The following is a 72089-nucleotide window of genomic DNA, read 5'->3' as shown; positions in this document are numbered from 1 at the left end:
TGGGAGGACTCTGCACCCACCCCTCCTATGTCTGGGCACTGCTGGGAGGACTCTGCACCCACCCCTCCTATGTCTGGCCATGTATGCTCGGGACATACACGGGTGGGGGTACGCTCCGAACATACACTGGTGGGGTGTGGGTACGCTCCATACATACACGGGTGGGGGTACGCTCCGTACATACACTGGTGGGGTGTGGGTACTCTCCATACATACACGGGTGGGGGTACGCTCCGTACATACACTGGTGGGGTGTGGGTATCCTCCATACATACACGGGTGGGGGTACGCTCCGAACATACACTGGTGGGGTGTGGGTATGCTCCATACATACACGGGTGGGGGTACGCTCCGTACATACCCATACCCACGCTCTGCAGGCCTGGGTACGGCCCAGACCCATGCCTTTAGAACGTGGGTACGGTGCGTACCCCCATTGTTGGGGTGCCGTAGGGGTCCGCATCGTACCCAGGCCTTCAGGGTGTGGGTACGGGTCGTACCACGCGTACCCCTACATCACCCCAACAATGCTGGTACGGCCCGTACCCAGGCCTTTGGAACGTGGGTACGGGCCGTACCGCCATTGTTGGGGTGACGTAGGGGTGGGCATGGTACGACCCGTACCCACGCTCTTAAGGCGTGGGTACGGTACGTACCGGAATTGTTGTGTTGCCGGTTCGCGTCAACATCCACTTCCGTTGTGGCGGACGCATGCGTTGCTGGACACGCCCCCACCCCCTCGAAGTGACCAGGCCCTGAAGGTCAGGTATGTCCAGGGCATGTATGATTTGTGACTTGGGTGGGGGTTATGTGTCCTGCCCCTGCCCCCCCTTTGCCCCTGGGTGTTGTTCTGACCTTCTGCCACGTCCGACGGTTCGTACCCGGTTTTTCCAGGATCCGAATCGGCACCTATATATATATCTTAGTAAATTAAAAAACAGAAAATTATAATATAAATTAAAATGAATATTTTTAATTTTAATTTTAATTTTTAAATGTGTACATCCACATACACATATAAATATATGTGTGTGTTTAAATAAGTACATATATTTTGCTATATTTAAATATTATTTAAACATGTTTTATTAACGTTATATTGATGTTACAAGTTAAAATATTCAGGGGCCGATTAGGATGGCGGGCAGACTTCAGGGGCCGATTAGGATGGCTGGCGGACTTCCGTCCGCCCGCCACCCTAGCGGTGATGCGACCGGCCGCTAGTGGTGCGGCAGTCCCGCACCTGCAATTAGGATGCCACCACCACCGTGGCGGTGGCATCCTCTATTCCCAGCATTGTGGTGGGAGGTGCTCACAGTACCTCCCACCACAATGCTGGGAATGCACTGTGTGCATTGTCATGCACAAGGTGACAGGCACCGCATGGTGCCTGCCACCTTGTCCATGACAATGTAGGGGGTACCATAGTTACCCCAACGTGCACCCCCTACACCCCCAATATCCTGGGGGCCTGCAACAGGCCCCCAACAGCAAAATTCACATGACTTTCCGTGGCGGCGACCCATGCTAATATTGGTGGCGGTGTCTAGCAGACACGCCACCATATCTAGCCCCTTTTCCGCCCGGTCGAGTGGTCGACCAGCGGAAAACCAGCAGACGGTCTTTTTGGCCGCTGGGGTCCCCCCCCCGCCATACTAATATGGCGGGGGGAAATGGGTGATGGGCGGAGGGAAATGTAGGGCGGATCGCCACCGCCATGCGGGGGTTGGTGATCCGCCCTACATCTTAATCAGCCCCTTAATATTTATTATTTACAACTATATATATATACAATATGTTTATATATATTTTTCAGTATTAGTGTAAAATGATATATTTTTCGATATTTTTGTACTTATTATATGGATAGAAAAACAATATTTTTGTGATCAATATTTTTGGCACCATATTTTGGCATCAGAATATTTATGGTTTCTATATTCTGTCACTGAACTGTCAGGCCCGCTGAACAAAATACCTTAAATCCTGGTTGTGGAGTGTTGTAAGGTCCCATGTTGAGGATGCGTTGCACAACATCAGGTCCAAGAGCTGCAAGGTAGCGTTGTGGGGTCCTGCTGCATCCTCATATAGGTTGCAGGTGCCAAAGGGCTTGCAATGCAAAGGCCTGTGTCAAGGATGCATTGTGCAGCGGCTGTTCCGACGAGCTGTGGACTGCATTGCAGGGTCCTGAGTCATTGTCGAGGATGTCATTGATGTAGGGCTTGCAATGTGAAGTCCTGTGTCAGGGATGCATCGCACAGCAGTTCCGATGTAGAGTTTTGCGAGGTGATGCGTCGTGCTGCATCAGTTCTGCTGGGACCACAGATGGGCTGGCAGAGCACGTTCACTTCCACTTTCAAGGGTCTGTCCTCGTTATCTATATCATGGTTACACAAATGTGTAAACCCAGGGGTGAGGGAGACCAAATAATCAAACTGCTCGGATAACTAGTGGCAGTCGCTCTTCTGCTCTGGGGTTAGGGTAGGAGAGAAGTTGACACCTTTCACTGACCCATTTTTGTCCTTCAATGATAGGAGATTCGGGAGAGGTTCACTCTCCTCCTCTAGTCCATCATCCGTCACCAGCAGAATGGTAACCTCAGACCTCTCATAGTGGGGCTTGAGGCATTTGACGTGGAGAACCCCTAAGGGGTTTCTAAGGGTCTTGAGATTGACAAGGTAGGTGGCCCCCACTTCCTCTCAATCACCTCATAGTGCCCTGTCGAACAGGCTCAACTGACTCTATCACCCACAAGGACTTCATGTATGCAGAAATGAAGCTGGTGCCTCTGTCCAACACCACTTCTTTGGGGAAACTCACCCGGGGGAAAATCCCCATCAAGGTCCTCGCACTGCAGGTGCAGTCACGGTCCTTAGAGGGATGGCCTGTGGGTACATGTTGGAAAGGCGTTCGCCGGAGAGGGGTTCGATACACGTCTTGCCCTCCCCTTTGACCCACCTCTCCCAAGTAGGCCGAACCAGGCGCGCTCACCCTGAACTTACACTACGAACAGAGTGACACCACATGTATTCTTCGTAGGACGATAGGTTCTTTATCGAAGGTTTCAAGGGATCTTTATGATCCAAGTGGTAAATAGTACATCAGCGGCACAAGAGACTACAAATCGGTGGTAGAGGAATGGGGGTAGCGGGACAGTCTTTGAATGTAGTGTCTCTGCAAAGGACCTTGCGGATAGCTCACAATCCTCGAGCTGGAGGGTGTTGTTTCTCTTGGCGATCTCTTGCCAATTCTTCCTCGAGGGGAGAGCCGCGAGTCACTCAGCAGGCACAGGTAGTTGGAGTTCGGGAGCCGCGACCTCGTCAGCAGGGCTCAGGTGGTTCGAGGGTCGGGGGCTGCGAGTCACTCAGCAGGCACAGGTGGTTCGGAGTTCGGGAGCCGCGATCGCATCAGCAGGGCTCAGATGGTTCAATGGCTGGAGGCCGCGAGTCACTCAGCAGGCCCAGGTGGTTCGGTATTCGGGAGCCGCGACAGCGTCAGCAGGCTCCGATGGTTCCAGGTCTTCTCTGCCATTCGTCCCTCCGGCACCCCTTATTATACTCCCCCTGCCCTTTGAAGTCCGGAGTCCTCGCAGAGAGGGGCCTTTGGTGACTGAGGGGGTTCGGCGGGATTTCCTGCCGCTCGTTTCTTTGGTCTTTTCAGGTGGGTCTGGGAGGGACCCCAGACGCTCGGCAGGCGAGGCGCCTGCTCCCCAGGGGCCTGGTGGCCGATCGAGTCCTCCCGGGGGAGGCGATCCGAGGTGTGACTGGGCTGGCGCCTCTTGGTCAGGCTCGGGGGTTCCCGCTCCCTTGGTCGGACATGCGTGGTAGGGTGTTGAGTCTGTCGGGGGCTCTGGCCGGCCCTCGGGTCTGTGTGGCTGGGGCGGCCGGAGTCGGAGATGCCGTGTCTTGGGGTGGGTGCAGGTTGGCTGGATGATCGGGAGGGCCTACGCCGTGAGGCCGGTCTCACACGCGTCCCCCCCAGCTGAAAGGCGTGGAGAACTACCCATCCACTGGGGGGTTCTCCTCGCCGAAGCGGAAGAACCGGGACAGGCCGTCGGCGTTGACATGATCCGTCCCGGGGCGATGCTCGACAGTGAAGTCCATCCCTTGGAGGGAGATTGACCATCGTAATAGCTTGGGGTTCTCTCCCCTCATCTGCATCAGCCACCGCAAGGGCCGGTGGTCCGTCTGCACTCGGAAGTGGGTTCCAAACAAGTAGGGCCGTAGTTTCTTGAGGGCCCAGACTACGGCGAAGGTCTCTCGTTCTATGGTACTCCAACGCTGTTCTCGAGGCATCAGCCTTCGGCTGATGAAGGCTATAGGCTGATCTATGCCCTTGTCATTGAACTGCGAGAGGACGGCCCGATGCCGTGTTCGGATGCGTCGGTCTGGACCACAAATTCTTGGGAGTAGTCGGGGGCCTTGAGTACTGGGGCGGTGCACATGGCGGTTTTCAAGGCGTCGAACGCTTGCTGGCACGGGGGGGTCCATTGCACCTTCTTCGGGAGCTTTTTGGAGGTCAACTCCGTGAGGGGCCCTGTGATGCTACCATAGTTTTTAATGAACCTCCGGTAGTATCCTGTGAGGCCCAGGAAGGCCCGGACTTCCGTCTGAGTGGCGGGGGGCTCCCAGGACTTGATGGCGTCGATCTTTGGTTGGAGGGGGGCGACCTGCCCGCTGCCCACCTGATGCCCCAGATAGACCACGGAGCCTTGTCCGAGCTGACATTTGCTGGCCTTCACTGTTAGGCCGGCTTGGCGCAGGGCCACCAGTACTTGCCGGAGGTGCTGGAGATGCTCGTGCCATTGAGAGCTGAATACGGCTATGTCGTCAAGGTACGCTGCGCTGAACTCCTCGAGTCCGGCCAGGACCTTGTTTACCAACCGCTGGAAGGTGGCCGGGGCATTTTTCATCCCGAACGGCATGACCCTGAAGCGGTAGTGTCCATCGGGTGTGGAGAAGGCGGAGCGTTCCTTTGCTCCCTCCGTGAGCGCAATCTGCCAGTAACCGCAGGTCAGGTCGAAGGTGCTGAGGAAACGAGCGGCCCCAAGGCAGTCGATGAGCTCGTCGGCGCGGGGGATAGGATGAGCGTCCGCTCGGGTGACCGCATTGAGCCCCCGGTAGTCCACACAGAATCTTAGTTCGGGGGCGACCCCAGGGGCGGCCGCTTTCGGGACCAGGACTACCGGGCTGGCCCAGGGGCTATCGGAGGGTTCGATCACTCCAAGGGTCAACATCTTCTGTACTTCGGTCTTGATGCAGGTGCGGACCCGGTCAGGCACCCGGTAGGCTCGGTGTCTCACAGGTGGGCTGTCGCCGGTGTCCACGTCGTGGACACACCAGTCGGTGACCCTTGGGATGAGGGAGAAGAGGTCTGCGAATTGTCTGAGCAGCTGGCGACAGTCATCGGACTGTTGGGGAGTGAAGGTGGTCGACAGTTTCACTCCCTCCACGGAACCATCTAATTCTTTAGCGCACAGGGGGTCGGGCAGGGGTTCAGTGTCTTCTTCCGCCCCATCGTCGGTGGCCAGGAGCAAACTCAACTCCGTTCTCACAAAGTGGGGCTTGAGACGGTTCACGTGGAGAACCCGGAGGGGGTTCCGCGGGGACTGCACATCGATCAGGTACGTGACCTGACTCTGCCGCTCGATCACCTTGAAGGGGCAAGTCCATTTGTCTTGTAGGGCGCAGGGTTTCACCGGGGCCATGACCCAAACCTGCTGGCCCGGCTGGAACTCGACCAGAGTTGCATTCTGGTCATACCAGCGCTTCATTTCTTCTTGACTGGCCTCGAGGTTAGCCTCTGCGAGTTCTCTGAACTTCCGGGTCTGGTTGCGGAGCGCCAGGATGTAGCGGAACACATCAGGGGGGTCCCCCCGGGGCTTGTCTCCCAGCCCTCTTTGACCAGGCTCAGGGGCCCCCGGACGGGGTGTCCGTATAGTAGTTCGAATGGGCTGAACCCCAGGGACTTTTGGGGAACTTCCCGGTACGCGAACAGGAGGCAAGGGAGGAGGACGTCCCATCTTCGGCGCAGGGCTCCTCGAGGCCCAGGATCATCCCCTTCAGGGTTCGGTTGAAGCGTTCCACCAGGCCGTTGCCCTGGGGGTGGTAGGGGGTCGTGAACTTATATGTTACTCCGCACTGCTGCCACAGGGACTTCATGTAGTGGGATATGAAGTTAGTGCCGCGATCACTCACAACCTCGCGAGGGAATCCGACACGGAGAAGATCCCCATGAGAGCCCGGCCCACCACGGGAGCCGTCACGGTGCGGAGGGGAATGGCCTCGGGGTAGCGAGTGGCATGGTCCACCAGGACGAGGATAAATCTGTGGCCCTGGGCGGTCTTCGGATCCAGGGGTCCCACGATGTCGATGCCAACCCGCTCAAACGGGGTGCTCACAATGGGAAAGGGTTGTAATGGAGCCTTGTGCTTTCCGCCACTTTTCCCACTGCCCTGGCACGTGGGGCAGGATTTACAGTGGACTTCTACATTTGCTCGCATCTTGGGCCAATAGAAGTGGGTAACTAATCGCTGATATGTTTTGTCTTGGCCTAAGTGTCCTGCCAAGGGTACATCGTGGGCCAGGCTCAGGAGGAGGCTTCGGAAGCGCAGGGGTACTACCAGTACTCGGGCTGCGCCCAGCTCGGCTGACTTTTGTTCGCTGTATAGGAGGCCATTGTCCCAATAGATCCAGTGGGTTCCGGACTGGTCACCGGCGGTCTGGGCTTCGGCTTGTTGTCGGAGTCCCACGAGGGAAGGGCAGGTGGCCTGTTCCTGGCAGAACTCCTCACGGGAGGGACCTCCCTCACAGCGCCACTGGGCCATCTCGGGCAGTTCTCCGAGCTCAGTCAGTGCCTCAGGGGCAGAAGGTTCCGACCCCTCTCCCGGGTTAGTGTCTTCTTCTCCTTCCGGAGGAGGGTTGTCCGTTTCTGGTAGGGTGTCCCGTTTCTCGGGGACAGTGTTCAGTGGGAGGGCCTCACCGCCCTCGGAGAGAGGCAATCGCGCGGTCATGGAGCGCGTGGTGGCGCAGACCCATTCGGGTAGGCCCATCATCTCGAGATGGGCTCTTCGTTCTACTTGCCCCCACGGGGAACTCTCAAGGTCGTTGCCCAGGAGGCAGTCTACGGGCTGTGATGTTCGGACGGCTACCTTCAATTCTCCAGAGACTCCTCCCCACTCGAAAGGCACCAGAGCCATCTGGCAGAGGCTCTCGGAATTGTCGGAGGATATGACCGGACAGAGGGCACCGGGTAGGATCTGGTCTTCAGAGATTAGGCTGCGGTGGACCGCGGTGACACTTGCCCCGGTATCGCGGAGGCCCTCGACTCGGTGGCCGTTGATGGTCACCTGCTGTCGGTACTTCTTCGTGTTGGCAGGCAAGGGTGTCCCGGGGACCATTTCTCGATCCCCAAGGGAGACTAGGGCCATGGCAGCTGCTTCTCACTCTTCGGAGTCCTCTATCTCTTTCCCTAGGGCCACGGAGGCCATCTGCCGGGCCGGGGGGTTGGTCGTTGCGGGTCGTTGATACTGGGGACACTGGGGGTCATTGGCGTAGTGTCCGGGCTGTTGGCAGTGAAAGCAGGTGGTCCTGGTTCGTGGCCCTAGCTGCCCGGGGCTCCGGTGCTGGCTGGGGACGGGGCTGGACCTGCCGCCGGTGGGCTGCTGGGAGGGCTGTGCGGGGGCCCCCCTTGGAAGTCTCTCGGTCGGCCGTGGTTTCCTCCGCCCCTCTGGCGGGGGGGTCCTTGACTGTGGCGACCGTAGTCTCCCACGGGGCCTCGGGTGGCCCGGGTGTTCACCCAACGGTCAGCCTCGGCGGCCAGCTTTCGAGGGTCGGTGAGTTTACTGTCCAGGAGATGTTGGCGCAGTTCTACAAAGCAATTGGCCGCTAAATGTTCCCAGGCGATCAGATCAAACAGCTCTTCGAAGGTGGAGACCTTGCTGCCCTTGATCCACCCGTCCAAGGCCCGGCTGTAAAAGTTCACGTATTCTACCCATGTGGTGCCCGGTATCTTTTTGCAATCTCGGAACCGTTGCCGGTACATTTCGGGGGTGAGTCCATATCGGCCCACGAGGGCTTCCTTCATGTGGCTGTAGGAGTTCATGACCGTGGAGGGCAGATCCAGCAGGGTATCTCTTCCTTCGCTTAAGAACCGGCCCCATAGCCCAGCCCCCCAATCCTTCTGCGGGACTCGGTGAGAGGTCATGGCGACTTCGTAGGCCTTAAACCACTGCTGGATGTCGTCGTTCTTGTAATACTCCTTTACCACATCCTTGGGGATGTGGACCTTGGCTTCCACGGTGGGAGCGGATGGTAGATTCCCGGAGGGTCGTGACTCTTCGCTTTTAGCCCTCAACTCGATCTCTTTTAGGCTGCGTTCATGTTCCAGCTGGAGTTTCTTTTCGTCGTGCTCTCTTTGGCGTCTCTTTTCCTCGAGTTCCCCTTGTAGCCGTAACTGCTCGACGGCTAACTTTTTCTCGGCCAGTTTTATTTCTCCCTCGATTTTCAGCTTGGCCAGTTCAAGTTCGTGGTTGCGGCCTCTCTCTCGGTCTGCTAGTTCGTCGGGGGACAGGTTCCCCTCTGGCCCGCTGTTTCTCACCGGTATGCTTCGTGGTTCATGGGCGGAATCTCCTTCTGTTTGGGTCGGGGACGCCCCGTCTCGACCCAGGTCTTCAATACTTTCTGGAAGTCTTCCTTTGTGCTTAATCCGGTGGTAGCGATTCCAAGGTCTTTGCAAAATTGTTTTAATTCTCTATGCGTATAATAGTCCAATTGATCCTCTCGGAACGTCGAGCTCATTTCGGTACCTGCGGCACCCAGGGAGGTTTCTCCTTCCATCTCTGTTTGGTAGTGCGTCAGTCGTTCACTGCACGCTCTCTTTCGGTGTCGGCTCGGATCCCGTCGTCTGCCACCAAATGTTGGAAAGGCGTTCGCCGGAGAGGGGTTCGATACACGTCTTGCCCACCCCTTTGACCCACCTCTCCCAAGTAGGCCGAACCAGGCGCGCACACCCTAAACTTACACTACGAACAGAGTGACACCACACGTATTCTTCGTAGGACGATAGGTTCTTTATCGAAGGTTTCAAGGGATCTTTATGATCCAAGTGGTAAATAGTACATCAGCGGCACAAGAGACTACAAATCGGTGGTAGGGGAATGGGGGTAGCGGGACAGTCTTTGAATGTAGTGTCTCTGCAAAGGACCCTGCGGATAGCTCACAATCCTCGAGCTGGAGGGTGTTGTTTCTCTTGGCGATCTCTTGCCAATTCTTCCTCGAGGGGAGAGCCGCGAGTCACTCAGCAGGCACAGGTAGTCGGAGTTCGGGAGCCGCAACCTCGTCAGCAGGGCTCAGGTGGTTCGAGGGTCGGGGGCCGCGAGTCACTCAGCAGGCCCAGGTGGTTCGGTATTCGGGAGCCGCGACAGCGTCAGCAGGCTCCGATGGTTCCAGGTCTTCTCTGCCATTCGTCCCTCCGGCACCCCTTATTATACTCCCCCTGTCCTTTGAAGTCCGGAGCCCTCGCAGAGAGGGGCCTTTGGTGACTGAGGGGGTTCGGTGGGATTTCCTGCCGCTCGTTTCTTTGGTCTTTTCAGGTGGGTCTGGGAGGGACACCAGACGCTCGGCAGGCGAGGTGCCTGCTCCCCAGGGGCCTGGTGGCCGATCGAGTCCTCCCGGGGGAAGGCGATCCGAGGTGTGACTGGGCTGGCGCCTCTTGGTCTGGCTCGGGGGTTCCCGCTCCCTTGGTCGGACATGCGTGGTAGGGTGTCGAGTCTGTCGGGGGCTCTGGCCGGCCCTCAGGTCTGTGTGGCTGGGGCGGCCGGAGTCGGAGATGCCGTGTCTTGGGGTGGGTGCAGGTTAGCTGGATGATCGGGAGGGCCTACGCCGTGAGGCCGGTCTCACAGTACATGATTGCAAAATCCACCCAAACTGGATAAACCTGTTGAACAGGGCAGTTTTAATGTCCAGGAGCCCAACAATGTTGATGCCCACCCTCCCAAACGGACTGCCAATGAAAGGAGAGCCTTATGCTTATTCCCTGCCTTCCCACTGACCTGACAGGTGAGGCAACTGCTACAGTAAGCATCTGAGACTGCCTTAATTGGAGGCCAATTGAAGTGGGTGATAAGCCTGACAATGGTCTTGTCTTGCCACAGATGTCCTGCCAGGGGTATCTCATAAGACAGACCCAGGAAGGCCCATTGATATTGGGGACTACCAGCAGGTGTGCTACCCCATTCTCAGGCTCTTTAGGGTCATTGTAAAGAAGGTTGTTCTTCCCGTAAATAAGGTACTCTCCAGGGACATTACCAGCTGCCTTGGCTTCGGCCTGCCTCCTCACCTTCTCTATGGTTTGTCACTCTCTCTGCACCTTGCAAAACTCCTCTCTTAGGGACCTACCCTCAACTTGTCATCCAGCAAGCGCAGGCAGGTGTCCTAGGGAGGCAATGTAGTTCCGGTTCAAGACCATGAACGAGAATAACCAACAATAACTGCAGAAGTTTATACCTCTGTAGGTAGAGATGCTTTGATTAGAAAAAGCAGAAAGACAAAGATAAAAGATAAAAGATGGACTGTATCAACCACTTCTTGGGAATACGGCAGGTGTGGTTATAACTTAAGAGACTGTGACATTTTTTGTCTGACCGGTATCAGTATTCTGATAGTCATTCTTCTCTTTATTTTCAGGACACTGAAGGTAAAAGAACAGAATGGGGAAGCCAATACAAGTACTGAAGAATGAAAACATGAGAGCGAAATCAGGTCATACGAAGGCTTCACTCTCTTATGTGTGTTTCGGTAAAGCAGCGCTTGATTACCAGTACCTGATGTAACTCTGTAACTTTTTTAATTTGCTGAAATTGATTCAGTGTTTTTTAAACTTAAACAAATCAGTCACTTCCTGTTGGTTCTTGTTCTGAATCACGTACCTGAACTAGCACTTCCGCTCAGAACGCGGTCTAGTGCTGGGAGGGAGGGAGTTGGCAGCTGCTGCACAGCAAAGCTGATTGGTTGGGGGGCGGTAGGGGACGGCATTTCAGCACGCTGGAGCCGAAGCGCAGGGGACGAAGGGAGAGACGCGCTAAAGGCTCTCAGGCAGTCCTGCTCTTATGTGTGTTTCGGTAAAGCAGCGCTTGATTACCAGTACCTGATGAAAAGAGGAGTACAATAGGAAAGGTGAAGCAGGACACGAGACTCACGTCAGTTTAAAGAGGGAAGAAAAAGCATTGGACTCTAAAACCCCAATCAAAAAGAAGAAAAGAGCAGGACTATCTAAAAAACATGCAGATTCGGCTCGAACCCCTCCTGTTAAACAGGACTTGGGTGAGAGTGCTCCTAAAGAGTGTGGCAAAAGTCACAATAGGACCTCAGACGCTACCGAGGTTTTTGGAGGCAAATCCAACTGATGATTATACAGATCGAGACTCCAGATCAACATTTAAATCCTCCTGATAAGGTTTACATTTCAAACATACAAACTGAAGGGGGATATACCACGTATAATTACAGCAGTTTTCTACATCAAATTATCTGATGATTATGAGGTAATCCTAGTGGAAGAAGACTAGCCTCCAGCCATTATTAGGGAAGCACCCTACGGGAGGAAGTCATAAGGTTAACCTTCTCTCTTGCAGTACCTGAGGGTGTCAGGGAAATTTATGCAAGTGAATGGGCCATGAGACAAGGCACAGTCATACAGAAATCAAGTGTGTTGGGATGAACATTCTAGTCCACAAGTCATTTCCTTGCGCAGGGAACCACAATCTTAATATTATTTAAAACCAGAAGCAAAATGTGGTATGAAAGCAATGCTAGATCAAGTTGCAGTACCAGGGAATAAAAGCACCTTGTCTTTCACCAATGAATATGCCCCTTTTTCCCATCTCTAAACCAGATGGCCTCTATAGAATAGTTTTAGACTATAAAAATTTGAATTCACACACACAAACCTACGCAGTACAAAGCGCCCATAGCACAGGTTTAATGATTAACCTGGTGCGGCCGAAATATAAAATTACCCTAGATATTTCCAATGGGTTCTTTAATTAAAACATAGCACCTGGGAGTGAGTATCTAACCACTTTCAGTTTCAATGTATGCAGTGTTCATTCTGACATTTGACCATGGGCTATAAGATTAGTCATGGCTGTACACTTCCTTGCTGCCTCTGGATACACTGAAAAAGTTGCAATCCTGCTGAGATTTCTTAATTTAGGATGCACTTATTTTAAGAGAGTGAAGCCTTCGTATGACCTGATTTCGCTCTCATGTTTTCATCCAAAGAATGGCTGAACATGCACACTGAAACTAAATATTTACAAACCAGGGACAACAAAACGAAGTGAGAGACGCGCTAAAGGCTCTCAGGCAGTCCTGCTCTTATGTGTGTTTCGGTAAAGCAGCGCTTGATTACCAGTACCTGATGTAACTCTGTAACTGTTTTTTAATTTGCTGAAATTGATTCCGTGTTTTTTAAACTTAAACAAATCAGTCACTTCCTGTTGGTTCTTGTTCTGAATCACGTACCTGAACTAGCACTTCCGCTCAGAACGCGGTCTAGTGCTGGGAGGGAGGGAGTTGGCAGCTGCTGCACAGCAGAGCTGATTGGTTGGGGGGCGGTAGGGGATGGCATTTAAGCGCGCTGGAGCCGACGCGCAGCGGACGAAGTGAGAGAAGCGCTAAAGGCTCTCAGGCAGTCCTGCTCTTATGTGTGTTTCGGTAAAGCAGCGCTTGATTACCAGTACCTGATGTAACTCTGTAACTGTTTTTTAATTTGCTGAAATTGATTCCGTGTTTTTTAAACTTAAACAAATCAGTCACTTCCTGTTGGTTCTAGTTCTGAATCACGTACCTGAACTAGCACTTCCGCTCAGAACGCGGTCTAGTGCTGGGAGGGAGGGAGTTGGCAGCTGCTGCACAGCAGAGGTGATTGGTTGGGGGGCGGTAGGGGACGGCATTTCAGCGCGCTGGAGCCGACGCGCAGCAGACGAAGTGAGAGACGCGTTAAAGGCTCTCAGGCAGTCCTGCTCTTATGTGTGTTTCGGTAAAGCAGCGCTTGATTACCAGTACCTGATGTAACTCTGTAACTGTTTTTTAATTTGCTGAAATTGATTCCGTGTTTTTTAAACTTAAACAAATCAGTCACTTCCTGTTGGTTCTTGTTCTGAATCACGTACCTGAACTAGCACTTCCGCTCAGAACGCGGTCTAGTGCTGGGAGGGAGGGAGTTGGCAGCTGCTGCACAGCAGAGCTGATTGGTTGGGGGGCGGTAGGGGACGGCATTTCAGCGCACTGGAGCCGACGCGCAGCGCACGCGCGCAGCGGGTGTGCCGCGGGCAGGCCGAAGGCGCGCCTAAGGCAAGCCCGTCTGCGCCCGTCCGTGCCCTGCCGGGACCAGGGGCTATAAACTCTGGCCCAAATATCATGTACCCGTCTAATGAGCTGCTGTCCTTCGCCACACATAATTACTCTCTTAAACCATCCACCCTTTCAATATTGGAAGCTGAAAACCTCCTAAGGACTCCCGCTGTAGCCCCAGACCTTGCTGTTGCGCCCTTAAGCCATCTGTCATCCAGACTAGTGAAGCCTTCGGGCTTGACAGTGGCCCTCCTAAATATAAGATCCTTGCATAAACATCGCCTCGAGATCTCTACCCTTCTTCAGGAAGGGGATATTGGCATTCTGTCGTTGACAGAAACATGGATGGGGGATGCATCAGCCCCTGACATCATCTCATCCCTGCCAGGGAATTTTGATGCCTTCTGGCACAATAGGCAAGATAACAGAAGAGGAGGGGGGGTGGCGACTTTTTTTAAATCTAGTCTCAAGGCCACTATGATAATATCAGAAAGCTCGGACAACTCTGAGATTCTAGGAGTCAAGTTTACTTTTGACTCCTCTTGCTTTGTACTTCTGACAGTTTATCGCCCCCCGGACGCCACCCCTGGTTTTTGCGACTATTTATGCGAAACTATATCAGACCTTAGCACACGCTATCAAAAGCTTATGGTTGTGGGAGACTTTAATTTCCACTGGGAAAGTTGTCCCCGTGAGTCACAAGCTAGTCAACTTGACATGACTATGTCAAACCTAGGATTCCACCAATCGGTAAACGGCCCCACTCACCTTAAGGGACATACTCCTGATCTGGTTTGGTCATCTAACCAGCAAGACAGATTTTTAAATTGTCTCCCATGTGTCTGGTCGGATCATTTCCTAATTTTGTGCTGGGTTCCTTTGGATTGCCCCTCCACCCTTTCCCCTCCGGAATGGAGGAGAGTGCGAAGCTGGCATAAGATCCAGTCGGATAATCTTACTGATTTTCTTCTGAAACTACCTCCATACAGGCCGGAGGAGGGTTATACCAATATTGACTTAGCTAGTCAATCCCTTAGTAACACCCTCCAATCGGCCATTGATCATCTGGCTCCAGAACGTAGGGATAGAATAAAGTCCAAAAATAAAGGGGCTCCCTGGTTCAATGAGGCCTTACGGATACATAGACAGAGCTTGCGAAAAGTAGAGAGACAGTGGAGGAGAGCGTATAACGCCTCTGATCTGACCCTTTATAAAGCTGCTCTGGCTCTATACAAGAAAGCTATCACTTCCAGGAAAGCAGAATACTACGAGGCTCGGATTACTGACGCCTCTAATAAACAGAAGAAAACCTTCAAGATCTTAAAGGAACTTAGCAGAAAGGTCGATGTCAAGTCAACTTTAATACCTTTTGACGTCGACACTTTGCAGTCCTTCTTCCTGCAGAAAGTGATAGATATTCTTCATGAGATCAATAGATCTCCTGCTGCCATTGCTCTGAGCAGTCAGGGACTGGCGTCGCCTCCCACCTTACCAGCCCAATTTCTTACTCATTTTTCCCCTCTGGATTCAGAAGCTATGGCCTTCTTGATAAATAAAACCAAATCTGGCTCACCGGCTGATCCTTGCCCACCTAGGATCTTTCAGCTGGCTCGCCCAGTCTTGGAATGTCAGATCCTCTCGCTTCTCAACAACTCCCTGGCCACTGGCCAGGTGCCATCTAACTTGAAGGAGGCTAGAGTTATCCCCTTATTGAAAAAGCCAGGGGCCGACAAGGCTGAATTGAAAAACTACAGGCCTATTTCGCAACTCCCTTTCTTGGCCAAAGTTATGGAGCAGCATGTTTTGAAAATTCTATCCGACTTCCTTGACAAATCCGAGCTCCTTCACCCACGTCAGGCTGGCTTTAGAGCCCATCATAGCACGGAGCTAGTCATGTTGTCTGTCCTCGATGATCTCAGATTGAATGCTGACAATAGAGAGCCGAGCGCACTTGTGCTCTTAGATCTCTCCGCAGCATTCGACACGGTCAGCCACTCTACCTTACTGACCCGACTGATGGACCTGGGACTCAGGGGCTCGGCCTATGACTGGCTAAAATCCTTCCTATCTGGTCGCTCGCAAAGGGTTCATCTTGGTGATTGTACTTCTAAGAGAGTTGACATCCCATGTGGCGTACCCCAGGGCTCTGCGCTGTCCCCTTTACTCTTTAATATATATCTACAACCCTTAGTGACTGCACTGTCCAATTTTGGACTGTCGAGTTTTTAACTATGCTGACGACACTCAGCTTATTCTGAGGATTGACAACTCAGCCCATGCCCATTAGATGGTTCAAAGTATTTTAAGAGTCACCACTAACTGGATGACAGTCAATTCTTTAAAAATTAACCCCGACAAAACGGAGGTTCTCGTCATTCCAACAATTAATAACTCTTGGAGTGGCCTGTTTTGGCCCAAAGAACTTGGGGCTCCTCCTTGTCCATCACCAGTCATGAAAAGCTTGGGAATCAAGATTGATGCAGAACTCTCTCTGAGTCATCAAGTCTCCTCAGTGGTGGGCACCTGCACTGGTGTCTTGAGACAACTGAGGAAGTTGGTTCCCCTCCTATCAGCTTCCTCCATGAAATCCATAGTCTCGGCTACTATTTATCACGCCTTGACTAGGTCTTCCTTTGAAACTCACTAATCGACTCCAAGTTGTTCAGAATGACACTGCTAGGCTGGTTTTCAGCCTTCCTAGGAGGACCCATGCCTCACCCCTGCTGCTTAAGCTACACTGGCTGCCTGTTAGACAACACGCAAAATTTAAGGGCCTATGTATTGCTCATAAATCCCTTTATGGTCATGCCCCCAGCTATATTAGGGAACGCCTGGTTAAGTACGTTCCAGGACGTTTACTCCGGTCTACAGATGCTTTTCAGCTAGTCTGCCCTCGGAGCAATTTGGCTACCAAGGGTGGGCGAGCTATTTCTGTTATTTAACCACATCTTTGGAACCAATTGCCAGATGCTTTACGAAAAGAACCAGGCTTGTTCCCCTTTCGGAAGCTACTGAAAACTCTGCTGTTTAGAGACACATTTTAATCCCCCCGTTACCAGGACTGTCTTTCTGGGCCGAATGCAAATCTCCTTCTGTCAGCGCTAAGAGACCTGTTGGTATACACGCGCTATATAAATCCCCCTACAAATACAAATACAAATATTTACAAACCAGGGACAACAAAACCAACCTAGTTATCAGAGTAATTCCCATTAACTGGGGTTATACCTATGTGATTTATAAAGAAAGACAAACCCATACCAATTGTTTAAAAGTCTTACTTGTATCCCCTGGCTTAACCCCTTCAGCGCGGCGCGGATTCCCCCGCGGTGCTGAAGGGTTCGAGCGCGGGCGGGGCCATGACGGAACGGTTCCGTCATGAGCACAGCTCAACCGATGCTCATGACGGAACCGTTCCGTCATGAGCATGGAAGGGGTTAAGCAAGTTTTGCTTCCATCGAAAAAATCCTGACAGCTGTGCAAAACAGCATTCTTAAAATAGCGCCCTTTGGCGCAGCAAAAACAAATCATTAAAAAGCATTATACAGTCGACCACCACTGACACCAAGAAGGATTCAGAGTAGTACCTCCCAGCCTATCCCTGCTCTGAACCCCCTGCCCCCTGATCAAAGCAGTAAAAATTCTAGCTCGAGTTCCCACCTGGGGATATCTGAGCTTAACACTGTAAGCAGAACATTGAATGCAACAAACACAGCTGATGCTACCAATATGACAGCTGCTATTGTCCAACTTAATTCCTTGGTTTACTATGAAATGACACCTGACGCTGCGTCATTTGAACTGGTACCCTTTCGAGAGCCTTGAGAGACCAATGTTTGTTCTTAATGAATCTGAATATCTCACAGGAGACTTTTCAACCCCTTCTACAGTCACTCATCGCCAAAGACTGCATCATGGTTGTCAGTGTTTTTGTTACAAGTATTTGATTCCTCCACGGACCTATGCTTGGATCATTTTGGGAAGTTTTCTTCTCTTCATGTGGTTATCAACAATACTGGTCATTCTACTGCTACTGTATGTGCATTTCATCCCTGAATGAACCATTGCCTTGCCTGTGGTTCGTGAACTACAGCCACATTTCTCATCCCACAGAACCGGAAGAGGTCTTCATGCTGCAAACATTACAGCTTATGCTGCACCCAAGGACTATGTGAAAAGAGTCCATATCAGATTATGGGGCCCACTGAGACACTGCAATCGCCTTATGTGATAAAGGTTTCAATGAATGATGTTATAGCACTCGGTTCTATTTCAGATGATTGGAACATTGAGATTCTTGAAAGGACGATGTCTGGTTTTCAGGCATATGCTCCTTTGAATAATGAAGATGCTTATTTGAATTCATCAGATTACAACTAAATGTATTGTTATCACCATTATGCACTTTATTTCATAAATAGAACTAGCTATCTTAGAGAAATTCACAATTACACACAGTGGGAACATTGCAAGGCTCTGCCCCCTGAAGGCCATCCTAATTTCTTAAAGAAATTCCCTTACTTGTAGAGTGCTAAGAGATCACATCTTTTAGCCTTTTATTTCATGCAAAAGCCACAGCAGCCTTCAAAATATCTAATTGCTGCTAACAAACTGATTTACTCTATTGAGTTTAGTTCAAACCCAGCAATTCAAGGGTTTGAGTATTGGAAAGCAAATGTTTATGAAAAAAGTATTGGAGAACAACATTTTGGCAGATCCAAGACAAAGAAGCCTTATTTTGAGCCTGCATAATACCAAAAGAAATAATCTTTCCAAACAAAACTATCCATCAGACTACTTGTCTTGGATTCGGAACAATGAAGAATTAAAAAACCTTCTATTCGAAAAATCAATCTGACAATTTAGGTAATTGGCAATTTCAAATGAATATGTCTGAAACAGACATAAATGATATGATACAGAATGGAACCTATTATTCAACTCAATTCCCTATTGAGGGTTTGGCTTTAAGGCCTTATGATCTTGTACCTGCACGTAGCATTTCCTTTCCAACACTCTGGACCTAAGATAATCATCCTGACCCACAGTGCAATACACAACTACCTGTATTAGTTACCACATATAGGGCCTTATAACGATGTTGGGCAAACACAAGTCTGCCCGACACCGTCATGGAACCAGGACCGACCAACCTCCGTTCAGCGGTCCCGACCACCTAATTACAATGCGACCGCACATGGTGCAGTCGCATTATCCCATTTCTCAATGGGAGCTTGTGTAATGGCCGTACCCAGGCCATAACACAAGCTCCCATTGAGAAATTGGAGTCTGTGTTCATCCTTTCTAAAATAATGCGCTCATTAAACCACGTTCTGTCCTCAACCTTAGACCTCCTGAAAGGAGATCTGAATTTATTATAACACGGGCAACTAAATTGGGGGAAACAACCTTTACAACGCAACTATTACATCGCACTACACTTACAATGCAGGCATTACAATGGAACATCCTTTACAACGCATGACACTACAACGCATACCGTTACAACGCATACCATTACAACGCATGACACTACATCGCATGTCACTACAACGCAGGCATTACAACGCATACCATTACAATGCATACCATTGGAGTTAGAATAGTAATTTTTAACCCCTACACTATCCAACACTTACCCTACTGTTGCACTCCCTGGAGTTAGAATCGTAATTTTTAACCCCTACACTATCCAACACTTACCCTACTGTTGCACCCCCTGGAGTTAGAATAGTCATTTCTACCCCTATACTATCCAACACTTACCCTACTGTTGCTCCCCCTGGAGTTAGAATAGTAATTTTTACCCCTATACTATCAACACTTACCCTACTGTTGCTCCCCCTGGAGTTAGAATAGTAATTTTTACCCCTATACTATCCAACACTTACCCTACTGTTGCACCCCCTGGAGTTAGAATAGTAATTTTTACCCCTATACTATCCAACACTTACCCTACTGTTGCACCCCCTGGAGTTAGAATAGTAATTTTTACCCCTATACTATCCAACACTTACCCTACTGTTGCACCCCCTGGAGTTAGAACAGTAATTTTTACCCCTAAACTATCCAATACTTACCATAAATGCAATGTAACAGTATGCGTTGTAATGGTATGCATTGTAAAGGTAGTATGCGATGTAATGGAATGCGTTGTAAAGGTAGCTTTTTAAAATGCGTTGTAGTGTCATGCGATGTAATGGAATGCATTGTAGTGGATGTTGCGATGTAAAAATTGCGTTGTAAGTGCATGCGTTGTAAAAGTATGCGTTGTAACGTCATACATCCCTAAATTGGGTATTGCTAAGATTTCGATCAGGTTTGATGCCATGGCAACGTCTCATTGAAACAGCATTGTTTGTGCCATATAATTTGAAGCTCCTGCAAAAACCAATGGGCAGGAAATAGTCAACATACTCCCTATTATGTTTAAGACAAGTTGAAAATGCACCATTTACAGTCAGTGACACATATTACCTGGTTAAGACACGTTTTAATTTCATTGGTCATTACAACCTTTCATTTTCACGACTCTCAGAAATATTAATCCATTGGCAGGTATGAAACCATACACACTACACAATTCTACCATTCATGGAAGTTTTCGTTATCCCACATGAAGACAACTCTGTGTATATCAGTACAGCAAATTGTAGAAATACCCTTGGACACTCCCTCCTGTGTGACAATATGTCATTGCACAGAATGTGTATCTCTTTGACGCCAGGGTTAAGTTTTGGTTTATCAGTTTTACCCATTGCATCTATTCCCACACATCATGAACTTTTGAATAACTCTTCTAATTTATTTTATTAAATATTATTTGCTGTGGATTGAAACCTGGCCAGCCATACCTGATACCAGTTTCAGAAACAATATAGGGGCCTATTACGATGTCGGTCATAAGGCCTCTGACATCGTTGGTTTAAATTCCGACCAGCTGATTTTGATTCAGCCGGTCGGAATTGAAACAGGCCAGTCATTCCAGCTGACTCCCGGAGCCCTCAAAGAGCCTGTTGGCCAGTCAGAACCGGCCCTAATGTAATCGGACTGTGGTTTACTCTATCCAGATTACGATGCACAGTTTCCAACAGATTTCCGTGCTGGCCTTTCTGACATAGAAACCCTACCAGAAAGTGTGTTTAAGGGCCTCTAGCAGGACCGCCTTTCCTTTGTAGTCTCCGGTTGGTGGCCAAGGGGGCACCTTAATCTCAGCACCCCGTGCACGCACCTTCTGGTGCCTGCCACGGAGTTCAGGGATTAACACCACCTCACATTTGCCTATGGGAGCCTGTACTACAGCTGGTTTATGGTTGTAACACATGCTCCCATACTGAAATGTTGAAATGCGACCGCACCATGTGTGGTCGCATTATAATGAGGCGGTCGGGATCGTCGACCGGAGGTTGGCCGGTCCAATTTCTGAGACGGTGTTGGGTGAACGCAAGTCTGCCCAACATCGTGATAGGCATTTTGATGATTTGAGCAAGCTATTGTCTGTTCTATTGCAAAAAGAGTCGATTTGACTTCAGCGGTTGAAGTTTGGAATCTGCAGACAGCCAGAACTGCTCCAGAAATTCAGCGGCTGTTACACACACAATCAATCAATCAAAACATTTATAGAGCGCGCTACTCACCCGTGAGGGTCACAAGGCACTAAAGGGAGGGGGGATGCTACGACTGCTCGAATAGCCAGGTCTTGAGGTGTTTCCTGAAGGTGAGATGGTCCTGGGTCAGTTGTAGGTGTGCGGGGAGGGAGTTCCATGTTTTGGCTGCCTGGTTAGAGAACGATCTTCCTCCGGTGGTGGTTCTGCGGATCCGTGGGACGGAGGCGAGGGCGAGGCTGGCGGAGCGGAGCTGGCGGGTGGGGGTGTAGAACGAGAGGTGGATGTTGAGGTAATCGGGGCCCATGTCATGGAGCGCTTTGTGTGCGTGGGTGAGGAACCTTAACGTGATTCTCTTGCTGACGGGGAGCCAGTGCAGGTTTCTCAGGTGGGCGGATATGTGGCTGTGGAGAGGGATGTCAAGGATGAGTCGTGCGGAGGCGTTCTGTATGCGTTGAAGTCGTTTCTGAAGTTTGGCAGTGGTTCCTGCGTATAGGGCATTTCCCTAGTCCAGTCGGCTGGTGACGAGGGCCTGGGTGACGGTCTTTCTGGTTTCGGTGGGGATCCACCTAAAGATTTTATGGAGCATGCGCAGGGTGTTGAAGCAGGAGGACGAGACGGTGTTGACTTGCTTGGTCATCGTGAGGGAGGAGTCCAGGATGAATCCCAGGTTGCGTGCGTGGTCCGAGGGTGTCGGCACGGAGCCCAGCTCTGTGGGCCACCAGCTATCATCCCAGCTGGAAGGGGAGTGTCCAAGGATGAGGACCTCCGTCTTGTCTGAGTTAAGTTTTAGGCGACTGAGCTTCATCCATTCTGCGACGTCTTTCATTCCTTGCTGGAGGTTGGTTTTGGTGGTGGCTGGGTCTTTGGTGAGGGAGAGTATCAGCTGGGTGTCGTCGGCGTAGGAGATGATGTTGATGTTGTGTTTTCGTGCGATGGCGGCGAGGGGGCTCATGTAGATATTGAAGAGGGTTGGGCTGAGCGAGGAGCCTTGGTGTACGCCGCAGATTATCTCGGTGGCCACTGAGCGGAAGGGAGGGAGGCGGACTCTCTGGGTTCTGTCGGAGAGGAACGAGGTGATCCAGCCCAGGGCCTTTCCTTGGATCCCAGTGTTGAGGAGGTGGGTTAATAGGGTGCGATGGCATACGGTGTCAAAAGCTGCCGAAAGGTCTAGGAGGATGAGAGTGGCTGTTTCTCCATTGTCCATCAGGGTCCTGATGTCGTCAGTGGCTGCGATGAGGGCGGTCTCGGTGCTGTGGTTGGCTCGAAATCCAGACTGGGTCGGGTCGAGAGAGTTGTTTGCCTCGAGGAAAGCGGTCAGCTGTTTATTGAAGGTCTTCTCGATGACTTTAGCCGGGAAGGGAAGAAGAGAGATGGGGCGGAAGTTATTGAGGTCTTTGGGGTCCGCTGTGGGATTCTTCAGAAGGGCGTTGATTTCTGCGTGCTTCCAGCTCTCAGGGAAGGTGGCTGACGTGAAGGAGTTGTTTATGACATTGCGGAGGTGAGGTGCGATGATGATGTCGGCTCTGTTGAACATATGGTGGGGGCATGGGTCAGAGGGGGAGCCCGAGTGGATGGTGTTCATGACGTGGGTGGTGTCTTCAGTGCTGATGGGGGTCCAGACGCTGAGGATGGTGGTGGGGGTCGTTGGTTCGGTGACTGGAGGCGGAGTCTGGGGTCCCAAGCTGTCGTGTATGTCTGCGATCTTGCGGTGGAAGTACGTGGTGAGGGAGTTGCAGAGGTCTTGTGACGGTGTGATGTCGTTGTTGCTGGTGCTGGGGTTAGAGAGCTCTTTGACGATGCTGAAGAGTTCCTTGCGGTTGTGGGTGTTGCTGTCTAGCCGCTCATTTTGCAGATATTTTGCAGATATTGTACACATTATATTTAATTTGTATGTAACAACAGGTGTACATCTTTTTAAAAACATTGGACCTGGTCTGGTGACTGGATTTAAAGCAATATTTGGACTCATTCTGTCATTTTTTAATTCTTTGTTCTCCAGCCTTTTTGGTGGATTTCCTATCATCACACTGCTAATCGGCAGTGGTAACCATCATCTTTCGCCTGTTCGGGAAGGAAATCAACAGCCTGAAGTGCATGCGTACAACTTATGAAAGCTGCAGAGAAACTCTAGCACGCTACATGGGACATGCTTGGCTAGCTGAACTCAGTGAGCACTGGATGCTCACATTTTACAAAATGGATGCTGCACAAGTAAAAACTATGTTCTAGTGCATAAACTGTCCAACTGAAATCATCTTGGACTTGCATCTGGAGCATCCCACAGTGCTTATCTTGATATGGTAGCAGTTATTCAACCACTACATGAGCACGAAAAACAATGCCGAGCAATGCATCTGTCCCTTCTACAGGAGGTTTCCTATGAAAAATCTATATCACCGGTGGCGCTTTTCAACACAGCTCTTGATGAATGGCTTGCCTTGCTGTTATCTTTTGAGCCTACTGGAAAGTAGCCACAACTACCTTCGAGTGCCCAAGACAAGTAACCAATTGCTGGTCCATCAAACACACAGATTGTCAACTATGAATATACTCTGTATGGATTATGCAAAGATCACAAGTATGCTGTGTGTGCACCCAATGATGTCAACATGTCCTCTAATAAGGAATTAAATCAACAAGTAAGTCAATCAATGACAAGAATTCAACAAATATACACAAATGCCTGAATTAACTATATTCTTTTTTGTAAGACTCTTTTTAATTCTTGTTTTTAACTTTTATACCGCATATTTTTAAACTGGCCCATTCATATCATCACTGCTATGTTTAATTGCCAACATGCATAAAACATTCTAGATAGAATACAATATATATATTGATTATGTGAAACAACACAAGACTTAAAAGTATTCATGTTTCACTATATTTATTATATGCATTTGCCATGTATCTCTATAATGTATTAATTGCCTTTGTGTTATGCTTCATCTATATGTTTGATATTTGAATGCTTTTTGCTCAATGTAACACACATAGATGGACTAAGTGTAGACTTTATGTAAGGTTTTTAAACCTCAGTAAGTTGAGAACATGGATATCCATATACACTAGATAAATCCCTGTTGGTTAAGTATGCCCTTATAACGTCACATTCAGATATACAAGTTTGGGATCACGTAAAGCCCTTAAGGTCCGACTCCATTTTATGGAAGCCCTGACTCCTTCTTGGCTAATGGAGGTCACCATCTTGTCACTCTTAAACAATGGAAGTCACCATCTTTTCAGATTTATGCAGAATTGTTGTCTTGTCTACCATTAGGCACAGATGTCGCCTGACCTTATCTTATCTAGAACTGTAAAAGCATCAAGCTATCCAATTGATGAAATAGATATAACACTTGATGTGACATTCCTCTGGGTCAAATGTTTATTTTTCACCATTTGATGGTTAAATAGGAATACATGCAGACTTCTAACCAAAAGTACTGTAGTCTGAACGGGTGTTAGTGTACCTTATACGTTTTTTACGGTAACATCTGGGAGGCACACCTTGGTTCACATAATCTCTGTCAGACATTCCTAAACTTATTTTATTTTTTAAATTCTGTTTATTGATTTTCAACACACCAAAAAAAACATTGCGAGCATCAATACAAGCAGTAATAAACACATCAGCAGTACACATGTTTCTCCAGCATGGATGGCCTAAGACTAGTTTTCAGAACATAATGGAACATCACATTTCATTGTCAATATATGAGAGACTATTATGCTACCCCTTCGATATCGTACATTCAGCTCCACCACATGTCAGCCGTCCATATCTCCCCAGCCACGAAGACCGACATGCAGGCAGCTCTACACTCTGCGGGCGGTTGGGGCTATTGGTGCCGCCTGCAGCTATGCTGTTGTTAGCATCCAGAGGAACATCATGGAGACTCATGCAATCTGGGCCTTCACCCCTTCCCTTATTGACACCCGATGACTCAGCACAAGGCCCAAAACATCAGTATGAATCACCAGCATGGAGCCCGCACCACAGACCCCACCCTCGTACTAGAGGACTGTCTATCTAAGTATGCAGCAAATGGCGCGCAGGGGGGCCGTCACAGCGCTCCCATCTCTATCACGAAGTTGACTGCATGGGCCCCTCTGCACCAGGGGGATCCATCCCATGCGGGCGTGATAGTAAGTAGCATGTCAAGGGGGCCCAGATGACCCTAGGTCTGGAGGTGCTTGGAAACAGTTCAGCATATGTGGTGAGTTTGTCTTGGCAAACCACCAAGTCATCCACCCAGTCCTTAAATTTGGGCGCATGCCCCCTACCCCAGCGGCACGCCACCCGCCTCTTAGCCATGAGCAAAGCGAGAGCGACGTATTTACGGTGTATCGCCTGTACTGATTTGACATATCCTAGCAGCGCCATCAACGGCGTGGGCTCAATGCGCGTATTCGTCATCGAGGCCAAAGCGTCAAAGATCTGTCCCCAAAATTGCCACGCAGTCCCACGCCAGATGAAGAAAATCTGCTCCTGGGGTCTGGCACCTCTTGCAACAGTCCGATTCCTGCAAATGATATTTGTGCATCCTGACCGGACTATATATTATAATCTATGAAGAAATTCCTAAACTTATTTTATGATTTAAAGTGAATGAATCACTCTTGTCACTATTGCCTCAAAGAGAATTGTATCAGAGACCCACAACCACACTTGCACAGTCTGCAGTATATGTTTTTCTACACTTGTGTGGCAAGGTGGATGGCACTATTATTGGGTATTTTCACTTGAGGATTTGGTTCTCTAAGTGCTTTACCGTCCTCCACCAGGAGGGAGACTGTCTGGGTAGCGGCAGTCTTGAAGGTGATTCAAAATATCTCCTTTTCTGTATGCGAAATGTATTAATCAGGAAATGTATATGATTAAAAGGAATTGCGGCGCTCAAGTGGAGTAGTTATTGGTCCACTGCACCTCATGTGATGTCAACATGTTTCGGCCAGGGAATGTCCAATTGGGTCAGTTCCTAAACTTATGTCAGAAATTCCAATTTCTGATAACATTTAAGTATATAATGACTACTACTTGACCACTCGTGGAGAAAAATTCTTCACCCAGATTATTGCCTGAGATTCTGCCAGAGATGATCTCATCTACTGCCAGTACATTTTACACTTTGGAGATGCTACATCTCTCCTGAAGCCTGAAACTGGTAAAGCTGAGTCCTGGAGGAATGCCGATTGACTGCTATCATTGCGTGTGTTTGCCCTTTGCGGTGAATATTGTCTTCAAGCCTTTGCTGATAAATACAACCTTTGTTGTCAACAAAGTATGCAATGCATCTCTTTTCCTAAGAAACTCTAGACTTCAACTTACTCGTCTATCCATGTTCTCTTAGTGTAATGCATAAAAGGAGGGTGTTAGGTTGTAGATGACATTTTAAAACATGCTAGAAATGTTCATTTTATTCTTGTTATTTATGATGTGCCTACTTGCTGATCTTATAATATTCTGCGTAGTTGTTTTACATGTACTGAGAAACAGATTGTTCCTGTAGTAATATATACTTTTAACTTAAAAGTATTAATTCTTCCTAGTACTGTTTGTGTGATACTGTGAACAAAGAAATAAGGTTTGTTACTTTTTCCATGGTGTGCCTGATCCCTTCATGGGATTGTTAGTAACCCAATGTTTCTACCTCAATTACACATTGAATAGTGTTTTGCAGGGCTACAGTAACCTGTCTTTCAAATTCATTGCTGGTGCATCGAAGCAAGTACTTCTGTGTCACCTGTGGGTGGGAGAGCTCACTTGTAGAGTAAATTCGTAAATTGCACACCAAAAGGGTGCATGTAAGAAATTGGAGGTATTAGTTGAGGTGGGTGAAAACCCACCTCAAGTAATAATCACAATACTTTTCAGGGTGAACCACAAAAGTCACTAAATAAACCTGTGTTTAAGCTTCTGGTAGCTTGTTACAAAGCACCCAGGCTTAAGTTAGAGGCAATGTGTGGAGTATTTATGCAGCAGTAAAAAAGTAATAGACTCAAAATGTAAAACAAAATAATCCCAAAACCAATTGGAAAAATTATTATTATTATTAATGCAATTTATAGAGCGCACGGCTACCCCAAATAGGGGTGTCCCGGCGCTAGAGATAGGTGAGTGGTGACCAGAAAAAGCCAAAGGGACCTAAAAAAGCCATGTTTTCAATAATTTTCTGAAGCAAGATTCAGTATTAACCTTCCGCAAGGGCTCTGGAAGGTTGTTCCACAGTGATGCAGCCCCCACTGTGAAAGTCCTTCCACCCAAACGAGCCTTCGCAAAGCGCGGGGCTTGCAGCAGTGTCTGAGAGTTTGAGCGTAACACCCGATTTTGTTTATATATGCTCAATCTTTGCTTCAGATATTTAGGACAATTCCCATTTAAGGCCCGATACGCCAGAATCATGGCCTAAATTGGATTCGCTTCTCCACTTTCAACCAGTGGAGCTTCTGTAAATACGGAGAGACATGTTGTTTAAAAGGTATTCGTAACACCAGTCTCGCAGCCGCATTCTGAATCATCTGGAGGCGTCCTATGGCATATTTGGGTAGGCCTAGATAGAGACTATTCGCATAGTCTAACCTGGACGTGACTGTAGCGTGTACTATAGTTTTTCGACAGTCCTCCGGTACAAAGTGCAAAATTTTTCGTAAATTATTCAGGGTGCTAAAACAACTAGCAGACACCTGCTTAATTTGAGCAGAGAAGGAGAGATTTGCCTCCCATTTCACACCCAAATTCCTAGTGCAGGAACCCGGTGTTGGTGGTGTCCCCATCTCTGATGGCCACCACAGTGCTGGATCTGGAGCTAAGCCCTTGCCAAAAAACAAGACTTCAGTTTTTCCGGCATTGAGCTTTAGTTTATTAGCATTCATCCAGCATGCTATATCTTGAAGGCAGCCCTTAAAATTCTTGAAGGAATCTACCGACCGCTCCTTAAATGGAAAAACCAACTGGGTGTCATCAGCGTACGAAATCGCCTTGACCCCCCAGTTGCCAATAAGAGTGAAAAGCGGAGCTAGGTAGACAAGGAGTCAAACGTATTAAACAAAATGACAAAACTCCAATAAGAGGAACCTGGCCTATAAATGTGTAGAGGTTTAAGCAAAAAATAGTTCCAAGAAGCTTGAATTGCCAATAATAGTCAATGGTCATGTTAGAACAGGAATTAGACACAATTCGATGCTGACCATGAGGGAACCCAGGACAGGTACACCATCCAAACCTATTCTGGGCAAAGATTTTACCTTCTGACTTTAGCCTTTTAAGGCCCAATCCACCACAGGAGTATACCTTTAGAGCCCCTCAGGGGAGGGACTCAAAGACTCACAGGGCATCAGGTAGAGGCCACAGTGGGGCCCTGTCTTGATTAACTGGGCAGTTCAGGAAAAGGCCTCTTGCAGATTGTTGTGTCCTTGCAGCTTTAACAGGAGGTTAGCCTTATGAATCCACTTCTTTGTCCTGAGTACAAGAGGAGGAAAGGTCCAGTCTTCGGAGCTCGTCTCAGGTCACAGACAAGCAAGTCAGTCCTTCCCCTGTTCTTCTCAGGTCTGGAGTATGTTCTGATGAGAGCTTCTGGGGTTGCCACTTTTATACACATAGGCTGCAAGGGGAGGCATGGAGACATAGTTTACATGGCTTCTGTAGTGGGGCGGGGGGAGCATATTTGCTTACAAATTAGTTGAGTTATTTCTATAGTGCAAACATATCCTAGAGAGCATGTTACACCTAACAATTGTGACGGATCATTACAGTAAACGTTTACGGAACAAGGAGAGGGAGTAACTCCAGAGGTACAACAAAAGGAATGCATTTTCACCACTTTTTGCAAAGCAAGGTGATCAGGATTTAGCCAAATGCCGTCTGTATGGACTTCCACAGTATTGGAGCAAGTTAAAAGAAGTCTTATTTTTCAGTTTTGCTGTCTTGTTTTTAGGGATTTCCAGGATTAGGTGGTTTCTTTTATTGAAAATAAATTCAGGGAAAATATTAACTTCTTTCACTTTTAAATTGGCCTTTTGGTTCTATTTTTGGCAGGGCTCCTGATCAAAACACACTGTTTGCAAGACTCGTACATTTTTGCGAACATCTTACACCATGAGAAATTAGCTGCCAGGATTAACATTTTTGCTGATACTATGCATAGCCAGAAAAGGTGCTTTATGTTTTTCTACATAAAAGGCTTGCTGTTCTTTCGTATTACCCCGTTCTCAAAGCTTTTTTCCCAAGCATTTGTTGACAGAATTAACAAATTGCTTTTCATATTGATTGCGCTCGTTCATTGAGCGATTTGTTTAAAGTGGCTCACGAACAGCTTTTCACTGGAAGTGTGTCATAACAAATATGTATAGAATTTCTTAGTGTTGTGCAGTATGAGGATGTTCCCCATTTCTATGTTGCTAAATTAAATCATGCAATTTTCAGATAAACTGAAAATGGTTTACAAGTTGGAATCGGTAGGGTGGCTTTCGGAACTGGTTTCTATTTAAACACACTTTAAATTCTAAGCACAAAGTACCTCAATGACAACCTCAGTGACAACCTCAGGGGGAAGACACAGAATAATTTGGGTCAGAAAATGTGTAGCCCTTTGTAAGAAATTGGGTAATTGGTGGTGTGGGCTGTGCCACTGATGCACAAACCAGGGGCCATATTATCAAGGAACGGTGATAACATTATCGCCGCTTCAGCGGCAGGAAACTGCCGCTAAAGCGGCGATATTGGGCTTGATAATATGCCCTTGTGAATTTCCATAGAAGCCCAGGTTCTGGTTCTGGGCTTCTATGGGAATTGACAAGGGCATATTATCAAGTCCATTATCACCGCTTAAGCGGCAGTTTCCTGCCGCTAAAGCGGCGATAATGTTATCGCCGTTCCTTGATAATAAGGCCCCACATTCCTTGTCTGGGTTAACCACAAAAGTCACTAAATTAATGTGCGCTTAACCCTCTGTTAGATTTCCACAAAAAGCAGTCAGTCTTAACTTAGAAGCAATCTGTAAAGTATTTACAAAACACATAAACAGTAATAAAGTGAAAACACACTTAGATAAAAAGTCAACACCAATTCAGAAAACGAGAAAAATGTAATTAATAAAATGATACTATAAAGGCACAAAAAAGTATAGCCAGAGATATGCAGTTTCAAAGTTATATTGTCTAAAAGAACAAAGAGCCCCTCACAGTCATCTGGTCATGCTAGGCCATGGGAAAGTCACAAGTTTAGGCTGACCACGATAGAGCACAGCCTGGGTACAGGGACCAGGTTAGTTGTGCTGAAAAAGTTACCTCTCAAATTCTGGTGCAAAGAGTTCCATCTGCGGTGAAGGAAGCCGCGGGGGGCAGAGAGAGCATGATGCGTGGTCATTGCTTTTGCGTGAAGATTGTCGTACTTTAGTATTCGGAACCGCGTAGGGGACAGGGCCCTACCTCTGTCTATTTTGGTATTAGCGAACCGCAAATGGTAAATGCGGCACGTACGAGTGCTTTATGTGCCGTTCCAGCTACGAATGCACTGTGTACACGTATTCTGCTCAACTACGCGGGTTCCATTTTGGAAGCAGTGGCCATCTTGTCATTGCCCTCACATAGGCTATGATGGAGTTAATACGGGCCTCACAGTACACGGGCTTTCCCTCTGACTTCTCTGTGACCTGGGCAGCTGGCTCTGCTGCCCCGGGTCAAACCGGTCTCACGAGCTCCCCTTCCTCCTTCCACCTGTGATTCGTATCAGGGCTTGACCCGTCATAAAACCCTTTCATTCTACACAATCTCCCGGCTAATCTCTTCCACACCTGCTTGTTCTTGCTTTATGACTTGTTTCCCAAAACAGGAGATGCTCATATTTATTGGGGGGTCTATTTACTTCAAACATGGGATCTGAACCTTCCTGTGTAAATCATTGTGGGCTGGCCGAACTGGAATGTGGGATGGTCATCATGACTCTGCTTTTTCGTTTGTAATGTATACCTTTATATGACCATATCGTAAACCAAGGAATGTATGCCTGGAGCATGATATTTTGTACTTAAGGAGAAGTCCGTTCCTATGATTTTCAGCAGTCTCCTGAGAACATACACGCTGTTGTACTTCTAGGATACCTGTCATTGGTCTGCAGCCAATAAACGATTCTTTGACTTCACCCAGAAGACTCTGTGTTTCTGTAGGTCCGGAACAGGGTGAAACCCCGAAGTCATAGGGTGTGTGCCCCTGCACCGCTGGGTCTAAAATACCCAGTACTTCAGTTTGGCGCCCAACTCGGGCCGATTTCAGCGGTACCAGTCCAAGCCAGAGGTTCGTGAGGAGCTTCGTGTGGAAATTCCGGAGGAAGGCCGCCACTTCATCGACCCCTGCATGTCGACGTGGTCCGAAAGTCTTTTCTGCGAGGTTCTCCGCGTCCCGACGGCTACGAAGGACTGCTGCCCTGATTAATCGACCTGTTTTGGACCCTTGACGAGTTTGAGAGAGCGAAACAATCGAGAGAGTCTTCTGGTGACGTCATCGATCAGCAATATTCAGTTAAGTATAAGTGGAGCGTCTCCCATTTGTTTTGGTATCCCTCGGGATCGTTTGATTTGATTGGTGATTTGGTGTTTGCAAACCCCAAAGCCAGAGGACTCGTGTATTCACGAGAATATCGTAATCGATAATCCTTTGACGTTTGGATCTAGGCTAGTGAGCGAAGATGCCTGGTTCTGGACTATTTGGTAGATTATTTTGTTTGGGTTGTGGAAAAGATTTCCAGCTGGAAGAATCATGTCCGGTTCCTCCGGTTGGAACTCCAACTTATGAGCTCTATGTGAAACATGGCGTAGGCCCCATTGCATATAACGAAGTGTGGATCCACTACACCAGGAAAGACGGTGTTTTAAAATGGCCCCAAAATGGTAGTTTTGATACCGATATTTTAGATAATCTGGAAATTAAATTGTTTAAGAAGAAAGCCCGGCCGGCGATGTTTGACTCTTTCCGCTTATGGCGAAAGGAAGCCAAACAGAAGGAAATTAAGCTAGCGAAAAAGAATAAGAGAGAGAGAGGTATGTCAGTAATGCAAGCAGCTGTACAATTTAAAGATAATGAAGAGGAGCAAATGAATGAGCAATTGCACAGGCAGCGTAAGTTAGGGATTGACAAATGTTACCCAGCTTTGCCACATTCTAAGCAGGATGAGTCAGAAGAAAAGGAGAAAGATCCCTTAATGTCGCATTTGTTGAGTTCGCCACCCCCGTATGCTCAAACTGCCACGGCGCCTCCCCAGCTTGTAAATATGCCACCTCCAGTGCATATACTGCAAGCCTTGCCGCAACCGCCAGTTGCTTTGCAACCAGTTCCTATTCCTGTAGCGCAGTCTTCTCAAGCGCCTCCGGTAGTGCTTCCAACTACCCCCGCACTTCCTGCGACTTTGCTTAATCCAGTAACTGCCTCCCCTAACACTCTTCCTTCTACCACTCCAGTACCTGTCTCTACATCCTCTTTTCTTCCCTCTGTTTTTCCCCCTGTTCTCGCCTCAGCTTCTCCTTCAGCGCGACAGCGTTTAGCTAATGTGGTTACTACATTAATGTCGCCTCTCTTTGGGTCATCTGGTGCAACTCCTGGTGTACAGCGTAAGCAGTTGCGCAGCCAATTGCCTAACCCCGATGAGAAAAAGGTAATAGATCACATGGCGCGTAGATGGATCGTTTTTCCTTCACTGTATGATGTGGAATCGGTTGTTAACACTTTCCATCAATGGGATGCCCCGAAACAGAGATATGTATTCGAGAAAATGTGCGAAATTCTCTGTGAAGAATTGGAGGATAGTGGTAGAAATCCGAACCCGCAGGAATTGTGTAGAGTGAGGTTCGATTTTGGAACTGGTATAATTGTGGACCGCGAAGTAGATAAAGCAGTTGCGGTTGTATTGTCCTTAAGGAATGACGATTGCCAACAGTCATTGTTTGAACACGAGGTCCTTGTGGGGAAAAAGGCAAAAGCGCGACAATACCCTATGAGAGAAGTTCCCCCGGTATGGAAGGAAGCGGTTGCAGCTGTCGGTGGTAACCCCGCTGTGGCAGCGCATTTCCAGCGTGTTTGGGTGCATGTTCCATGGAAGCGCTCTGAGGTGTTAGCACTTAAGCAGACATTGCCTGATCCCCGTAAAAACCCAGCAGGTTATTATAAAGAGTTGTCACAGACGGCAGGGTCATGCATTATGAATCTGGCCGACATAGACATGTTGTTTGGTAATGTTGTTCCACAGCCTCTATGGGGATCAATTCGTAATGCAGATCACGATGCAGAACTAGGGGATACATGGGCTAACATTGTTGCTGCTGATGCTAGACAAACGGGTGGTGCGAAACCAGAACCTTTAGTAGCTGAACTGCCTGGTAGAATCATCACGTATATGAAGACAATAATGCCTGCGATGCGCGTAAATTGGGACAAGTTATCTGCATGTAAGCAAAATAAAGATGAGACAGTGTCAGACTTCTTTACTAGGTTTGAGGAAACGTTTATTGACCACAGTGGGCAAGATATGAGTACTGAGGGTGGCCAACGGTTGTTTGTGGATAGGTTTGTGCAGAATTTACTCCCTGACCTGTGTAAAAAGTTGAAAGATTCAGAGAGTTCTTGGGCCGTTTCTTCTTCAGCGCAAATACTGGCTACTGCACAGTATTATGAAAACAGAGATAAAGACGAGAAAGATAGAACGGAGAAGAAAACGAAGGAACTAAAGACAAAGGTCCTTTTACAGCAGGCCTATCCACCACGTGGCGGCGGTAATAATTATAGACAACCCCAAGGTGTCTATCACCAACCCCAACAATTTCAGACTAGTCAGCAAATGAATGGGTATTATCAACCACGTGTCCCTGTAGGTCCCAACCAATGTTCATACTGCAAAGAGGAAGGTCATTTTAAATATAGTTGTCCTAAATTAATGCAACGGAACGGTAATATGTATGGCGCAAGAGGTAGAGGTGGTCAGCAAGCTCCTAGAGGCAGAGGGCGTGGAAGTGTTCCACAAAACGCGCGTCCTCTTCCGCCCCAAAGCGCCATTAATAGCTTTGATCAGCAAGCTAATGCGACTAGTAATACGGCTCAGTATTACAATAATGATTATTATGCAGAAGATGGTGATGCAGAGAATAATGATTACTAGGACAGCCATAGACAGAGAGAGGGAGTTGTTTCAGTGCCAGTGGATCAGAGTGGACCGTATGTTGAGGTGACTACAGCAAATGTAACGGAGCCTTTTCTGCTAGACACTGGTGCTGCAAAGAGTTCAATTATGCATTCCAAACTCCCTGGCGCACCTTTGTCTGGCGACATCAATGTTTCAGTAGGTTTTTCTGGCGCCCCAGTTAGGAACCCGATTTCCAGTCCCATGTCACTTTCCGTTGGACCTTGCGAGCTGAAAGCGCCCCTGATCCTGACAACAGGTTGTGGTGAGAATTTGCTGGGATTAGATTTGTTGAAAAGATTGCACGCTACACTGTATTGTTCTCCTTCAGGAGTACAACTTACATTAGGCAAGCAAGTGGTTTCTCCAATGTATTTGTCTAAAAACACGATGCCACCTGAATTGTCATCCCTTCCGGATGCCCTTTGGGCTACTGGTCCCAATGATGTGGGCCTCTTGGAAATACCACCATATGTGGTGACTCTGAAGGCTAATGTCAGACTGCCACGTATTCCCCAGTACAAGATCTCTAATGAAGGCCAGAAAGCATTGTTAGACATTGTCAGCGACTTGATTAATAAGGGTGTGATTGAAGAGACAAGAGGCAACGTTTGCAATAGTCCGATTTTACCTGTCTTAAAACGAACGGACCCTTCACAGCCACCTGTTTACAGATTTGTGATTGATCTTAGAGAGGTTAATAAGATTGTTGTGCCTCAGTTTCCGGTTGTCCCTGATATAACTGCCTTGTTAACGATGATTCCAGCCTCTGCTGCATGGTTTTCAGTGATCGATTTAAAGAATGCTTTCTTTAGTATCCCAATTGCAGAAGAGAGCAGAGACATTTTTGGTTTTAGTCTGGGAGGCCGAAGCTTCCGCTTCAAACGCGCTCCCCAAGGCTACTGCGAGAGTCCATCCATATACAGTCAAGCTTTGAAAGCGCAGCTTGATGCACTTGTTTTACCTAGTGGCGCTATCCTGATCCAGTACGTGGACGATTTACTGATCGCTGCGGATACTGAAAAGATCTGTAAAGAAGCCACATTGTCACTGTTGCGCCATTTATCCGCTTACCATCACAAAGTGTCTCTCTCTAAGCTGCAATATTGTCGACAAGAAGTGACCTACTTAGGTCATCTCTTATCGAAGGAGGGAAGGAGACTGACCCCAGAAAGAATTCAAGCCATTGCACAGTTGAGTGTGCCAAAGACACAGAGAGAAGTGCGTGCTTTCTTAGGAATCACCTCATACTGTAGGCATTGGATCCCTAGTTTTTCTTTGTTGGCAAAACCTTTATTAGCATTAACATGCAAAGACACACCGAATCCTATCCCATGGTCTGAAGAGTGCCAGAAAAGTTTTGTGGAATTACGCAATGCGTTATGTTCAGCTCCTGTGTTGGGCACCCCTGACTATAGCAAGCCTTTTACATTGTATGTTCACGAGAAAGATGGATGTGCGTTGTCAGTGTTAACACAGCCTTTTGGCGACAGACCGCGCCCATGCGCGTATTTTTCATCCACCTTGGACCCTGTAGCGAGGGCATTGCCAAGCTGTCTGAGAGCGACAGCTGCTGCAGCGATGTCTATCCGACAATCTGCTGGTCTGGTAATGGACAACACATTGATTGTCATGGTTCCACACGCTGTAGACACATTATTAAATAGAACCAAGACACAACACTTGACTAGTGCGCGATTATCAGGGTATGAACTCACACTGTTAGCGAATCACATACACATAAAAAGATGCAATACGCTGAATCCAGCTACATTATTGCCAATTCCAGCAGACTCAGATGAGATTGAGCAACATGACTGTCTGTTCAGGACAGAAGAGGAGACGAAAGGGAGAGTAGATCTCAAGGATACTCCCCTGACTGAATGTGATGGCACTTTATGGGTAGATGGGTCATGTTTCAAGCTCCCTAATGGTGACACGACTGCTGCATATGCTATCACGACTTTACATACGGTCGTGGAAACTGCACGAGTGCCACATAATTCGGCCCAAGCAGCAGAATTGATCGCCCTCACGAGAGCATGTGTGTTGTCTGAAGGAATGAGAGTGAACATATACACAGATAGCCAGTACGCCTTTGGCGTGGCTCATAATTTTGGGCGTTTGTGGAAAGAGCGTGGGTTCCTGACGTCGCATGGAGCTAAAATTCAGAATGGCAAGTTGGTGAATGATCTCCTTGAGTCACTGACCCTACCTTTGCAAGTTGCGATCATGAAATGCAGTGCGCATAGGAAAGTCACAGATGATGTTGGACGAGGGAATGCGTTTGCTGATGAGACCGCGAGAGAAACAGCACAGAATGTGAAGACTAGAATGTATGTTGCAGGCCCCGCAAGATGGGTTAATGATGTGGGAATGTGTGAGAACACAATAGAGAGTGTGAAGTCGCTTCAGGCTGAAGCTACAGAAGAAGAGTTAAGCAAGTGGAGAGAGAGTATGGGTAAGTTGGATGAGAATGGTTGTTGGATTGACCTGACAGAACATAGGCGATGGTTGTTGCCTGATGCATATGTGCTTCCAGTGGTTACTATGGCACATGGAATGGCGCATATCAGTACGAAAGGTATTTGTAAGTTGTTGGCTCCAGTATGGCAGAATGTTGGGATTCCCAAGTGTGCAGAGAATGTGGTCAAGAATTGCATAGTATGCTTGAAGTACAACCCTGGTAGGGGAACCCCAACTCCGGCCGGTCACTTTGCACCCCCATCATGTCCATTCGAAGTTTTGCAGCTGGACTTTATTCACATGGAAAGATGCAACAACCTGAAATATGTACTAGTGGTTGTTTGTGCTTTCTCAAAATGGGTAGAGGCTTATCCTCTGAAAGATAACACTGCCCTATCCACAGCCAAAGCCCTTGTGAAGGAGTTTTTCCCCAGGTTTGGAATGCCGAGAATGGTGTGGTGTGATAATGGAAGTGAGTTTGTGGGTAAAGTGATGAAGAATGTATGTGAAGGTTTAGGCATAAGGCAGAAATTCCACGCTGCAAATCACCCCCAATCAGCTGGACTAGTTGAACGCTACAATGGAGCCTTAAAGCTCAAGTTGGCCAAAATCCAGGCGAGCACTGGTCTTAAATGGCCTGATGCTCTGCCTCTAGCACTCTTGTCCACCAGAATGACGATACACTCACGAGTGGGACTTAGTCCTTATGAAGTAGTCTTTGGCCGCCCGGCCAACGTATGGGGTGTGCCAAGGCCTACGAAGTTCAGTGAAATAGAGCATCCAGTACTGCTCGATTACCTGTATGATTTGACTGTTAAACTGCGTGTTTTGCACCAACAGGTACATGATACTCTTCCCCAAGCCTCTGAACCTCCTGGACACCCCATCAACCCTGGCTCGTGGGTCCTGGTCCGGAATTTCCAGCGTAAGGGCAACGACGAACCTCGCTGGATCGGCCCCCATCTTGTTCTTCTTTCGACAAGATCAGCAGTGCGAGTGAAAGGGAAGAAGCACTGGATTCATGGTACTCACTGCAAGGTAGTTCCCTTGCCTCTGCCATATGACCAGTGGGTCAACGAGGGTATCGCCGACTCAGAGACAGACATTGTACCTCGCTTTGTACCATTCAGTGACGCCCGCTTAAGAGACACAGCTTCAGTCCAAGAGAGTGACAATATTCTGCAGGAAGCTGTGCCGCCATCAAATCGACTGGACACCACTGAGCCTGAACTTTTGTTTCAAGACCAAACAGCACCTGGCCATCTCCGCTATAACTTGAGACCTAGGCCCATGGACAAATAAAGATTTCCTCATTGTTTCCCTTTTGACATTTTTTGCTCTCCCATCTGAAGGACTTTCTTGATTTTTGTTTTTCGAACCACCATCCGGGTTCTGCCGCAGGGTCGCGGTGCCAAGACTTTGGGGTACAGGCCGAAGACGCTAGGTCAACGGTTCTGGTTGGTCTAGGGCGTTTCCCTGGACTGACAGGCGTACTCCTTAGCAGAAGAAACTCATCCACCGCGAGCGGCCCGAGTAGAGGATGGAGTTTTGTAGGATGGAGAGACCGATTGAGGAAATGAACTCTCAAACAAGGATGTGTAGAATTGTAAAAAGTAAATGTTTTGTCTTTTTGTGCTTTGTTACACTGTGTAGTATCATGATGTTTATTGTAGGATGTGTGTTTTTCTCTGCTCCAAAACCCATTGCACCCACTCAACAGCCTATATCTCTTTCTACTGCCTCCTCTCACTCTTTTCACCCTTTGCCTGAGCACGAACAGACCCGACGATCAGAGTTCGTAAATAACTCGTTTATCCAACTCTTGCACCAGCACCAACTGGTAATGAATACGACCAATTGCTGGGTCTGTGGGTTAATGCCCCATACCACTAACAAGGGTATTCCCTACCTGGTGCTACCGTACAGTTACAATGGATCGTCATGGGCATTCCAAACCATGTTTCTCTACGCCCTAGATACATACTCCCCTCGCCCACCGCGTTCCATCAGACCCATCACCAATAATAAGGCTTTGATGAAAGGAGTTGCCGATATGAGTAGGGATATTAATGCATACTCGTCCATTCCCAAAGAAGAGCTGAGACCTTATGTAGGATGGAACGCGACGGGGTATAGTATTAGTCTGGGTGAAAGACAGCGAAAAATCTCATCTCCAATCTGGGTCGTACCCCACCTGGGTCGGTTCTGCTTACAGGGTAATGGTCAGAACCCTAGGGCTCAACTGGGAAGAAGTGACTGTACTGAAACGTACACTTTCCCGTCACAGTTTTCCCCTGCATTTTTGGCTGCTAAGGGCACATATTTCATCTGTCATGACCGAGCATATACGTGGTTGCCCCCTGATTTCTCGGGCACATGTTATATTGCGAACTTGCTACCGCCGACATTTACTGCCGCCTCTGACTATCACAAGACCAGAGTTGTGAGAGGCGTGATTAGTAAGGAGGACACTGCCGGTCAGGAAGCAGGAGACTTTTTCCTGGGTTTCCTGCCGTTTTGGGGACCTATGGTCAATAGTAGGAACCTGAGACAGCTGACTCGTGTGGTTGAATCCACCGTCAATGTAACGGCTGGTGCCCTTAGTAATTTGACAGCTGAGCTCCAAGCGGATCGCCTTATGACTTTGCAGAACCGCATGGTCCTAGACGTTATTCTTGCAGACCGCGGTGGGGTATGCAAGGTCATCCAATCCAGTTGCTGCATTTTCATACCAGATAATGCTCCAACAGTGTATCAAGCCATCTCCAAACTCCATAAAATATCTGAAGCCATACACGTGGATAAGGGAGATTGGTCACTGATGGGATGGTTCTGGGAATTGATATCTGCCTGGGGTTGGAAAGTTCTGATGGTCATTGGAATGATCTTAGCCATTCTTTTCCTGTTCTGTCTATGCATACAGTGTGCTCCTGCGATATGTGGCCTCTGTGCTACCTTATGTGTAAGGAAACCTGTATCGAGGGACGAGCTAAGTAATAGGATGATGCTACAGCAACATCTCCATGACTTCGTGAACATTGACCTAGACTCGGATTAAGATGAGTATAGTGATTGCCTATGTAAGGGCAAAAGGAGGGTCTGTCGTACTTTAGTATTCGGAACCGCGTAGGGGACAGGGCCCTACCTCTGTCTATTTTGGTATTAGCGAACCGCAAATGGTAAATGCGGCACGTACGAGTGCTTTATGTGCCGTTCCAGCTACGAATGCACTGTGTACACGTATTCTGCTCAACTACGCGGGTTCCATTTTGGAAGCAGTGGCCATCTTGTCATTGCCCTCACATAGGCTATGATGGAGTTAATACGGGCCTCACAGTACACGGGCTTTCCCTCTGACTTCTCTGTGACCTGGGCAGCTGGCTCTGCTGCCCCGGGTCAAACCGGTCTCACGAGCTCCCCTTCCTCCTTCCACCTGTGATTCGTATCAGGGCTTGACCCGTCATAAAACCCTTTCATTCTACACAATCCCCCGGCTAATCTCTTCCACACCTGCTTGTTCTTGCTTTATGACTTGTTTCCCAAAACAGGAGATGCTCATATTTATTGGGGGGTCTATTTACTTCAAACATGGGATCTGAACCTTCCTGTGTAAATCATTGTGGGCTGGCCGAACTGGAATGTGGGATGGTCATCATGACTCTGCTTTTTCGTTTGTAATGTATACCTTTATATGACCATATCGTAAACCAAGGAATGTATGCCTGGAGCATGATATTTTGTACTTAAGGAGAAGTCCGTTCCTATGATTTTCAGCAGTCTCCTGAGAACATACACGCTGTTGTACTTCTAGGATACCTGTCATTGGTCTGCAGCCAATAAACGATTCTTTGACTTCACCCAGAAGACTCTGTGTTTCTGTAGGTCCGGAACAGGGTGAAACCCCGAAGTCATAGGGTGTGTGCCCCTGCACCGCTGGGTCTAAAATACCCAGTACTTCAAGATCCAGCCAGGCATCGCATACATCAGTGCTGGGCTTTCACCCTGGCACTCACCATGGGCTGTCGCTGTTGTAGCACAAAGTGCAGATCTAATGTTGCCGCTCGTCGCTGGTGGTTGCTGTATCACAAAGAGTTGGGTGCACCAGAGCTTTGCGTGGGCTGTAGTCAAGGGTGGCAGGGTCTGAGGGTGAAAGGGCCAGTTTGGGGTCGTGAAGAGCCCAAAATGTCAGGATGTCTCCTATTCTTAAAGAGGAGAGCACTCTGATGCCAGCCAAGGGTCCAGGACCCGGGGAGACACTTTTTGGGGATCAGGGACTCACTCTAGAAGAGATCAGCAGTGCTCAGGCAAGTCCAGTTGCAGATCCAGACAGGTCCAGTTGCAGGCCTAGGCAGGTTCAGTTGCAGCAGATCAGCTTGTCAGTTAAAGGGAGGCCTCTGGAGTTTGCTGTGTCCCTGTAGCGCAGAACAGGAGGTCTGCTGTTGGACCCGGCCTCGTAGTATGGCCCTACGTGCCCCCGCACCACCGAAACCTGGTACCTGCAGCCCCAAGCACACAGCCCAGCCGACCCTCCCCACCAGGACACACGCACCCGACCCGGAGATCCCCGTCCATGGCCTCTCTCCTTTCGGCCACCCCGGGCCCGCGTGCCCACTTCATGCACCAAGATGGCCGCCCGGCCCCAGCGTGACCCGGGCCTAGAGGCGCCACTCCGGCTGGAGGACATCACGCTTCCAGGGGATGAGAGAGGGAGGAGCAGTTTCTATCGCACCTCTGAACTCCCCTGGGACGATGGGTTTCGATCGGCCCTCCGGCCTCCCTGAGGGCTGGCTCCATGCCTGCTGGGTGTCTGGGACTCCTCCCGACCCGGCCCTGAAAGGATCAAAAGACAATGACAGGAAATCCCGACAAGCGACCCCCAGGTGACAAGACCCCTGCCTGCACAGACTCCGGACATCAAAGAGGGGTCGACCTATAACAAGGGGTGCTCTGGGTCTGTCCGGCAGATTCGACGCTGGAACAACGAGAGCCTGCCGACGTGGTCGCGGCTCCTGGAACTTGGACCCTCCTGAGCCCTGCTGAGTGACTCGCGGCTCCCTGAAGATCGTAAGACCTCCGAACTTGTACCTGAGCCTGCTGAGTGACTCGCGGCTCCTTGAAGATCGTAAGACCTCCGAACTTGTACCTGAGCCTGCTGAGTGACTCGCGGCTCCTTGAAGATCGTAAGACCTCCGAACTTGTACCTGAGCCTGCTGAGTGACTCGCGGCTCCTTGAAGATCGTAAGACCTCCGAACTTGTACCTGAGCCCGCTGAGTGACTCGCGGCTCCGACAGACTCTCACGGTCCCGCCGGACCCCGACTACAACCACGTATCCCCCAGCTCGAGGATTGTGAGCTGTGCGCCGGATACGTCCCTGCCTTGAACCGTTGCCAGAGACTGTCCCGCTACCCCCTACCCCTTCCGAGACTCATTGAGCCCGTGCTCTCCTTGTACATAATTGCAGTGATAACCTACTTGATAAAGATTGATTTCTAAGAACACACGGTGTGGTCACTCTGTGTCGTGTGGTGCCAGAAGTACGATCCTAGATACGAGATTCCTCCCCCTGGGGAGTCTCCCGCCAGTGCCCGGCTACGATACTTCGAGGGTGGGTCTCAGGGTAGTCAGGACCCCTTTCCGGGCTCCTCTGAGGTCGCCGTCTAACATTGGTGGCAAGCGACGGGATTCGGGCCCATCACCTAGAGATCGTACCGTGAACGACGGACGCACTACCGACAAAAATGGCAGAAGGAAGCGCCATGAGCCCCGCAGAAACCAACGCCAACAGGGTGTTCCAGGTGGAGCATCTAGAAGAATACACACACAAAGAGCTAAAGCAATTTTGCAAAGAACTTAAAATCGCTACCACCGGTCTCAACACTAAAGAAGATTTGCAGAAAGCACTGAAAACTTGGGTGGATACCGGGGCCTCCCGTCCGGAAGGCACGGGGGAGCGCCCCGACGAAGCCGAACCCCCCCAAAGTGAAAGCAGCAGCAATCAGGTGCGAGGCATCGTACCAGACGGGGGCCTATCCCTGGAAGAACTCGCGGACAGAGAGAGAAGTCGCAATCATGAACTCGAGTTAGCCAAACTCAAAATCGAAGGCGAATTGAAGTTAGCGGAAAAAAAGCTAGCAGTAGAGCAAATGCGTGTACAAGGCGAACTGGAAGAAAAGAAGCTCCAACGGGAGCACGAAGGAAGGAAGCTCCAACTGGAGCACGAACGCAGCTTGAAGGAACTCGAGCTCAAGGCCAGAAACGAGGAAGGGAGGCCCCCGGGAAACCGAGAGACGGCCTCCCCAGCGGAACAGAAGGTCCACATCCCCAAGGACGTGGTCAAAGAATATTATAAAAACGATGACATTCAACAATGGTTCAGGGCCTACGAGGTCGCCATGACCTCCCATCTGGTCCCGCAGAAGGACTGGGGGGCGGGGTTGTGGGGGCGGTTTCTGAGCGAAGGAAGGGACACCCTGCTCGACCTACCCCTCTCCCTGCAGACCTCCTACAGCCACATGAAAGAGGCTCTACTCACACGATACGGCCTCACCCCAGAAATGTACCGTCAGCGGTTCCGGGACTGCAGGAAGATCCCGGGCACCACCTGGGTGGAGTATGTAAACTTTTTCAGTCGGGCCTTCGATGGGTGGATCAAGGGCAGCAAAGTCACCACCCTGGCCGAACTCACCGACCTCATGTTGTGGGAACACATGGCTGCGAACTGCTTCATAGAACTACGTCAGCATCTGCTTGACAGCAAGCTCACAGATCCCCGGAAGCTGGTTGTGGAGGCCGACCGCTGGACCAACACCCGGGTCTCCCGGGGCATGGTAGGAGAGTACCCCCGAGCCAGTCAGGGACCACCCCGCCAGAGAGGGGGAGGGAACCATGAGTGTACGGCCTCTAAAGAATTCACAGAATCCCTCCTGTTTCTCAACTTTGCTCCGCATATAACTGTCCCTACTCACTCCCATGGGCATATACTCGACCAGGTCTGGTCCCTCAACCTCCCAGTGGCTTCGGCAGCAGTCTCTCCCTGCCCCTGGTCTGACCATGCCCTCATTTCCCTCTCCATTCTCCGCAACCCGGTATCAAAAACTCCGCATGCCAAAAACACCTGGGCGCGGAACTGGAACAAACTGGATTTTCCCTCCCTGACCTCCCTGCTTCGAAACTCCACTCCCACCCTCTTCGGCTTATCATCTACCTCTCAAGCCAAGGCCATAAACACCTGGCTGGCTGGTGGCTGTGATTCAGTGGCTCCCTTACGTCGCATTTCCATCCGTCGACCTAAGGATTCCAACAGATGGTTTAACGACCACCTGAAAGAGCTTAAACTGAGCGTCCGACGGGCGGAGAGGCAATGGAGGAAAAATTACTGTCCTTGATCAAAAACTCACTTCCTCACATCACTGGCCAAATATAAAATAGCAATTCTCGCCGCAAAAACCACCCATTTCTCTGCAAAAATAACGTCCGCTGAAAATAAACCCAGGGAAATTTTTGGCATAGTGAATGACCTGGCATTCTCAGATCGAACCTTACCCCAAATTCCCCCCTCCCAGCCTCTTTGTGATCAACTTAACGCCTACTTCCTGGATAAGATTGTTACCATCAAGGCCAACATTCCACCACCTTCACCTGCATTCGTTGATCCTTCCCCTCCCACCGTTCAATGCCCTCTCACCTCCATTCCCCCCCTTTCTCAGGAATCATTTCTGGAGATCCTTCCCAAAGTGAAGTCGGGGTCTCCGGCGGATGTCTGCCCGGCACGTATTCTGCAGCAAATTTACTCCTGCTGTTTTGAACCCCCCATCGCCTTCCTCAACAGCTCCCTAGCACAGGGTGTAGTGCCCCCCGCGCTAAAGGCAGCTACTATAGTACCCATTTTGAAGAAACCTGGCGCGGACCTTTCCATCTCGGCCAACTATCGCCCCATCTCCTTGCTGCCCTTCTTGGGCAAGGTGATGGAACGCCACGTCACCGTGGTACTCAGCGCCCATATTGAGACCAATGGGGGGCTGGCATCTCGCCAGGCCGGTTTCCGTCCCAGACATTCGACTGAATCGGTTGTGGTCTCAGTCCTAGACAACCTCAGAAAGGGTATGGATGATAACAAACACCAGGCACTGGTCCTCCTTGACTTGTCCGCCGCCTTTGACACGGTGGACCATACCATCTTACTGTCCCGTGTCAGGGCGGCTGGAATCGGGGGATCAGCCCTGGTTTGGCTCTCCTCCTTTCTGAGGGACCGCACCCAGGCAGTGCGGCTAGGCGTCTTCTCTGCCACTCCCCTCCCTGTCACTTGCGGCGTTCCCCAGGGATCCTCTCTTTCCCCCCTGCTTTTTAATCTCTATATCTTCCCTCTTATCTTCGCGCTTCAGCAGCTGGAGGTCACCGTGTACAACTACGCGGATGATCTCCAGCTCATCTTTGATCTGTCCTCCTCTCCCCTTTCTGTCTCTAATTTCCAGTCTACCATGACATTCATCAGGGACTGGATGAACCACAACCACCTTAAGCTGAACCCGGATAAAACCGAGTTGGTTCTCACCGGTGGTTCATCCAGCCCCTGGAACTCTCTTTTTTGGCCCCCCTCTCTTGGGCCCGCACCTTCCCCCTCAACCACGGTCAAAACACTGGGTGTCAAAATGAATAATCAGCTCACCCTTCACCCACAAATCAGCTCCGTGGTCTCCTCTTGTTTCCTCACTCTCCGCACCATCCGCTCTGTTTCCCGCTTCTTTTCCCCTCAGGCACTCAAGATCATCATGGCCGCCCTGGTGATATCAAAGCTGGATTATGCCAACGCCCTCTATCATGGCATTCCAGCTTACAGCCTGCGAAGACTTCAGTCGATCCAGAACCAGGCGGCCCGGCTGGTTTACGGCCTCCCACGCTATCACCATTCCACCCCCCTTCTCAGGGAGCTTCACTGGCTTCCCGTAAAAGAACGCTCCCTTTTTAAGACAGGCTGCATGGTCTTCCAGGCCCGCCAAGGCACTGCCCCCGCCTTTATCTCTTCTTTAATAAAACCCTATGTTCCCACAAGAGAGCTCCGGTCTTCCTCTAAGTCCCTTCTTCAGATCCCCCGCTTCACACGCTTAAAAAGTGGGGTGGGGCCAACTTCTCCACCTTGGCTCCAACATTCTGGAACTCCCTTCCTGACCATCTCCGTTCTGCTACCCAGTACCTCTCTTTTCGCAAAGATTTAAAAACCTTCCTCTTCAATCAGGCTTTCCCCGCTTAGTTCTTCATTCTTATCACTCTTGTCTTTTCCCTCAGTTGCCGATCCTGCCTACAAGCGCCAAGAAACCGCATGGTGTACGCTGCGCTTTAGAAATGTTTTAAATTAAATTAAATTAAATTTAAATTAAATTAACCAGGGAGGGCCGAGAGAGTCCCAGCCTAGCCCCCCGAAAACACAACCTCCACCTTTCCCGGCGCCCCCCCACCAGTGACAGGGCCCCCTGGGAGACGGGGACACCGGGTGACCGTCACGTGTTTCCGTTGCCAGAAACCCGGGCACTACGCCAATGACCCAGAGTGCCCCATGGCCACCCAAGTCTCCCCTACCACCCCTGCGAGACAGATAGCCAACGTAGCCCTGGGGGAGGAGGTTGAGGAAACCGAGGAGTGGGAACCCGCAGCGATGGCCCTAGTATCCCTGGGAGATAGGGAGATGATCCCTGGTAGCCTCCTACCCTCCAACACAAAGAAATACGGGCAGCTCGTCAAGATCAATGGCCACCAAGTAGAGGCCCTGCGGGACACCGGGGCCAGTATCACCGGTGTCCTCAGGCACCTAGTCCCCGAGGAGCAGATCCTCCCCAACGTCTTTTGCCCCGTAATTTCCGCAGACAATAGAGAAAGTATGTGTCAGGTAGCCCTGGTGCCGTTTGAGTGGGGAGGGGTGATAGGTAAACTCAAGGTTGCCGTAAGAACCTCCCAGCCGGTCGACTGCCTCTTAGGGAACGACCTGGAGAGTTCTCCCTGGAAGCACGTCGAGCGCAAGGCCCACCTAGGAATGATGGGACTCCCCGAGTGGGTGTGCGCCACCACCCGATCTATGTCAGCCCGACTCACTCCCCGGAGAGAAGTCGAAAGCACCCCGATCGAAGAGACCAGAACAGTCCCCGCCGAGGGTCCTCCCGTCCCCCCATCAGAAGGGTCCGTCGCCAGCGACGAACCCGCACCATCCGACCCCGCCCCGGTCCCCGAGTTGGGAGATCTACCCGAATTGGCCCAGTGGCGCCACGAGGGCGGGCCCACCCGGGAAGAATTTTGCCGGGAGCAAGCCACTTGTCCTTCCCTGGTCGGGCTGTGGCGCCAGGCCGAGGGCCAAGCCGCAGGTGACCAGACCGGGACGCACCGAATCTATTGGGAAAATAACATCTTGTACAGTGAGCAGAAGTCGGTGGAGCTGGGATCCGGACGGGTACTGGTGGTACCCCTCCGCTTCCGAGACTTCCTCCTGGGCTTAGCCCACGACGTCCCCCTCACCGGCCACCTGGGTCAGGACAAGACCTACAGCCGTCTTGTGACCCATTTTTACTGGCCTAGAATGAGAGCAGCGGTAGAAGCCCACTGCAAGTCCTGCCCCACGTGCCAGGCTAGTGGGAAGAGTGGGGGGAAGCGCAAGGCTCCCCTCCAACCCTTCCCGGTCGTCAGTACCCCTTTTGAACGAGTCGGAATCGACATCGTGGGACCACTGGACCCCCCCACCTCCCAAGGTCACCGCTTCATCTTGGTCCTAGTGGATCACGCCACCCGCTATCCCGAGGCTATCCCCCTACGCACCATCACGGCCCGGGCCCTGATGGGGATCTTTTCCAGGGTGGGTTTTCCCCGCGAGGTCGTGAGCGATCGCGGCACTAATTTTATCTCGAAATATATGACGTCCCTGTGGCAACAATGTGGGGTGTCCTATAAGTTCACCACCCCGTACCATCCCCAAGGGAACGGCCTAGTAGAAAGGTTTAATAGGACTTTGAAGGGGTTGATCGCTGGCCTAGAAGAGCCCCTCCGGCGTAAGTGGGACGTCCTGCTCCCCTGCCTCTTGTTCGCTTACCGGGAGGTCCCCCAGAAGTCCTTAGGGTTCAGCCCGTTTGAATTACTCTATGGACACCCCGTCCGAGGTCCCCTCAGTTTGGTTAAGGAAGGGTGGGAGGCAGCACCCCAGACCACCCCCCAAGATGTGTTCCAGTACGTCCTGGCCCTCCGAAACCAGACCAGGAAGTTCCGAGAACTGGCCGAGGCCAACCTGAAGGCAAGCCAAGAAGAGATGAAGCGCTGGTACGACCAGAATGCCACTCTGGTCGAGTTCCAGCCGGGCCAGCAGGTGTGGGTCATGGCCCCCGTGAAGCCTGGCGCCCTCCAGGACAGGTGGACTGGGCCCTACAAAGTGGTTGAGCGGAAGAGTCAAGTCACATACTTGGTGGACGTCCAGTCGCCTCGGGATCCCCTCCGGGTCCTTCACGTGAACCGCCTCAAGCCTCACTTCGTGCGGACGGAACTGAGCCTCCTGCTGGCCACCGATGACGGGGCCGAAGATGAGTCTGATCCCCTCCCGGACCTCCTGTGTGTCAAGGAGCAGGATGGCTCCGTGGAAGGAGTGAACCTCTCCCCAGCCCTCACTGCCCAGCAACAAGCGGACTGCCGCCAGCTCCTAAGACAATTTTCCGACCTCTTCTCCCTGACCCCCCGGGTCACCGACTGGTGTGTTCATGACGTGGACACCGGGGACAGCCCGCCAGTGAGACACCGAGCCTACCGAGTTCCTGATCGGGTCCGGTCCTGCATGCAAGCGGAAGTCTCGAAGATGTTGACCCTGGGGGTGATCGAGCCATCTGACAGTCCCTGGGCCAGCCCCGTGGTCCTGGTCCCGAAGGCAGCGGCCCCCGGTGTCGCCCCCGAGCTCCGATTCTGCGTGGACTACCGGGGGCTCAATGACGTTACCCGAGCCGATGCCCACCCCATTCCACGAGCCGACGAACTCATTGACCGACTAGGGGCAGCCCGGTTCCTCAGCACATTCGACCTCACCTGCGGATACTGGCAGATTGCGCTCACCGAGGGGGCCAAGGAGCGGTCCGCTTTCTCCACCCCCGATGGGCACTACCGCTTCCGCGTAATGCCCTTCGGAATGAAAAATGCCCCGGCCACTTTCCAGCGATTGGTGAATAGAGTCCTGGCCGGGCTAGAGCAGTTCAGCGCGGCATATCTGGACGACATCGCTGTTTTCAGTTCAGAATGGAGTGAGCACCTCCAGCACCTCAGGAGGGTGCTAACCGCCCTGCGCCAGGCAGGCCTCACAGTAAAAGCCAGCAAGTGCCAGATCGGGCAAGGCTCCGTAGTCTACCTGGGGCATCAGGTCGGGAGCGGCCAGGTCGCCCCTCTACAGCCAAAGATCGACGCCATCCTGGCCTGGGAACCACCCATCACCAAAACGGAGGTCCGAGCCTTTCTGGGACTCACTGGTTACTACCGAAGATTCATTCGGGGGTATGGCAGCCTTGTCGGCCCCCTCACAGAACTCACGTCTAAAAAACAGCCAAAGAAAGTGCAGTGGACGGCTGCCTGCCAGGAAGCTTTCGATGCCCTAAAGAAAGCCATGTGTACTGCCCCCGTCCTCCAGGCTCCCGACTACTCCAAGGAGTTTATAGTCCAGACTGATGCCTCCGAGCATGGCATTGGGGCCGTCCTGTCCCAAGTGAATGACCAAGGCCTAGACCAGCCCGTCGCCTTCCTCAGTCGGCGGCTGTTGCCCCGGGAACAGAGATGGAGCACCATAGAGCGCGAAGCCTTTGCCGTGGTCTGGGCACTCAAAAAACTACGACCCTACCTGTTCGGCACCCATTTCAGAGTCCAAACTGACCATCGGCCCTTGCGATGGCTCATGCAGATGCGAGGAGAAAACCCCAAGCTACTGCGGTGGTCAATCTCCCTCCAGGGGATGGATTTCACCGTAGAACATCGCCCTGGTACGGACCACGCCAACGCTGACGGCCTCTCCCGGTTCTTCCGCCTCAGCGAAGAGAACCCCCCAAGATGATGGGCAGTTCTCTCCGGCTTTCAGCTGGGGGGGACGCGTGTTGGACCCGGCCTCGTAGTATGGCCCTACGTGCCCCCGCACCACCGAAACCTGGTACCTGCAGCCCCAAGCACACAGCCCAGCCGACCCTCCCCACCAGGACACACGCACCCGACCCGGAGATCCCCGTCCATGGCCTCTCTCCTTTCCGCCACCCCGGGCCCGCGTGCCCACTTCATGCACCAAGATGGCCGCCCGGCCCCCAGCGCGACCCGGGCCTAGAGGCGCCACTCCGGCTGGAGGACATCACGCTTCCAGGGGATGAGAGAGGGAGGAGCAGTTTCTATCGCACCTCTGAACTCCCCTGGGACGATGGGTTTCGATCGGCCCTCCGGCCTCCCTGAGGGCTGGCTCCATGCCTGCTGGGTGTCTGGGACTCCTCCCGACACGGCCCTGAAAGGATCAAAAGACAATGACAGGAAATCCCGACAAGCGACCCCCAGGTGACAAGACCCCTGCCTGCACAGACTCCGGACATCAAAGAGGGGTCGACCTATAACAAGGGGTGCTCTGGGTCTGTCCGGCAGATTCGACGCTGGAACAACGAGAGCCTGCCGACGTGGTCGCGGCTCCTGGAACTTGGACCCTCCTGAGCCCTGCTGAGTGACTCGCGGCTCCCTGAAGATCGTAAGACCTCCGAACTTGTACCTGAGCCTGCTGAGTGACTCGCGGCTCCTTGAAGATCGTAAGACCTCCGAACTTGTACCTGAGCCTGCGGAGTGACTCGCGGCTCCTTGAAGATCGTAAGACCTCCGAACTTGTACCTGAGCCTGCTGAGTGACTCGCGGCTCCTTGAAGATCGTAAGACCTCCGAACTTGTACCTGAGCCCGCTGAGTGACTCGCGGCTCCGACAGACTCTCACGGTCCCGCCGGACCCCGACTACAACCACCTATCCCCCAGCTCGAGGATTGTGAGCTGTGCGCCGGATACGTCCCTGCCTTGAACCGTTGCCAGAGACTGTCCCGCTACCCCCTACCCCTTCCGAGACTCATTGAGCCCGTGCTCTCCTTGTACATAATTGCAGTGATAACCTACTTGATAAAGATTGATTTCTAAGAACACACGGTGTGGTCACTCTGTGTCGTGTGGTGCCAGAAGTACGATCCTAGATACGAGATTCCTCCCCCTGGGGAGTCTCCCGCCAGTGCCCGGCTACGATACTTCGAGGGTGGGTCTCAGGGTAGTCAGTACCCCTTTCCGGGCTCCTCTGAGGTCGCCGTCTAACATCTGCCAACAACCGCTTGGAGTCACTCAGGCTAGCGGGGATGAAGGAAGCAGGTCTAGTCTTCCTGCTCAGTGAGAAGGTCAGGCCTCAAGCACCAGGGCAGTCCCCTGGGTAACAAAGCAGGCCTCAAGTAGCAGCACTCCCCTTAGTGGACTGAGTTCATGATGGAGGCGGTGTCCTGTGTACAAGCTGGCTCCATTTGGTTAGTTGGATGTCTGTGGTGGTAGCAGGCCATTGTGTTGCTTGAAGAAGTTGGTGGTCTTGGGCTGTGGTTTGAAGATTCTGTAGATGTTGGCGATCTTGTTGTTTAAGAAGTTTGCAAGGTTGTTGCGGAGATCTTGTTAGGGGGTAATGTTTGTTGTAGCTGAGGGGTTGGATAATTCTTTGACAATGTAAAAGAGTTGATTGCTGTTATTAGAGCTTGATTCGATGGGTGAGGCTAAGGCCTTTTTGTACGATTCTCTCAACTGTCTGTGGTAGAGGTTGAGGACTGTCTTGAAGGCATTCAAGTCAGTGGTCTCCTTGCTGGTGTACCATCTCCTTCCCAGTTGTTGGCAATGGGAGCAATGCTGTTGCTGCAGTTGGTGATCCAATTGTTGACGTTTCTGATTATCTGGGTGGGGAGGGTGATGTTGAGGGCATTGATCCATGTGTCCTTTGCAACTTTGCTCCAGCTGCAGTGGGGGCTGATGGGCAGAATGGGGGCAGAGGTCCCTGAGCTGGTGATATTGAAGTGGATGATGGAGTGGTCGTTCTAGGAGAGTTCTGTGGTGTGGCTGTAACTGATGCGGTTGCTGGAGGTGAAGACCCGGAAAAGCATGTGGCCTGCGGTGTGTGTGGGGTCTTGGACAATTTGGGTGAGTCCGATGTTGTTCAAGCTGCTGAAGAGGTTGGTAGTTTTGATGTCATTGTGGTCGTCGAGAAGGAAGTTGAGGTCGCTAAGGTAAATGTAGTTGTTGGAGTTTATGACGAGGGGTGCGATGATATTGCAGAAGGCTGGGCGTGGTCCTGAAGGGCAGTAGGCAAGGGTACCCCTGATGGTGGTTTAGCTGTCTGTTTGGAGTCAGAAGTTCAGGTGTTCCATGGCTGGGGTGATGCCCTCATTTGTTGTGGTGCAGTAGATGCATAGATTCCTTGTGTATGATGGTGATCTCTCTGCCTGACTTGTTGATGTGGTTGCGGTGGGTGATCTTGCATCCTTTGAGTATTGCGGTGGTAATATCAGGTGTGGAAGTGGGGTGAGCCAGGTCTTAGTTCTCAGTGAGGAAGAGGACATTGTGTGCAAGAGTGGAGATGAGGTTCCAAATCTCGGTGGTGTGTTTGCATAGTCAACGTGTGTTGAGAAAGGTGCATGCGAGTTGGCGTTTTTGCTTGGAACTGATCGGTGAGCTTGTATGTGTGCTGTAACAGGTGAAATGGCAGTGGTTGCAGGTGAAAGCTCCTACTGTGGAGCGTGGGCCGGTGCAGTGACATTTTTTGTTGCAGTGTCCTCAGTCAAGGGTTTAGAGCTCGACAATGGTGGATCTGCGGGGCAGGAGGGCCAGGGATCGTGGCACCAGGAGTGGTCCAGGCTCAGACTGGTGCAGAAGGGCTTGCCAGCAGTGCCCACCCTGCACACGTCCACTGCAGGGTCACACTATGGCTTGCATTAAGTAGGTCCTGGGGTGGGCGGGACTTCTGTTAGTGGGCAGAACGGTGAGCTGGATAGCACAGACAGTTAAACCCAGGCAGCAGCAATGTCACTGGATTGGGTTGTAATGAGCAGGAACTGGAGGCCACAGGCAAGTGACTGGCTAGGTGCTGAGGTGTCCTCTAGTAGCAGCAGGGCAGTCCTTTGAGGAACAAGGTAGACCTCAAGCAGTAGGGCAGTCATCTGGGGAATAAGGCAGTCCTTCTTCTGTAATGTCCACAAGTCCAGAAGGAGATGGACGAGGGGGTCTGAGGGTCCATAATTTATACCTAGTGCCATCCTTTGAAGTTGATAAAACGTCTGGACTATCCCCTCATCTGGTTATGGAAATGTCCTTTATTTCCCATTCCAAGCTCCAGGTGATACACGGTGAAAAAAGGCTGGTGTCAAGTTCCTCTGCCAGTGTCCTGAAGGCAGCTCTTTGAAATGTAAGTGGTGCAGGGAACACTCCGCTCCACGCTTTGGCTTATCCTGCCAACCCTAGTCCCCCTTTGTCTGAATGTCTAGGAGAAATACACAAAGGTGCCAACTATTCATATTCATGTGACCCAGGAAATAGACTGTGGGCACCAAACGGCTGGGACAAGAAAATGGCAACATTCTAAAGCTGGGCAGTCCTTCGTGCAGCAACAGTCTCCCACAGGTCCAGAAATATACTGAAGGCTTGGATCTGATACGTTTCTAGAGTTCTTCCCCTACAGAGGTGTCTGGAATTTCCTGCCTCCCTTCATGGCCCCAGCTTGTCTTTGTGATGTGCAAGTGTGGTAGGTAACAGCTTCCCCCTATCAAGACAGATATGGCATATCCTGCCAATACCTATTCTCCCTCTGTCTCACTGTCTGAGAGTAATACACAGAGAGCAACTGCGAACTGCATGTAGACTGGTGGCCCGAGTGTAGGCTGCAGACACCAAATGGTGGGGACAAGGCAATGCTAATTTTCTAATAGTGAGAATTTCTAGAACCTATGGTCTAGACACGGTGTGCACTACTATGTTCCCAATCGGGGTTTCAGTATTATACAACCATAATAAACAACATTCGGAACAAAATAGACAGAGAATTGGAATCAAAAGGTGCCCCACAAACAATATGGCTTGCAATTGACTATGAAAATCAAGTTTCTTTTTGATCAAGTCGATTTTATTACAAAGACAAGATTCTTGTGCATGGTTCTTCCATGTAGGAGCTGGTCGTTACATTCTTATAAGACTAACATTCAATCCAACCCAATGCCTATACAAAAAGCCCTTCATCAGGGGTATCTACAAATAAAGATTAAAATACAAGAATTTTTCTATTGAATAAATTCTTCGCTAATTACAATTAACCTCATAAGGTGAGGGACATCTCTCCATGATGTGTGTGAATAGCATCAGTAGTTCTGGAAAGCAGGTGCAGAGACGGATCTCTATCGAGGTCTCCAAAAAAATATTAACTCTGCAGCAGTACCACCCTTCACTGCCTTTGAGGGAACTTCAAAGAGACTCGTTATAGTTCTTTCACAGTCTTATCATTTCAGAACTGAAGCATTTTCAACTTGGGAAGCACAGTATGCTAAGCGCCCAGGTTTTTACCTTGTGTGTTTTTAAGCCACGCCCTTAATTACGTCAGCAACGCCCCTTTGAGAGACCCCCTAGTTGTTTAATGCCACTTAAATCCCTGCTCATACTGTAACAAGTTAAGGAGGACAGAGGCCAACACCATGAAGTGCCATCTATGGGCAGCGATAACCAAAGGAAGGTCTTGTTGGTTGGCTTACTTGGAAAAATCCTTTAAGGAGTTAGAAGCCAACAAACTCTGGAACAAGGGCCTCCCAGATGAACTCTTCACCAAAATCCTGGATAAACAGGCAAAATCAAAACCGCTATTGGCCAAATTAGACTTTGAGGATTTGAGTAAATCAAATCTCACGCTAAGCATGCTCACCCATTTTATGCCCCACTGGCGGCCCCACATTACATGAAGCACTAATGAGACATCACTTTGGGCTGATCTCACTAAAAGCCTTTTGGTAAGGCAGGCTTGGAAATGGCCCGATAGATCATGTTGCCTCTGTGGGCAGCCTCAGAATCACTAACTAACGTCATTTGCATCTGCACTAATGGAACAGCCTTTCAGAAAGCTTGGCTAGTACCAATGTTTAGATGTCTGTCTATTGGATCTTGCGCAACTGCAGTGGAAGCCCGCTTAAAAGTACGTCTCAGGACAGCTGACTTCCCAATTCTTTAAATACATAAAAAGGGTTGCGAAGGAAATGAACTGCCCTAAGTAACACTGCCTTTGAATCGGGAGGGCCCACTAATACATACAGGTGCCGTGCTGGCATTCTGTGCTTGCTAAATATGGAGCTCATAGGGCCTCAGCAAGGCCCCCCAAGGTAGGCAGGCTCCTAGCTCCCTCATCTCTCTTATGTTTTTTAAGATGAATGTTTATTGACTACTTTGTAATGGCTGGTACTTTAGCACTTTATGAAACTTTTTGTCTCTCATTTAGCTTGGTAAGATGACTTTATTGATCAGTTGGACACTGAAGTTTGTAAAGTTTTTTTAATGTACATTCGTTATCTCTTTCTTCCTCTCATGTGAATTTTATTTGACTACTTTGCTGCTAAAACACTTAAGCACTTTCTGAATTCCTGCCCTATTTCTTTCCATATTATACTGCATGTTGTATTTCGGGTTGCACAGCAAGTTCGAAACGATTTTAACGTTTGTCATTTATGGTATGCAGAACGTATTTTATTATAGCCTTATAGCCCGCCGTAGCGGGCTATACTGTCTATTAAAGGCCCGCTGCAGCGTTAAAGGCCCGAGCCGAAGGCGAGGGACTTTAACAAAGCAGAGGGACTTTAAAAGCCGGTATAACCCTGCTAGGAAGGGCTATAAGGCTATTAGAACATTCTGCCACTAGAGGGCAGAATGTTCTAACAAATAAAACACAGCCTTCAGGGAGCACAAGGGGATTGAAATCCCCTCAGGCTCCCTGAAACCTTTGTTCACAGCCAGAGCTGCGAACAAAGACACATTGGAATGTCAGAGCTCCGGGCTTATACCAGCCATTATAAGCCCGGAGCTACTCCATTGTTTTCAATGGAGCTACCAACATTCCAATGTTCTAATAATTGTTATGATATAGATGCCCTAAATGCGTTTTATGAAAGCTAGAAGTGGAAGGGTTTTGAGTCCTCTTGTAGCCTAAGAAGGTGAAATGTAAAATAAAAAGAAGTTCTAAGGGAAACTTTTTCTCTGTCTGCAGTGTACGGGAGTTGTCTGCCTCCAGAATCAGGCTTTAACTCATAGGAGTAGATCCACTAAATTTAGCACGGGCAGTTGGATCACACAGCCGCAAAACATGGCATAATTTTTTCTGATGCTTCGGTGGCACAGGCCTCTAAATCATATCTATACGGTGACACAAATCCACCCTGCGTGGCTTTGCATGGTCTCATAGACATGGAGTGCTGCATTGACTTACACTGCGCCAAGGAGGCACTCCATGGGTGTTGCGGTGGGTGTTCCCACTCAACACCCATGGATTTTGACACTGCTCCAGATGTACAAAATCATGTAAACCTGGGGCAGTGCCAAAACCTTATGTCTCCTCAGAGCAGGCATAACGAGGATAAATGTTTTCATTTCTCCTCGTTATTTCCTCCTTCCACGTGTGCTGCATTCTACAACACACATAGAACGAGGTAAATGCATCCAAGGTGACCCTTCCTGTACAAAAACAACCCTGCCAACAACACAGATGCCATAGTGCAAGGGTGCCTACGTTGGCACTAGGCACCAAATTGTTCGCTGGCGATGGCTGAAAGGACAGGAATGCACCGTATCTCGTAAATGCTGTGCATTCCCCCCCTTTCAAATTGACGTAAGGCAGCTCAGCAAAAAGACTTGCGGTGCTGTCTCATGCCAATTTGTTTGTAAATATGCCCCTCTGACTTGAAGTAAAGAAGATTATAAGTCAGCAACCGATCATCCCTAGTGCATAGTACAACACCAGAACTGAACACAGGCATATCTATAACCTTTTCATCGTCCAACTGGTTTCTCCAGTTCTTCCATTTCCAGCAGTAACAATCAAGAAGAATGATTTGCAGCATAAACCTGCCTTCAATAATTAGAAACATTATAAAACTGGTGATTCATCTGTACCACTGGCAAATGTAACCTTCAATATTTAATTTCCACCCTCTGTGTTTTTGAACACAAACAATAATAGGAAAAACTCCATGAGGAAGAAATCACTTTAGGTTGCGAAATTTTCCCTTGTGTGATCCCATAATCTGGCAGTCACCTCATTTGGAAAACAATTTATTTCTGCAAATTTCAGACTGTTTATTACCAGAACCAACTGCTGTGATTAATAACGACAAGATGCGAATGTATAATTGCAAACTGTGCTTATATCTGTAACGTCTCACCATACAGGTCTGCTGTTACGGCTGTCGAACAATGAAATTGTGGTGGCGGGGGGATGGGTGAGGGGTAATGCACAGGCTGCCCAGCCAATCCAGACTCTGCTCTCATGCTATGAGAGCATCACCAGGATTCATCTGAGCAGCCTGTCCTACTGCTCAGACACTGCCTGGTAGCCTGTGGCTTTGCTCCAACCTGGCTGTGAACACAGAGGGGTTGTTGAAATAGAAGTGAGCATGTCTGTTTGGCCAGCCTGAAACAACCAGATTTGCATGTGCACCTCTAAGTGCCTACTCCTGCCTGCAAGCACATATGGTCAGCCAGAGCCCTTCACAGAAAAATAAAATTATATTTGTTTAATATCATTTTATTTTTCTGAGACGGACTGTGACCAGTGGTGCGACACTCCTCTGCCATTAGAGAGGAGCCGCTCCCGCAGGTCTGTCATATATGCATTTATTTCGTGTGAGAGCCCACGCACAGGTAAAAAGTATGGGCCTCATTTACAAGGCCATTGAGCCACTAATGCATCACTTTTTTTGATGCGCCAGCAGCGCAGTGTCCCTGCCCATATTTGCAAGGCCAGGTAAAGTCACCCTGCGTGTCTTTTCATGACCTTGTAAATGTGGGCTTCTTTCACGCATTACTCTGGTAGAAAGGTGTGTTCCATGGGTGTTGCTGTGGGTGTTCCCACGCAACATCCATGGGACCAAACACATTTCCAGATTTAAGTTTTGCAAATATGGGAATGTGTCAGAATCAGGAGAACGAGAAGTACTTTTATTTCTCCTTGCCTTCTGCAGCTCGCATAGAAATAGGAAAATGTCATCAATGATCGATTTTGTGTAAAAAGGCGTCCCTTCATCATCCCTGGAATGCAGACACACTTGCAACATGAGACAAGGGTGCCTGCGCTGGTGCATGGCTGCCAATTGTGCGCCAGCGCAGAGGAAAGCACATGGATGCGTCATATTGTTGTTAATATGATACATCCCTGTGCTTTTGAAATGACGCAGCTTGGTGCATAATGAGCCCCATTATATTTAATAACTCATGGTTTAATTCCAAAATGAACCGATTCTAGTAACATATAGATTTCAGAAATATTTTGCTCAAATAGAATGCATGAAAATTAAAATCAGGCTTTGTTAAATTCATATTGCATGGTATCTAGTGGCGAGAAATTGTTATCACCTGATAGAGTAAATGACCTGATTCACATAAATGATTCAACACTTCTTCCTAAAAGTCTCCATATACATAGATCCTTAGAGATTAAGGCCTTCATTATGAATTGGCCAGTGTAAATCGCAGTTGTAAGTGTTGCTATGTTTATCAATCCACTTGTTAAATTTCGGCAGGTCAAAACTGCCACAATTTAAAGAGGGAAACATGCCTGCTAAATACTGGAATATGCAGAATGTGGTGCTGTATGCATCAAAATCCACATTAAGCCCTATTTTGAGGATAAAACTTGAAATAGGCAATTATTATTGCATCCACTATATTCTGTACACAGTGGTGTCAATTGATATCAGTACAATAATTATCACACCAAATACCAGCCCACTAATAATAAGGGCCCAAGAGTCTTTCAGATATAGTGCCATATGTAAAAAATTAGGAACAGTGATTTCCAGTTTTTTCACCAAATCACAATTTGGAAATTGCAATTCCTAATGCACTAAAGAATATATTGTAAAATGCTGATTCCTAGTAGGGGCGCAACTCGACCTACCTCATGAATATTAATAAGATACTTCACAATTTGTGATTTTCTAGTAATCACAGCAATCACAGAGATGATAGCCTGCTTTGCTTTTTAATAAAGCAAACTTTTTTTCTGTGAAATGGAGCCTGTTTTCCTGGAAGTAAAAAGAGGATGTGTTTCAATAGAAATATTAAACATTTAAGATTCATTGTTTATGAGTAGGCAGTGGTCTGTGTGATCACTGCCTGCTCTTAACACATATTATCATGTTTTTTCTTAAAGGGTAAGGGGTCCCATTGGGCCCTTTCCCATTTGCAAAAGGTTACACCTACCTTTCAGTTGTCAGTAAAAAGTTAATGTTTTACAATCGGACTTCAGTCGTAAAACCATTAATACATACCACTGTTGTTAGACCTGTCAGCCTTAGGGTGGTGTTCCCCCCCCCCCAACCTTTTGTCTTCCTCCTCCATTTTTTTCTGACCATTTTGTTTGCTGGCCTTAAAGCTAACCACTGCTAAAGTGCATGTGTTCTCTCCTCTAAACATTGCAACATTGGCTCATACCCAATTGGCATATTTATTGTACTCATAAGTCCCTAGTAAAGTGTTATTATAAGTGCCAGGACCTATACATTAAATGCTACTAGTGGGCCTGCAGCACTGATTGTGCCACCCACTTAATTAAGCCTTTAAATATCTCTCAGGCCTGCCATTGCAGAGGCTGTGTGTGCAGTTTAATCTGCAATTTCGACCTGACAAAATTAACTTTTTGCCAGGTTCAAACATCTTTTTAAATGTATAAAGGTCACCCCTAGGGTAGGCCCTGGACAGCACAGAGGGCATGGTGCAATGTATTTTTAACGTGGTGCCACCCTGGTCCTGTACCCTTGGAAATGGGCTTAGGGTATTTGCCAGGAGAACCGATGCATCTTAACTGCTGCATGATGCGCCAGCGACACAATGGGCTTGTAAATAAGTCCCTTAGTGTGTAGTATGTAGAATTATTGCCTGCTGGAAACGTGTTCTGCAGTTCCAAAATACTTAGGGCCTGATTACGACAATCAGATTCTCCTAGAAAGTGTCGGAACTCATCTCTCTGACTCGGTCAGAAACACCGAGAGACCGAGAGATTACAATGTGCGCAATCGGAAAGGAAACCGTTCGGTCATTCCGAATCAGTTCCGCTTGGCTCTCAGAGACTCCAAGTCGGTCGGATCCGAATCGTAACCCTATATGGATAGCGTATCCAACCGAGCTATTACAATGTCGTCCTGTCCGACATGAAAAGGCTGTCGGAAACTGACTTGGGGGCCCCTAGTAGGGCCCCCGTCATCCTGATGTCTCCAGTTGGGGTAAGTGGGGATACCCAAGGGACCTCCCTGTAAAACCATACACAAAGTGGCAGCACCATAGGGTGCCCTCGACAAGGTGCAAGGTTTTGCGCAGACACCCATTTTTCACCATGGGAGCCTGTGTTCTTGTTCTGAACACAGCCTCCCAATCAGTCGTGCAGATCCTCTGAATGCGAGTTGGTCGAACCGAATCCGAGATGGTGTTGGTCGGAAGAGTTTCCGAACAACATCGTAATGAACCCCCTATTTGTGGAACATAATCAACACAAGTCCACTGTAAACTGCACAAAACATTACTCTTGAATACAAAGATTTATAAAGTTTTTAATACCTCTACACTGCTTTGGTGCATTAGGAGGACATGCATTTTCTAAATACATACACACATTAGGTGGACCCAAACTGTACAAAATTAAGTGGAAAAGTAATATGGTTGTTGCTCGCCACAATTTAAACTATAAAATAAACTAGTACACTCATTGGATGATGTCATCAGTAATGCCATCAATGGTCCCATTAATAATATCATTTGAGATCTCATCAGTGATGTCATAAATTATGTCATAGAACATGTCATGAGTCATGTCATATGTGAAGTCATAAGCAGTGCATGGCGGGGGTGCAAGTCATAGTTAGCGCTGCTATTTCTGGGGAATTTCTGTGGTTTTTGTTTTAGTTCAAAATGTTACTGTTAACACTGACAACAAATTTGCCTAACTATAACGTTACTTTAACATTTGGTTTTTTCAGTGAATTTCTAAGGTAATTAAAAAAAAAAATGAAATCAGATATGTTTGTTATACCTAGTTATAACATTAATTTAACATAGAATCTAAAAATCACCTTTAATTGAAGATGCATCTTTGGATTCCGAGTTCAGGCATACTAAACTTTATTTTCCTATCTGGTCCCAATGGGAAGTTATATTTATAAGATGTTATAAATTAACTCCCATGCTTTCCTATGGCCAGATAGCCTCTCAATAGTGAAAAACAAAATTGGCAGTATTCCACTATCAGGACATGCCACACACATCAGGGCATGTCCTACCTTTCACACACACTTCACCCTGCCCACAGGGGTACCTTGGGCCTACTTCAGGGGTGAACTACATGTAAGAAAATAGAAGGGTAGGGCCTGGCAAGTGGGTGCACTTGCCAAGTCGACATGGCAGTTATAAACTGTGCGCAGACTCTGCAGTGGCTGGTCTGAGTTACCTTTTCAGGGCTACTCATGTGGGTGGCACAATCAGTGCTGCAGGCCCACTAGTAGCATTTGATTTACAGGCCCTGGCACACTCAGTGTACAGTAAAGTGGCTGACTAGTAAATCAAATATGCCAATCATGGAAGCACCAATCCATAATACAAATTTCATAGAGAGCATATTCACTTTAGCACTGATCAGCAGTGGTAAAGTGCCCAGAGTCCTAAAACCAACAGCTGGTCAGGAAAAATCGGAGGAAGAAGCAAAAAGTTTGGGGATAACCCTGCAAAAAGGGCCATTTCCAACATTTCCTTTTTACTAGCCATGGTAAAAACCCGTAAGGCTTTTAATGGAATGTCACCCATATTTTAATTAACCTATATTTCTGGGTCGATCTTGATCACAAACAATTATTGTGACAAGTCTGTGTTGCTGGCTAGATTTTCACTGCCTCACACAGTACTTTATAAATAATATTAGCTGTTTACAGGTCTTAACCGTGTTTTTACTTCTATTGCACTGCCATCTTTCATTTTATATTATCTTGATCTAGCAGATCAGACATTTCAAATGTTTTATTCACTCATCGCAAAACTTTTAAATCATTTCTTTTACTTTTAGATCTGTACTGTAACTTTACCTTGCGGTCGGCAGCTCGTACTCCATGAATTGTAATATCTATGTACCCTTATGCATTTTAAACAAATGTGAAATAAAGTTTGAATTGACTTTATAATATATGTTGTGTTCATTACATTATTTTAGTAAATTAACGGTTTCTTTTTATTGTAACAAAACAGGATATGGTTTTGTTTATTTGCTCAGTTATTGTAACTCTGATATCAAAACGTCACCAATGTCCTTTTTCTGAGGTGTCATTACTCTTGCAATGATGGGTATGCTTAGTAGATCGTGTAGAGGAACTGGCCTCTCTGCTGAGACCTCTCTCTGTAATGATGGATGTGTGTTGTAGGGTGTTGAGAGGACCTGGGCTCTCCTTTTAGACCTCTTTCTCTCAGATGAGGGTGTGCATAGCAGGTGGGACTGGCCTCTCTGCTGAGACCTCTCTCTTGAATGATAGGTGTGCATAGTAGGGTGCCGGGAGGGACTAAGCTATCCTTTCAGACCTCTCTCTTAGACGATGAGTGTGCACAGTAGAGTGTGGGAAGGGACTGCCCTTTCCTTCCAGACCTCTCTCTCAGATGACGGTGGGCATTGTAGAATGTGGGGAGGGACTGGCCTCTCTTTTCAGACCTATGTCTCAGATGCTGGGTGTGCATCATAGGGTGTGTGGAGAGAAAGGCTTCTCTGCTGAGACATCACCCTATAATGATAGGTGTGGATAGTAAAGTGTGGAAAGAGACTGGGCTCATCTTTCAGACCTCTATCTCAGATGATGGGTGTACGCAGTAGGTTATTTGTATGAGCCTTAACTCTATTCACAACTCTTCTTAAACCAATGAGCATAAATAGTAGAGTCTGATAAACACCATCTCCAGTAAGACTTCATACAGTAACAAGTGTGCATAGCAGAGTGTATTCAAACGTCACCAACTCCTTCCTACTTTACACGATCCTGTGAGAGTCTTGTGAGATCGTTACATTAAGAAAAAAAGATTACATTCTTCTAATCATCACAGTATTTATATCTTAAACACTTCTTCTCAAAAACCAAAATGTGCATTCCTACTTGGATTGTATTGAGAACCCATCTGCTCCTTTTTACTATTCAGGATCCTGCGGGAGTCCAGGGAGATCACAAAAATTATTTTCAAACAATATACATTTATTTTCTTTACAATACTTATCCCTTAGACACCTCCTCTCTAAATCTAGGGGAACAGCATGCCTTTCTGCTGCCCGCTTATTTAGCTTTTTTATTTCAATTTCACAACACCTCCAATTTTTCCACAGTAAACAGTAATGGCAGCCATTTCATTTCTATCATTCCAACAGTCAGCCAATCAGAGTGCCACTCTCTCGAGACTTGTGGGAGCCTCTTGCTCCCACAAGAGCATGTAGGCTCACAGGAAAAACAGGCCGCTCAGCCAATCACATGGCTCCATTTTTGATTTTGTGCTCTAGCAGGAGGCTCACAGGACTCTCATTTTTTTCTTAAAGAATCTGTTTTCATGTTTACATGAGCTGTGAAAATTTTCAAACTTTTTGCATTTTGTAGTTGCATATTACAGAGAACTTGTAATGGATGAATCAACAGTATATAATACAATTAACAGTATTACAAATAATTGGCCATTGAGTTCATGGCCGCAGCGTGCTAAGCATAACATCTCTTCTAAATTACAAATTACAGCGTTGGTTATTGGCTAATGCAAATTTTCAGAAGTTGTCCAGGCATGCCGTGTGCGTCACTAGTTTGGTTGTGTAATACCTAATATTTTACTAACTATGGAGGCTGTTTATAACGAAATGGTGACAAATTAAAACATAATAGGGTGTGAATCTTAACAACAGAACTGGTTCCTGGTCTCCCCGGGTGGTATTTCCATTAGGTTAGCACAGCTAGCAAGTATCTTGACAGTAGTTCATAGCATGCTATAGAATGGATGTGTGCATACGCGTTGTTTGCTAACCTGATCCTGCAACTTACCCTGTGCCCCCTATTTCTTTTAATGTGTGTCATTAAGGCGTGACATCGGTTGGGTTTAGGGATGTCATTATTGTGAATGAGAGTTAGAGCGGCCAGTATCGCATCCCAGCTGGCGGCGAGAGGGACCTTGCGGATACCCAAAGTATCTTCCCGGTAGAGTGCAACACTCTCCGCCTTAGCCCTTGTGAGCAGCAAACATCTCCACATTATTACTATGCTTGGGGAGTCAGGGGCTTTCCAGCTCTTGGTGATCAGTCTTTTCGCACTGCTATCCCCAAGTCTAAAAACCTGGAGATGACTCTGTTGTTACAGTTTCTCCGGTACAAGTGCAGGATATATGTATGCCATTTGGTTAGGAGGGCGCGATCCGTACATTGTGACAGAGTGTCTGCTACTGCTATCCAATATTCAAGCAGGACAGGACATTCCCAGGGCATATGTAGTAGGTCTTCATCGATGAGTGAAGATCTGGGGCATGTGGCATCACGGCGCCTAAAGTATTGGTTGATCTTTGCGGGTGTGAGGTATGCTCTGTGTATGATATACAATTGGATTTGACATCGGCGTACATTCCTGGGGATTTGTGTTTGGCTTGTTAGTACTGAGGCCCATTTTGGAGTTTGTGAATTGGCGGCCTATGTCTTTTTCCCAGTGACGTCGAGTGGCAATAGGCTGGTTGCTGTGTGGACCCTAAATGAGGCGGCGAACCATTGGTTAAGTTTCCCCACTGTCCTATAACATGCATATATTGTATGGTAAGGTGGGTCATTGGTTCAGTGGTTAAGTCGCCCCATCTGGCAGAGAGAGCAGCCAGTAGGGAGCGGTGGAGTAGAAATCAAGCCAGGGGCAGTTCATCCTCCTCTACTAGTATTGTTTATGGGATCAGTGCACCCTCACGGTACAGGTCTCCCATATCTTGTATTCATGCTTCCCGCCAGCTCTGCAATTCAGCATTGTGGTGGTTATGTTGCCTCTGGGTGTTCCATCCAATGGCAAGGCACGTGCATATAGAGTGACTTTATGGGTGATGTATAGTGTTCTACGGTAACATCTATTGCACTACGCTGAGCAGCAGGGAATCCGGTGGCTTAGTTTTTGCACAGGGGTGGAATCTGTCAGTTCTGATAGGGGTAGGGGTGGCTGCGTTGTCGCAGTGTCTCCATCAAGAAGGTCTGCTAGCCATCTAGCCACCCACTGCAGTTGAGCAGCCAGGTAGTATTGCTCTATATTTGGGGACTCTAGCCCTCCTTGATCTTTGGGTAGATAAAGCTTGTTTATTGCTACTTGATGTCTGGCGTTACCCTATATAAAGTCTTTGATCTGTTTTTCCAGTGGGTGGAAGAAAGAGGGGAGGTTCGTGAAATAAAATAAGAATCGGGGATGATCACCTTTTTTGTGAGAGCTCGTTTTCCTGTCACTGATAGTAGGAGAATGCTCCAGAATGCCATCTGCAAGTGGACAGCGGCCAAGGCCTTGCCGAGGTTACCATCTAATAAATCTGCTGGGTTCATGATTTTATGAATTCTGAGGTAGCGGAATGTGTCTGCACTCCATCCAGTGCTTAATTTGTAGAGAAATAAGTACCAGGGATCTAGTCAGCTGGCCACTTCCACTTGCTCTGCCCATTGCTGCTGTCAATTACAGTAACAGCATAACTATTAAGTCTCACGCCTACAAGTGTGACAATTCTGACAATTTCCGGACTGCAAATTTAAAAGAATAGCTTTGAGAGCCGGTATTAGTCATTCTTAAAGTATATTGAATTAATAAACAACAGTTGTTGTGGGTGTCTCTGAACAAAAAATAAAAATAGGACCACCATGTGGCAGACTGTCATAAGTACCAGTGCTGACAATTAACTGCTGGTGCTGAGCAGCGGAAACCACCGGCTCAAATTAAGCACTGGCTCCATCACACCTGTACCCCGTTGAGAAGGCTCGCTGGACTCTCATGAGCCCAAATGCCAAAATATACAATTATTTTTTATCAATAATTTCTTAAAAACTACTGAACAGATTTACACCATATCACAAAAAGCACAGTCTGTGAATTAAGACCTAGCTTTTTGATGAAATTGGTGTAATTCTTTTCAGCAGTTTTTGCTAAAACCTGTCTTGAAGTTATGAAAGATGCATGGAGATTTTACATTTTGGGACCCCCATTTTGTCTCAGCCTCCACTGACGGATCACCCCAAACTTTTCAGGAAGCAGCTGAGGTGGATGAATATTTTTGTGGGAATGTGGTGCGGAGATTCTTCAAATGTGGCCAAATTTGATAGCAAACTAAAAAATGCTCTGTCTATTTAAAAGCAGACCTCACTCTACCTCCTAACACACACACGCACACGCACACACGCATGCACACATGCACACACACACACACATAATATTCCTACCTATAGGTACAAATAGATTGAAGATAAATTCTGAAATAGCTGCATATCAAGTGGTTCAGTGTACTGATACATTGAAAAACATCAAGAATAACAACATGGCTCTATTTATGACTCCTCCTTTAAAAATTCACATTCAACAAAATGTTTTACTTTTCTTGCTATCTTTAATTTTTGTTCTTCACAAGAGGCCAGAGTAGCTAATGTAGTAACATTATTTGCTGAAAATATAATAGCACAAGTAAGGGTTCTTCGTGGGAGACAGAAGAAAGTGAACCAAATCATTCATTAGTTTGTGTTAGATTTCCTATGACATCCCAAACATCAAATCTGAGAGCCAGTCAGACTCTATGGCACCACCTTAAGCTAGCAGGCAATTTATAGTGACATAAAGAATGCCTCCTGTTTGCCTTATCAAAAGCATACAAATGTTCATAGTAGTATGCCAGGTCAGTCATTTCTCAGGGGCCTATGTGACTCAAACATAACTATGTGATGGATGTGACAAGCATTGCCTCTTCTTAGAAATACAGCAACCAGATACTACTGTGAATTCACTGAATTGCCAAGTTCCTCCTCTGTAGACTTTAACTTTCTGTGGTAGTGAAGTTAAACATCAAGGCTTACTCCTGAAGCGTGTCTTGGGGTAGAATGCTTACTTCAACCAGCAGAGGTATCTTTGGCAATAAGTATATCAACAAAGCAGTGTTATCAATGTTTATAAAAGATATAAGATTTCAATTTTTGGTAGTATATGCCCCAAGGGATAACTAAAGTTCCAACAGGGGAAACCAGAATGCTACAACCAAAGTGCAAAATGGTGGGTAAGTTTAATAATGATTGAATATCTTATTGAATACACAATCTTGATGTGCCAGAATGCTGACAGTTTTTTGAGGGAGCTTGTCTGACCCCTGTACCAATCATACCAGAGGAAACCTTTCTTAGTGTTTTCCACACACTTTGGGAAATGGCAGCCCTGCAGAAAAACATGTAAGTCTTCCATGTGTTTTGCTTTTTTCCTGCTTTTCAGCCCCACTCAGAGCATGTATTTATTCACTATGATTGCACGATTTGCTGATTTTTTCATTGCTTACCTTCATTATATTGTGTGATTCTTTGATATAAGTTCATTGTGCACCAAGTTAATGTGTTATGTATTCACTATTGTGATTTGTAAAACACAATAGTACATTTAGGAAAGTGTGCAGAAGGAATTCACTCATTTCTTTTTACACCTTACATTACATATATATCAGGGCTTGTATCTCTCATAATAATGTTGAGGAATCATATAGAAATCGGTATCAGAGGCATCTCGACAGAGAGGATCTTCAAGTCTTGAAAGAAGCACCAAAGCTGCAAACAGCCGCAGTAAAGGTCAGTCACTGGTGTGAGCAGGTACTATGTGTTGCTTTCTTAGCAGAAGCACAACTAATCAAAGACAGAAATTGACCTTATTTTCTTGAGACTAAAAACATTCAAAAGACTGTCAGGCCTAGCCATTAGAACTATAGTAGTATTACACACATACTAGAAAACACAGTTCACAAACCAACAGAGAACTCACCCTTCACCTCTCTTAACTTTTCTATGTAAGGATCCCGGCCACAAGTGTGGAGATCTCCTCACATTTGGTCTAAGTTTAAGTGCTAAATGTGGGAGAAACTGGGGGAGTGGCTGGAAAATAGGAAATGCTTACAAATAAATGGGAGGACTTTAAAGAGGATATGGAGTGTGTTAGGGAGGGACTTACAAAAACAAAATACCCCCCACACAAGAGTAAGCCCATTGCTATTTACAAACTGCGCTTCTAAATTTACTGCATCCAAAAGGTCCCAAATTAGTTGGAAATATATACCGGTCCAGCCTTGTAGTATTAGAGAACTACACATGGCCACTCACAGGTATTGCAGCACGCTGCCGTAGATAATACTGCAGGCAGGAACTTAAAACCACACTCTATAGGAAATAATGATTACATGAATACAATTATTTTGACTTTTTAAATAAATGTATAGATTATGTTTAATTTTGAAAAATATATATGACTACAAAATAAGTATTATATTATCAAAATTGCAACTATAAATTTATTTTGATATTAAACTGCTAATAAGCTTTAAAAAAAAGTGCTAGATAATTATTAGTATTTAAAATAGTTCCATATATATATATATATTCACTGAAAAAAACAGAGGTTTCAGGTACGTTATAGTTAGAAATTAGCATTTTAAAAACCTTAGAAATTCACTGAAAAAACCATAGGTTTCAGGGATGTTATAGTTAGCTGGACATTTCACTTTTACAAAACCATAGAAATTCCACCGTTATAGTTAGTTCAGCTAACTATAACTCGCGCACCCGCAAAGCACTGCTCATGACATCACATATTACATCAGTCATGACATGGTCAGTGACATCACTGATGACATCGCTGATGACATCTCAAATGGCATCATCCAGTGACTGTGTGTTTCTGTAAAGTTTATATATGTTTTATATATAGTCTAAGGTGTATTGAAGAATGTGTGGGTGTATAAGTGTCTGGCTGGAGGATTTAGTAAGTGCGTGACTGACTGTATAAGTGAGTGAATAAATGTATCTTACTGAATGCATGGGTTAGTGACTAAACTGTGTGAATGTCTGTATCAGTCTGCCTGTTGTTGTGCAAGCTGCTGCATGGGTTGGTTAGTAGCTACTTGAGTATCTATATAGGATATCGATTGGTTGTCTGAGTATTTTTTGGGAGATTGAGTGTGTGTGTGTGTGGGTGGGAGGTGTGTGACTGTGCATAGATGTGTGAGTGGTTGATTCACTGGGTGTATGGGTTCAAGAGTGCATGTGGAAACAGCTGTATGGGCGAGAGTGTGTGTATGGGTGTGTTGGTGAGTGAATGGATGTCTCAGTGGTACAGGTCCAAGTAACTACATATGTAAAAGGCAGTGTATGTGAGAGTTGAAGTATATACATGACTCTACATGATAATCAGTGATTGTGAGACTGGCTGTATGGATGAGTGTGTACTTGATTCACTGATTATATAAGAGAGTATGTATGCATTAGAATCTGTATGAATAAGTGAGGTGGTGTGTGTATAATTGTATAGGTGAGTAAATGGGAGTGTGATTGATTTTTAGCACGACTGACTAGGTGTGTGAGTAACTGCATGGATAAGTGGCGGTGTGTGAGTGTCTGTATAGGTGTATGAGTGCATATGATAGTGTTGTATTGATGAGTGACTGCATTTATGAGTGATTATATGGATGAATGAAAGGATGTGTGTGTAGACCTAGGAATCAGTGAGTGCGTATATAGTACCTGGTATTGGTGTGTTAATGATTTCGAAAATGGTAGTCTGTATTTTACAGTGGGTGTATCAAAGGTTATATTAGAGTGTGAGGAGGTGCATCAGATTTGCACGTGGATGATGTCATCAGTGATGCTAATTTCTAACTATGACATACCTCTTAAGTCCCCTTGAATCCTGAAGTTCCCTGGTGGCCTAGTAGCCCACCAGGTACATCCAGTAAGCGCCACAGACCTGCGTTTCAGAGAGGTGTTCTAGGCCACGCCCCTTTTTACACCACACTGCAAACGTGGCTTCTGGTGCACTGCTGCTCAGAGGATGAAGTCCACTTGTGTCTTGAGGTCCTCAGGACACAAGAGGATCTCATCGCCCCACCAGCAGTGCACCAGAAGCCGCATTTGCAGAGTGGTGTAAAAAGGGGCGTGGCCTCTGAGCACCTCTCTGCAACGCAACCCTGTGGCACTTACAAGAGGTACCTGCTGGAATCCCCCAACTTAAAACACGCCACAGGGTGCGTTTGAACTGTGGTACAGGGACGGGTGCGGGGCCTGATGAGATAAGTGTGCAAACGCGCCCTGTGGGGTGTTTTAAGTTGGGTGATTAAGTCTCCTGGAATCCTGAGGGTCCCTGAGGGCCAACTAGCCCACCAGCTACATCAAGTATGCGACACAGAGCTGCGTTGCAGAGTAGTGTAAAAAGGGACGGGGCCTCAGAACACCTCTCTGTAACGCAGCTCCCTGGCGCTTACTGGAGGTACCTGGTGAGCTAGTTAGCCCCCAAGGACCCTTAGGATTGAAGGGGACTTAATCCTCCAACTTAAAACGCACCACAGGGCGCGTTTGCACACTTGTTAAATCTGGCCATGCCTCCTCCGTGCACCACTGTGCAAACGCATCCCCTGGTGCGATGTAAATTGGGAGATTCAATCCCCTTGAGTCCTGAGGGTCCCTGGGGTCCAACTAGCCCACCAGGTACCTCCAGTAAGCGCCACAGAGCTGCGTTGCAGAGAGATGTAAAAAGGGCCGTGGCCTCAGACTACCTCTGCAAGGCAGCCCTGTGGTGCATTCTGGAGGTACCTGGTGGGATAGGTGGCCCCCAGGGACCCCCAGTATTAAAGGGGAATTAATCCTCCAACTTAAAATGAGTCACAGGGCGCGTTTGCAGAGTGTTGCTGGGAGGGGGCGGGGCCACCGGCATGATGCTGATTTTTTTCTTTTTTTTTTAGAAGGGGGGGCTGTGTGGCCTCCCTTCCTTTTCTTTTTTTTGGGCCCTGGGGACCCCATCCCCCAGGGTCTGACCCCTTTTAAAAAAAAAAATCTAAACGGGAAGGGGCCGCGTGGGCCCCCTCCCGTGGCCAATTCTGGCCCCGGGAACCCCAACCCCCGGGGCATGGTGACATATATTTATTATTTTGTGTTGAAAATATTTAATTGAATTTTCATATTAAACAATAACCACACACAATACAGAAAAATATTATTAAGCGAAAATACCTAATCACAATGAAATAATTTACAAGAACATCAAATGAATTATAGTAGGTAAGAAAATATAAATATTCATTGAAAAAATTAAAAGGAGAGGAGGGGAAGGAACCAGCTATAAACACTATTGCAATACTATAAATAGAGCTACTATAGCAAACAAATTAGTGAACTATAATATCAGTAAAAAGAAAAACCAGCAATAAATATACAATTAAGAAGATAAATATACATCAACAGGTACCAAAACGAGTGACAAAAGTTAGAGTTATCATCAATCCCAATCAGGGATAACTGAGCTCCTCTTCTTGTAAAAATAACCCATGACCACCAAGCATGAACTGATAATAACGAAACATCTTTCCAACAATATGTAATGGATTTTAAAGCAGCTGAAATTAGGAAATTAAAAAGTTTACCATCTAAAGTCAGTCAGAGTTTGCGAAAGAACAACAGATTTGCATATTAACATTTTGTAAGAAACATCATTATGGATATTTAATATCTTTTTTATAATATCCCAAACATCATTCCAAAATTTAAAAACTAAAGGACATTCAAAAAGCATATGCTGTAACGTACCAGGATGTAATTTACAATGCCAACACAGTGAGGATTGAAGAAGTTTAGCATGAAATAAACGTAATAGAGTCCATAAACAATTGAATAAAATATAAGAGTTAGTTTGATAAAGGGAAACAGGTAACCAACCAGAAATACTACTAAGCCAAATATCTTTCCATGTATCAATAGATAAAGAAAGTGAAAGTTCATTATTCCAAAATACTGAAATCAAATTTAAGTTGTTTCCAAGAGAATTAGATAATTTTTCATATAAAATAGAAACACCATGAGATGGAGTGGAGACAGTTTGAATATGGACTGATAAATTAGCTTTAACATTAGAAGGAATAACATGAGGAAAAGAATCTAAAATCAAATTACACAAATACTCATATTTGGTAAGGTCAGATTGAGGTAAACTAAATCTTATTTGCA

Source organism: Triturus cristatus, chromosome 8, assembly GCF_964204655.1.
Source record: "Triturus cristatus chromosome 8, aTriCri1.1, whole genome shotgun sequence".
Lineage (NCBI taxonomy): Eukaryota > Metazoa > Chordata > Amphibia > Caudata > Salamandridae > Triturus > Triturus cristatus.
The sequence above is the reverse complement of the archived record's forward strand: the minus strand, read 5'-3'. Positions refer to the sequence as shown.